Here is a 71,582-nt window from a genome sequence, read left to right on the forward strand (position 1 = left end):
TTAATGACCCTCTTGGTCAAAATAACCTTTGTTTAACATGGTTGATCTGTGGGACCTCTTGTACTTTTCGGTTATTTCTTTGTTTAACATGATTGAACTGTAAAACCTTCTGAACTTTTCGGAGTTATTTCTATGGTAACTGTTTCTGTTTTAATAATCACACTATGCATTGAATGTTGTATAACCTCCCCTATAAAAATAAAGATTGATTTTTCTCGGTGAGTCAGTCAGGCCCAAAAAGCCTGGCTGTCCCCCGGCACTCCACTGGGTGTCTCACTCCAGTCTCTTCACCTTAGCTGTTCCTCCTTCGGGGACCCTGAGACCCCGCCGAGGCAGGACCCCGGCAGGTAACCTGCACCCACATTCTCACTCTCATTCCCACACCTCTCCAAGAACCTGTCACACACTTTTTATTCAATGACAGCTTACTATATATCTCAAAAAAAGTAAAATTCTATAGCAGTATTTTATACACGTGAGTTTGTAAGACAGACGTGTTTTCCTTACACTGGTTTTCTATTAAGTAAAAACCACCAGAGGGAAAGGGGAGGTAGGAAAGGCTAAATGGGGATAAACAGAGACGGAAGGAGGCTGGGACTTGGGTGGGGAACACACAATACAATGCACAGATGATGTGTTACAGAATCATACAGCTGGAACCTATAGAATTTTATTAACCAGTGAAAGCCCAATCATTTAATTAAAATATATATATTTTTAAAAGATTTTATTTATTTATTTATTTATTTATTTATTTATTTTTAGAGAGGGAAGGGAGGGAGAAAGAGAGAGAGAGAAACATCCATGTGCAGTTGCTGGGGGCCGTGGCCTGCAACCCAGGCATGTGCCCTGACTAGGAATCGAACCTGTGACGCTTTGGTTTGCAGCCCGTGCTCAATCCACTGAGCTACACCAGCTAGGTAAAAATATTTTTTAAAAGAGAGCTCATTGAGAGTATCATTTTAAGACACTATAGGAAATGTGAAGAATCATGCACTATTTGCAGGTACCGAGAAGAGTTGTAATGTGGTGTGGAAAGACGATAGAATCACTGAAGTTGAATACCAATAAAATATTTAAATGGAAATTTACGCCAAGAATGAAGGCCGAGTCATGAGCCTGTAATTATTCATTGTCAGATTAGTCCTAGGGGCAGTCCTGTGAGTTCCGAGGAGAGAGTTTGGATTATTTTTTTTTGTGGCGATTTAACCTACCCCACAATATGGCGGCTTAGAACAGCAGAGTGGTTACCCCTCACAGCAGAGGGGGCAGTTGGGACAGGGACCCCAAGCTGCTCTCCTGCTCCAGGAACATCGCCTGGGTCGTCGTGGGGCACTCAGCTGGGGCCTGGCCTTGTCCTTGGACTTCAGGAAGGGTCCCGCAGGGAGCCGGCTCCTGCCTGCACCTTGGCCACTCTGGTTGCCCGCGACATCTCCCTGTGTCCTGGGCCTGCTGCGTACTCTGGGCTCCTCAAGGCACAGCGTCCCATCCCTTTCCCTGCGGCTGCCTCTGAGAGTGAGGAGAAGGGGAGTGGGCACTCCCGTGGCCTGGATCCAGAGACCCACACAGTGTGACTTCAGCAATATGCAGTAGGTCCCAGAGCCCACCCAGCTGGAGGAAAGGAAATCCGGGACCCTCCCTGCTCTGCAACACACCTCATGGCCAGGCCAGGGCCGGAGCATTAGGGCCGCGTTTAACTCACCACGGCGGGAAAGGTCACTTGGGACCAGAAAGGTCTGAAAGAGCCACACAGGGAGAGCGCATCTGCAAAAAGTGGAGTGAGGATACGGCTAAACACACCAATATCTAAACACTAACGGCAACAGCGGGAAAAAGACTTTCCAGAGGTGTAGCAAAATCAGAACTCTGTTTGTTTGTAGGCCCGTGTTGCTCTAACAATAACATTGACTGTGGGAATTAGCCTCCACTCGGGCAAGTCTTTTTTTTTCCTGTTCACAAAACGAGCTAACTCAACTGAAAAGATGATTTTCCTTGACATGAGGCCGGCTCATTGGAAGCAAGGTGAGTTTGAGCTTCAGGACTTTATAGGACTAACTGGGGAAGGCCAGGCGGGGTTCCCTGAAGCTCCCGAAGGCACTGGACGATGGGGCGCGTGTGGCGTGGGCTCTGCGGCCGGATGGGGGCAGCCCCCCAGGGCTGTGACTCAGCAGCCCATGACCCGGCACCTGGGGTTCAGCAAGGTGGGCCGACGTCCCGAGAGGCCCTCCTGGGAAGTGTTGAGCCCTTCCAGGTGTCTCACAAGGCTTTGCTCAGAGAGGCTGAATCATCATGACCTTGGCTGAGGACAGGCCTCTCTTAGCCTGGAAGCTTATGGACAACTGACTCCCCAGATGACCCACTCTGCGTGTGTGTGTGTGTGTGTGTGTGTGTGTGCACACGGGTGCGCTGCACGCTGGCCACGCAGCCTGTTTTGAACACAGTGGCTGGCACCTGGTGGACATTTATCGGTGGTTACTAGACTCCATCACTCATACTCTCAACACCCATTGCAATGATGGTTGCAGTCTTTCTCACAGTTTCGCCTGTATAATATGGACCCAGAAATGAGATCATTTCGTAATACACACCAAGGAACAATGAACCCTCCCTGCCCAGAGGGAGCAGAGCCCTGGCTGAGCACTGAAATTTTAAAAATGTATATGTAACGTTTTTTTAATCTCTGTGTTTTGGACATGGATATATTTTTCATTTACGACTATCTACCCTGATGTCCAAAAGACAAAGGGGGAGGAAGCAAAGCTCCTGAGAAATACTTAAAACACACACACACACACACACACACACATTTTTAATGTGCTGCTGTTACTGAACAGCGGCCGCCCTCTGGGTGAAAATTCCAGAGGCAAAGGTTTGGTGATACAGGAAAGGAGTCTTTATTCAAAAGCAGTCACTTAAGCCTATCAAATCACAGCTTTAATCACTTAAGCCTGTCAATTAAGGCCAAACTCTACCACCTGAGTTCTATCTTTTCCCTGTTACCGTGTTTCTATACAGTTAGTTTACAAACTAAAACAACATAAGACACAAAAAACTACACAATTTTGGAAGGACGGCAGGCTTCTGCCTCACAGCCTGTCCCCTCCAGAACACCCAAAGAGCGACCCTGCCACCCCCTGCCAGGCCGGCCTGACCCTGGGCTGTGCCCCGAGTTCCTTCCCACCCGAAGTGCCCTCCGTCGGGAGAGGCAGGCGGCTGCAGCAGCATCACCGAGGCATCCCGGAGGGGGAAGGGCCTGAGAGCCAGAGCCTGAGAGGGAGCCAGCTCCGGAGCCAGGCAACCAGCCCTTTTTGAATTTCCATGGGCTCCGGAGGCGCCCGCTTCTCAGCCAATCCCGTCCCAGACAGCCCTCCGTTGCCTGGCCGACACCTCCACCCGCCCCTCCCGACTTCTCCCCAGGGATCTGAGTTATCTTAATCGGATCTCTCCGTGTCATCGCAGCAGCTGGGGAAGTCATCAGCTCCTGCTAGTCAGTGTTCTATGGTGCCATGGAGATCCTTCCTCCCCTCTCTGATAAAGCCATAGCTTTTAGTTGGTTTGCTTTATTTGGTGGGGAGCGCTGAACTTTCCAAGTCACAGCCTGGCTGAGTAAGTAGCAGTATAAAGAGCGTTCGAGTCGACAGCTTTGTGCAGGTCACAGCAGCCGTTGTTGGTAGTGTTTGTTTCTGGAGCCCTGGGTGGCTCCCCAAACCCGGGCAGGCTAAGCAAACACAAGGAGAAGAAAAGCAGGCGCACTTGGGGGCTTCGGCACTGTCAGTCTGGAGAGAACCGGTTTAGCCTTCGGAGACTGGAGGGGAGGGTGTGTGCGCCGGCAGTACCCAGAGTGAAGAAAGGCCAGGCCGGGGCGCATGGCAGCCGGATAGCGCCTCTTCCCAGTGCAAACGGGCGTCTCCTCAATAACCCAGGGGCTGGGCGGGGCGGGGGGGGGCAGATCAGTGGTCCCCACCCTCTCATCTGTCCCGTCAAAGCGCGTACACGAGCCTGCGTCAAATGCACTGTGGAGAATAGTCCGCAGACATTATATATAACATAATGTGTGTGTGTGTGTGTGTGTGTGTGTGTGTGTGTGTGTGTGTGTGTGTTAGACAGGCTAAGACAGGCGTCACCTGCCCTGCATCTTCAGCACGCTGTCTCCCAGACCCGCCGGATCCTGCAGGATGCAGGCGGGAGAGGCAGCGCTGGGCAGTGGCCGCCGCGCATCCGGCGCGTCTGCGGCGCACGGGCGCGGGGTGAGCGCCGCACCATTGAAGGAGCGCCGGGCGCAGTCGCGGGGCGGCTTTGAGCTCGGGGAGAATGCCCTGGGGGAGGAGGGCAGGACGGCGGGCCCCTCCCATTCCGCCTTTTCTCTTGCGTCCAGCCACCCGTGAGTGTGCTCGGGGACTCCTGGCACCTACGGCAGTGCCCCGAAGGGCTGGCCTTGGCGAGGACCGTTCGGGACCCGCCGGCACCATGCGCGCCCTCCCAGGCCTGCGGGGGCCCCGGGTGCCGCCTCCCCAGCCGCTGCTCCTCCTGTGCCTCCTGGCCGCCGTGCGCCCGAGCTCCGCGGACAGCCGTCCCCCAGGTGAGACGAATGCAGGGCCGAGGAGGGGTGGAGGGGGCGCGGGAGGTCGGGCCCCGCCGTCGGAGGGCACGGCCGGCGGCGCGGGGGGCACGGCGGGCGGGGGGGAGACGCGCGAGGATGCTGGCGACGCCCGGGGACAGCGGCGGCCGCCGCCTCCCATTGGCCACGCTCGGGGTATCCAAGTCTGACGAAGGGACCGGGGCTGCCTCCGCTGTGGGTGGTAAATCTGGGACCCACAGCACCCGCCGGGAGTCAGGGGTTGTCGTCGGCGTCGGCGGTAGCGCGGAGTCTCGGCGCTTGTAAGAAGAGGGCGGTAGGGTGTCGGGGCGCGCGTGGGCGGGTACAGGCAGCGACTGGCCTCTGCGAAAGTGACAGTAAACTGAAAGCCAGGCTCACCGAGGCCAACTCCCTTCATCTGAATGGATAGTATGGCTTAAACAGCGCCTACTCTCTCCCAGGCAGGTGGGTTGGCCTTGGGGATGTGGAACAACAAAGCAACCAAACAAAGCCTGCAACTCACGCCCTGCACGGTGTATGCTTTTCATCCTGGTCTTTGACAGCGAAGTTGTTTTGGTGGTGGTGGTTTTGTTAAAGACACTTCAAAAGAGGGATTTATGGGCAGAACGTTATCAAAACACCAGATTTGCCATTTTGAGCTTCACCTGTTTATCATTACTTTTCATGTGGAAGGCGCTCCGCCCAACCGGTTTTCAGAGGCGCGCTCCTGTGTGATAAATGGCAGCGTCGGGCGCCAGGCCGCCGCTCAAGTTGCCAAACAGTGTCCATCCGTTCACTGACATCGGGCTGTTACTCTACACGGGGTTTTTAGCTTTTCACAGGAATTCATTTTATGGGCTTACAGATTTTTCATAATATACCACAGAGATGGAAAGATAATCAGTGTGCGGTTATTTATTTTTTAATACATATCCTCTCGGAGGCCCAGTTGTTCACAACTGGGACCAAACCTTTTGGGTTGCTACGGTTTCTAAATTTCCTCGCTTCGCTCTTTTTCATTCATGTCACTCATAAAGACTTGTCACAGCCCTTTGTCCTGCCCAGGCTGTCCCTGATTCTTCCACCCCCAATTCACCCTTCATTCACCCCAGAAGGCGGCAGATATGAGGACCCGCGCACTCTGGTTAGTCCTAGAACGTTGGGTCTTGATTTGGCCGCGTGTCGGCGTTGCCAGGGAACTTCAAAATACCCCCTGGATCCTGTCCTCAGACATTCTGGTTCAGTTGGCCTGGGATTCAGCCTGGGCATCAGGAGTTTTTCAGTCCTCTGTCATTTTAATCACGGGATCCGGAGCAGGTTGGAAACCACGGCTTTAAAATGATGTGGCCCAGAGGTAGCACTGTGGGGTAGTTATTTATTCTGTTGGCACCGGGGGGGCAGGTTTAAATGGACATGTAGAGTGGACTTCTAAAGAGAAACAAGGAGACAAGTGAAAGCAGGGTGCATTAGCAGATAAACTGCAGGTGTGCATGCCTTGCCAGTGAGTGACACCCTTTCAGTTTCTTGTAAGCTGAAATTACTGATTAATGTGCCATGTGAAAGGCATGAAGGAACATCTGATTTTCAGGACGCATTAAGAATTGTCAGGCAACCCCTTCTTGTTTTACGGATTCTCTGTCGATCTCCACGAGATTGAGTTTCCTGTTTGCTAAAGGATGTGGTAAAGTTTACTGCAATTTTTTTTAAATCTAGATGCTTTGAACTACTTAGAGATAGATGTTCTATAAACCAAACGCTTTCTGGCCAAATTTTAATATGGGACATGGTTACAGTGTTTTATGTTTGTTACCTAATACCTGCGCACAGTGCTTGGGAATGGCAGGATACAATGCAGTCCACAGCGCCCTGTACTGGCTTTCACGGTCCCTGACGCGAGAGGAGGAAATTGGAACTTTGCGAGCTTAAATAATGGCCCAAGGACACATTCTTAATTAAGCAGTCGAGCAGGAAATTTGGCATAGTTTGGTCCCACTCCAGAGCCTGTTTCCTTAGACACCGTGCTCAGGCGTTGCGCTGGAATAGCCAGCTGTGTCTCTCACCATCTCCAGCCACCGGCAGAGAGTCCAGCCTGTGTCGCCTCTCCTTTCGCGCTGAAGGGCTGGCCGGCATCGTGCGAGTCCTGGGGTGAAGTCAGGCACAGGGGCTCACTCTCAGGCTGTCTCCGCTACGTAAGAAATGTGAAAGAAATATCTTTGTAAAGGAGGAGCATGGCTGAAACAGGAATATTCAAACATCACTGTTATGACTATTTTATGAAACAGAACAGTCAAGGGAATGGGTCGTGTTGATTCACTGACAAATGTTTGCAGGGCAGTGATTTGAAGTGACCATGGTTCACTCCCATCATGCCTCGGCCAGTGTGTGGTCTGTGCGGGGCAGGGGTGGGGGGCGGAGTGCCTGCAAGGAGCCTCAGCTCTGCCGGCTGAGGTGGAGCTGTGGTTTCCCGGGCCTGGTGAGCACACTTAGCACCACATCTCGGCTCCAAATACCCTGCTTTACCCATAGCAACTAGGACTTGTTGGAGAAAGGGCCGACCTCGGGGCTGGGGTGCGGGAAAGTCTACATGAAGCCTGGACCATCTTGTGCCAGAAAGCAGTGACGCGTGCAGGGAATGATGGGTGCCGCCCAAGGGCAGCAGGAGCCGGAGGGAAGGGCCCCCGCTGGACAAAGCTGGGGCCGAGTGGACATCCAGTGTGCATTAGCAGCCACTGAGTGATGCCCACTGGATAATAATGGGTAAATACTGATACAACTTACTTGAACAAATCAAGGAAAAGTTTCATGAGGCACAGAATGTTACATGGTTTCAAAGTAACTTCACACAAAATTCTTACTAATGGAAAGGAGAAAGAGTGACTGTGCAGTGGAGAAGCCTGCCAGACAGGACTTGAATCAGACGACCCAAGTGAAAATGGTCAGGAAAGGGGGAAATAAAAACCGTGTGCCGTCCGACAGGATGCAGGGAGAACCGCAGTCACCTCTGTGGTGTTCCTGTGGGAGATGTCCGCGCCGGATCTAATCACGTGACAGCGTCACCATGCTGTCAGCTTCCCAAGTATCAAGGTCGCAGAAGTCAGCCGAGACTGAGGTTGTTCAGGGTGAAGGAGGGCAGAGGGACGTGGCAGCTAATGGCCACAGATGATTCACAGCTGGGACCTTTGGCTAAAAAGTGCCTCTCAGCAAAAAGACTCTTTTGGAAGCTCAGACCCGGTGTGGGACATGCACGAACGCTGACTTCCCTCTTTTCACGGCGGTGTTGGGAGGAGGTGGGGGTGAGTCCTGCATGGTGAATGCGCAGTGGTGTTTTAGAGGGGAGTGGGCCGTGGGGCCATCCGCTTATTCTCAAAGATGCTGCATTTGAAATGGCTCTGTTAGGGTTATTTGAAAAGAAGCAAAAAGAATTCCAACTCTTGCTGAGAATGTCTGACATTGAACCACAAGGAACAGCTGAGAAACAGTCATCAGTGAGTGTCTTTTTTTTTTAAAGATTTTATTTATTTATTTTTTAGAGAGGAAAGTGAGAGAGAGAGAGAGAGAGAGAGAGAGAGAAACATCAATGTGCGGTTGCTGGGGGCCGTGGCCTGCAACCCAGGCATGTGCCCTGACTGGGAATCGAACCTGTGACAGTTTGGTTCGCAGAGTGTGTATCTTTGGGCCCTGTTTTCCGGAGAAGTGGTTGTTCTGCAACAGTATCAAAGCGTGTGGTGAGGCGGCTCGTCCCAAACCGCAGTCCTTCGAAGTGACTTCGGTCTCCCTGGCGCCCCATGTCAGAACACCCCGTGTTTCACAGCATTTTATAACATTGCACGAATGGCGGAAATAAACAATCTAGGACACACACGTTGACATAGAAGAAAAAAGCCTCACAACGTCTTACTAAAAATAAACTCTCTATTCCTGATAATAGTCACTGTTCACAAATAAGGGACTATCTCAAATAATGTACTGTTAGTATGGAAATAATAGGTGTTGTCTTCAAAAATGGTGCTATTCTTTTAACTGAAAATCATTTTCCTGGCATTTTTCAAGTGACCGGGGTTATGCCATTCCTAATGTATCCCTGTTCCCAAGACAGAATCTTTCCTCTTTTTTTTAATCGCCTTATCATTACATTGTCCCGAGGTCCAAAAAGGAATGTAGATGTAGTATTTGATTGATCTTAAAGCCAAAGTGCTTCTTGGTGGCGTGAACAGCCGGGAGCTAGCTAGTAACTGTGACTGGTTTCCTGCTTTGCGTTTCACGACTCCATCCAGCAATGGGTGCTTCTTCCTCAAAGGTCCTCAAAATAGGCTGCTGTCAGAAGGAATGTTCGGGGAGCTGAGGAGGGAGGCAGCTCTGCAACCCAGGACAGCCTCACCCATGGCCTGGGTAGTCTGGGGGCAGGGCCTGAGCGGAGGCGGGGCCTGAGCGGAGGCGGGGCCTGAGCGGAGGCGGGGCCTGAGCGGAGGCAGGTGGGTGAGGCCTGCTCAGGAGAGAGGGGAAGGGTGGTGCTCAGGCCTAAACAAGGTTCTGCTGGAGGTGGATGAACTTGAAGACGATGAAGTTCCAGCCCTTTCTGTTCTTGTTCTAAATAAATACTTAGTTTTTGGAGGGAAAAAAAAGGCAAAGAAGGGCTGCATGAAGCATCCATGCTTTAAAATATCTGCACCTAAACAATGTAGATAGAACAGGACCCCTGGGCTGTTGAAGATTATTAAATATCACGTTGAAGAATCAGAGTTGCAAGTGTACCTGTTTTGAAATGAGAGCCCCTTAGCCTTGGCATTATTGACATTTTGGGCTGGATAACCCTCTGCTGTGAAGGGCTGTCATTATCAGATGCTTAGCAGCATCTCTGTGTCATGGGTGAGGAGTTGTGCCCCACGGAGAGAAAGGTTTGGGTCCTGACCCTTGGAGGGTGGGAAAGGGACCTGACTGGAGAGCCGGACCTTTGCAGGTGCAGTCAGGGTAGAGTGAGGGCAGACTGGGTCAGGGTGGGCCCTGGGGTGCGTGACTGGGGTCCCTATGAAAGGAAGGCAAGGGGTCTGGATACGGAGACACAGGACCAGAGAGGGAAGACGGCCATGTCAAGAGGGAGCCCTCGGTGGGAGTGATGCAGCCACCAGCCCCGGGACACCGAGGGTGCCAGCCACCAGCAGGGGGAGGGCGAGGCCAGCAGGAGGCTGCCCTGGAGCCTTCAGCGGGTGCACGGCCCTGCACCTGGACGAAAGGACTCCGGCTTCCAGAACCGCGAGAGGACGCACGTTGGCGGTTTTTAGCTGCCATCTCCATGGTCATTTGTTACAGCAGCTCTAGGAACCAGATATAACCCGCTAGAAACAAACAGCGACCTTCCCTAAGTGTGGCAACCACGATGTCTGCAGACACGGCTGAGCGCCCAGACGGGGGCGGGGGGTGGGGGGGGCGGCAGATCGCCCCCCAGTGGAGACACACTGAATAAAATCTAAGTCTTATTGTAGAGGTTGAAACCATTTAAAAACCTATTTACTGTCTTTAGAAAGAGCAGAAATCCTAGTCGAACTTTTGGATTTTTATTTTTAAAGAGTTTTATTTGGCATGCATTTCACTGTTAAAAATGCCCTAATGATCTATGCAGGGGTAGTTTGAAGCATATGAATTTGCATACTGTACTTGAAAATATATTTTATTTCAAAAATCACATTTTAAGAAAAAAGCAACTTACATTCCTGTATGATCAAGTTTTAAAAGCAGTTGGACAAGGCTGTGTAAAAGGGCACACTGCTCTTGTCCTTTGGCTTTTTAATTGTTCTTTGTTTTAACGAGTCTAAAAATGGTCTTCTTACCAGTGGTTCCCATAGTGCGTGAAAACAGACAACCCATGAATTCCTTGTCTGAACCGTTTTCTGATGCCGAAAGTCTGAGTTACAACGCCCCCATCAGGAGTTTATTTTCTTGACAAACTCTCTCCGAAGTGCACTGTCTGGGAATCCCCCTTTCTCTTCTCTCTGCCCACCCCGGTTACAGAGAGGGCACAGGAACACTGGATTCCCCGAACCCAGAAGTGGAACTCACTCTACGGGCCCTGCTTCTAAGCAATATTGGCAGTTAGGTATTTTAATGCTATAGTTCACCCACATCGTGGCTTAAATGGCCCTTCCAACTTGGTGTGGTTAGATATAGTTGCTTCCATGTGAAAATATATTTTGATTTCCAAAAGTCTGTTTTATACATATATGTGATCTACTTTTAGGTTATAGGGTTTCTGTAATTGTGTTGCACATTTATAATGCTAAATATCGAAATGCTAAAGCTAAGATGTATTTAAATAATTGTAATCGTTCATATAGCTAGCAATCAATACATTATGTGAGTGAGAGAATGATATTTATCTGAATAATAGCTTTCTCTTACATCTTTCTCCAAGTGCAGTCTGGACCCTCCCATGATTTTAAAATACAGTCAAACCTCAGTTCTTGAACGTCTCGGTTCTCGAACAACAATTTGGTTGTTGACCAAGTTGTTCATGGAAAAACATCTCAGTTGTCGAAGAAAACGTGGGGTCCCCAGGTCTACCTGACAACCCTTTCTTGCTGACACCTGTATGACCCATCACGCGTCTCTCCGGTGACTAACAGAAAAGGTTCAGTTTTGGAACAGATCTGTTCTTGAACAGTTTTCCAGAATGGATTAAGTTCGAGAACCCAAGTTCCTGTATATGAGAAAGAAATTGCGGGAAGGATTAGAGCAAATGTTTCTTCTTTTTTTTTTTTTTTAAGATTTTATTTATTTATTTTTAGAGAGGGAAGGGAGGGAGAAAGAGAGAGAGAGGGAGAAACATCAATGTGCAGTTGCTGGGGGTCATGGCCTGCAACCCAGGCATGTGCCCTGACTGGAAATCGAACCTGTGACGCTTTGGTTCGCAGCCCGTGCTCAATCCACTGAGCTACGCCAGCCAGGGAATGCAAATGTTTATTCTTAAACAGAGGTACAGTTGAACTGATTTTCTGATTGAAATAAAAGCATGTCTTAAAACCCAAAGCCATTTTTCTAGTGTGACTCGTCCTCTTTCTTTCCTTCCCATTTTTTTTCAGTGTAATGAGGCCCCCAAATTAAATGTGAAAATGTCACCTTAATATTTTCAGTAGAAATTATAGCATCATACTCATTTCTTTTGAAAATGCCAATAACATATATAGCAATTTTTAAACATAATGTGCGAAGGATCCTTGACTAGACACCATTGGGCCATCTCCCGTGAAATGTTAACTGATGAAAACAGGGGTGTTCTTCAGGTCTTTGATGTGTCGCCCTCATGCCCCATCTCCTGGCAGAGGGAGAAAAACAAATCTCTTACTCCCCGGAACAACTATTAGGTGTTACTCCTCTCTGTTGGCTTTTTTGCCACAGAAGAATGCCACACGGAAAACTTCCAGCCGCGACCAAGACGCGGGAGAGCAGGTGAACTTGGGGGAGGCGAGGGTGGTCTTGACCCCATCATCCCGTGTAATACGACTTTCCTCATGCGCCCTTTCTCATGAAATGAAACTTTCAGCAACAAGTCAGTGGCGGAACTTGGATCCGGATTCAGAATGCCTGCCTCTCCGTCTCGTATTTCTTTTTGTGACTCTGTCTAATCCTTTCGGGGAAGTTTTCAGACCACCTCTGCCAAATCCCAGGCCAGCTGGAATCCCGGCCAGTCTCCTTGAAACACCGTGTAGGGTCCTGGCCGCTGGAAGCGTTCAGGTTTACATTCTCAGGTTGTTGTGTTTTTTTTTTTTAATTAAAAAATACCTTGGCTGAACAAAGAATGTCTCACTCTCACTACCCTGACACCTTCTGCCGCAGGATCTGGTTTTGCGCACAGGGTGTCCATGTCTGTTGCTTCTTCCAGGAACTCCCCCGGGGAAACCACAGCAGCCACGCAAGTGCGTTTGCCCTCGGGCCGGCTCTGTGGGACCCGGAGCCCGATGAAGGGGGATGGGAAGTTAGGTTTCCGGTGGTGGCTGATTCATAGATGTCCAACTGTACTTTTCTTATAGGATCTGGCAATTGGAAGTGGTCACAACAGCCAAGCTATTCTGGACCTACAGATTTCCCTGCTCTTGAACTTGGTTTTTCTTGGTCCTTGTATTCCTTCAACTTCTATTCGCTTAGATGGTGCCCAAGCCAAGCCTCGTGCCCTTTCCCTCCCTGTCCTAGTTCAGGACCTCGGTGAGCCCACCCATCCAGGTCCCGCATGCAGCCTCAGAGGTCGCCTCCTGGTGTTCCCTCCCTCCATCCGCCGCCTCCGGAGCCCCTCCAAGGTGTTGGTCAGGCCGCACCTCTGGTGCTCACACACCATCCTGCATAAAACTCTCAGGCCAGGCGCGGTCAGTGCCGCACACGGTGGTGCTGCGCTACGATTCTGATGACTCTCGGTCACACCCTGGGGACCCAACCTGCAGTGGCTGCGGTTCCCGAGGCCCGTGGGGACCCCTGTCACTCAGCCTCCTCCTCCTCCTCGGCCGCATCAAGAATGGGATAAGAATAAGAACAAGGGCGTTTTATCAGCTTCTGTCACTCTCCCTGTTGCTGATGGGGTGATTACTCCTAATGAAGGACGATGGGCCCTGGAGGGGGTCAGGGTACGGGACAGCCGGTGCATTCTGCCACACACGCACGGCCGGCCCCGAGAGAACGCCCTGGCAAGGAAGCGGAGATATCAGATCTTCTGTCCTGCGGGTTTCACTGACCCGAGGCCACAGCAGAACAGCTCCCTCCCTCCCGTCCGCCTCTGCCTGGGCCTTCGAGAGACTCTGGCTCTGTACTGTGACCTCTCAGTGAACCGTGCCCAAGAAGAAAAAAAAAACATTTTTATTAGGAAAAAGTACAGCCTTTCTGGCAGTGTGTGCGCCCGTGTGTGGGAGAGACAGCGAGAGTAAACGAGTACTTTATGGGGGCGAAGGAAGGGTTTTGCATTTCTTGTAGCCCACGAGACCCTCAGGCCACATCTGCCTGCAGAGTCACCGCCAGAGGGTAGCATGACTTGGGTCTTTAACTTGTTCAAGGATGGCTTGCTGGGTGTCCAGCCCGCGGCCCACAGGCTGCGTGCAGCTGAGGATGGCTGTGAATGTGGCCCAACACAAAATCGTACATTTATTTAAAACATTCCGAGACTTTTTTGTGTGTGATTACGTGTCACAGAGTATGTCATCTGTGGCCCGAGGCAAGTCCCCTTCTCCCACTTGGCCCAGAGACGCCGGAAGGCTGGGCGCCCCTGCAAGTTTGTGGGACCCTGCGTTCCACCTTCCAGAGCAGCAGAGGGAGTGACGGAGCCTTTGGGCACAGCCGATGGGAGGGTCAGGTTTGGCTCCGTAGGTTTCCTTCATTTGGCAACATTGTGAAGGCCACGTGCGAGCGCGAGCGACAGAAGCAAGCACTGACTTTGATAACGCGTTTCACACAAAGAGGAAAATGAAATAACCGGAAATAACTTTGGGGGGGGGAGTATAAGAAAACGAAGCCAGAACAGGCCAGGACTCATTGACACTGAATGAAGTTTAAGGAAGGCAGCCCGATTGACAAGAACAAGACTTTGTTTTCCTTCTCTGACATGTTTGCTGGAGTTGCGGTAGTTTTTGCAGGAGGTAATTACGGTCTGGGGCCCTCAAGTCAAAGAAGAAGTAGCCTGTGTAGGGAAAGGAGTTCTGAGGTGAGCGAGAGGTGGAAGAGCGAAACCTGTTTCCTTGGTACACGCTTTCAGCAGATGATGTAAGGGACAGAGGGGAACACTGTCCCATGGCCACAGCTGCACCAGGAGGAGCGGCGTGGGCTCTCACAGTGTCCCTCCGCCTTCTCCAGCCTGGGGCTGCCCGGGGCCGCTCTATCCCCTCTGACGCCCTTGACCTCGGCCAGCCTGTCCTTCCCGGTCTCTCACCTGCTCTGCCTCGTCACGCTTTTCTCTTTTTGCCACTCTTACCTAAGCCCTCAGTGTCTTCATTTACGTTTTGTAGAGAGACCACAAATTGTAGGATAAGAAAAGGAAGGGTTTTTTTTTAAGCCATTTGATGTAAATCAATAGGGAATTTTCAGCAAAAAAAAAAAAGAACATAGAAATGATTGGAAATTTGGTCACACTTAATGCCCGGTATCTGTGGAGCATAGGAGACCCAGTGAATCAGATCTTCCTGAACAAATTATTTTTATTTTTTTAAGATTTTATTTATTTTTAGAAAGGGAAGGGAGGGAGAAAGAGAGAGAGAGAGAGAGAGAGAGAAACATCAATGTGCATTTGCTGGGGGCCATGGCCTGCAACCCAGGCATGTGCCCTGACTGGGAATCGAACCTGCGACACTTTGGTTTGCAGCCCGAGCTCAATCCACTGAGCTACGCCAGCCAGGGCTACAAATTATTTTTCATTAATAGTATATAATCTTTTAGCTGTTGTAAACCAGCTTTTAGATAATCACTTAATCCTGAAGGGAATGTATCATCACATGTCCTTTTTCTTACAGCTTCATCTATTACAAGTCTACCTGTCCGAGAAGAATGGCTGACAAGATGCAGCAATTTTTCCTTGGAGAGCCATAACATATCACTGACTGGTAACTGTGTCATATTTCAAATACTACAGTGCTGAAATAAGTTTTTATTTTTCATTAAGGCACCGCCTATTGCTGTCTAAAGTACTAACCCTGGCTTGTGGTCCAGTGGGACAAGCACGCCAGTCCCGGATACAATGACGGCGTCTGTCTAGCACATACAGTGCCATGTGCTGTTGGCTCTGTCGTAGAGAATGGGGGCCCAATGCTATGCAGTGTGCTCTGCAGGGAGGAGGCAGCCGGTCCAGATGGGGAGGCTAAGACAGGCTCTTGAGGAAGGGGACGCTTTCCTCACTCCATGGGAGGAGAAGAGGGTTCAGGCTGATTTGCAGATGCTCCTATTTTTTCACCCGTTCTCGCTGGTGTATCCATCAGATCCCTCTGCAGTGAAAGGAGAGTTCTGGTAGCTAGTGAAAGAGACCTTCAGGCAGATCAGGGAAAGAGGCTGATTGATGGTGAGTCAATGACGATGGTCCGAACTCTGCGGGAACGCTCAGTCCACTTCCTCTTTGCAGGGTTTTGGAGGCTAGTGTTTCAAAAGGAATTGCAGAGTTCTTTCACTGAGTGGGAGGGGTCCTCTGTTTCGGTAACGATGGTAACGGCTGAATTAGCATTTGAAAGATCTTAAACCTGTTTGTTGAGTCAACAACAACTTTTATCCAATTACGTGTGCAGTCGTTGTCCTCCTGTCTGAAGAACAGTTTCCGTAGTTCTGTTGAACGGGAATAAAAGGTGGGCTCTTCCCCCCTAACCCCCCACCAGTTGACTCCAATGGGGTGTCTGCTCTGAGCTTTTTTTGTGGAACATTTTTATGGCATTGTACACCTTCTGTTTGTCCCCAAATATCCCTATTCTAATATTTACAATCTATTCTTATTTGTAGAAAGGAATTGCCACACTCCTGCGTGACTTGCTTTTTTACTTCTCGCATGTTGAGATGTTTGAGAGAGATTCGTGTGAAAAAGTTTGTGAGTCTTTCCAGCCGCCCGTGGTTTGATCCGCTGGAGAATGTTGGCAGCATCCCACCCTCCTCTGCCCAGTCTGGCCGGCGCCCCCGGGGAGCCTGGTGCCCGGGGCGACAGCAAGAATGGACTTTTTAGTTGACGCAAAGCTGGTTATTTGCCTACCTAACCTGTTTGCAGGGTGTGACCCCTGGCCACTCTTTCATTCTGCAGCTGCTGTTAAGACCAGCATTCCCACTGTTGTGAAGATGTCACGTGCTCACGATTTACTGCTTTCTTACCTTCACCTTGACCCGATACTTTTTTTTTAAGATTTTATTTATTTTTAGAGAGGGAAAGGAGGGAGAAAGAGAGAGAAACATCAATGTACGGTTGCTGGGGGCCGGTGGCCTGCAACCTAGGCATGTGCCCTGACTGGGAATCGAACCCACGATGCTTTGGTTCGCAGCCCATGCTCAATCCACTGAGCCACGCCAGCCAGGGCTTGACCCGATACCCTTTAGTCAGACCATTTTCTCTCCCTCCCGGGCCGCCGACCTTCGGCTTGCCCCTAGTTAGGAGCAGTCCCTACTGCACGACACAGCTCAGCCTTGCTGTCCACTTCCACGCACTGGTCTGCCCACTCTCCTCTCCAAGGCCCCCGAGAGCGGGCGTCCCCCTCCTTGTAAAAGAAAGGCCTGTTTCTGTTTGATGTTGAGATGCTTGCAGATCCAGAGTTGAGACCATTTTCCCCAGGGCAGTAGGCTTTTTGAGTCAAATTTTCCCTTCAGCTCAGATTTGCTTTTATTTGACGGAAGAAGAAGTGTGCCGTTACTCACTCGGAAATGCTGGCTCTCTGAGCTCCGACTCAGGTGACTGCGGTTACAGCGTTGCTCCGGTGGCCTCCTCACCGGACAGCGTGGTTCTGGGATCCGCCTTCCCTGACATACAGAGTGTAAATCTGAAGATGAGTTTGTGTTTACTGGGGGCCAGAAGCTTTATTCTTTCGCCTCGCACTAGGATTTTTAACCCACTCTACAAATGGAACGTTTTCCTGTTGTTATAGCACTGTTTATTGGGTTTGCCCCACTATTGATTATATCATTACTCAAGTTTGTCCGCAAATGGGTGCTGCCAGCAGTTATTTTTAATGCCATTTTCCGTTCCCTCTGGCCATTTTAGAAATGCATCTCTGTAGGATAAACATTTAGGATAAAATGTTTCTTGTAGAGAAGCTCAGATGGAATACATGAGCTGCAAATTTTGGACTAACATGACAGCCACGGCCAGTTCTTCTCGTATGAACTCACCCAGAGGTGCTACAGTCCCGTGCCTGGGAGAATGGAGCACCTGACCTTTGATTCACGAAAGACTGGCTGGTTGTTATTTTACGTTTTGAAGCTGCTGCTAATCAGTTACTTAACAGGAATACGGTGTTGACCACGCGGTCATGTGCAGCCATGCATTGCTTCAAATCCTGGATATGTTCTGAGAAGTGTGTCATTTGGCAATGTCATTATTGTGCAAAAGGGCGCACTGACGCACACCCAGACTGGATGGCCGCCTCCACACCCAGGCTATCTGGTCCACCACCATTGTACCTGCAGTCCGTCGGTCATTCATGGCCCAAGAAGTCATTACACAGCGCGTGACTGCATCTGTTTCTACATGAAAATTAATTGAATCCCTGTAACAACCCTATGCAGTGGGTATTATTATTATTCGTAATTTGCAGATCAGGGGAAAGAGGCACTTTAAGAGAGACAGGAACTGACCAAGGTCACAGGTGGTGAGTTGGAGCTCAGCCTTGAACCCAGGTGGTCCGCACCAGGGGCCAGGCCGTTGCCTGTGCTGCCACGCAGCAGCGCTGCCCCTGCTCGGTCACAGTATCTTCCAGTAGCATCACTGAAATAATTACACCTGCGTTAGATACAAAGTTTTAAAAAACAACGAAAAGAAAGCTGTTTTAAATGTCTAATTTATAAGTGGGTTTGTGTTGGAGACTACATTCATGGAGATAATGAATATATTGTGAAGGAATAATTGACAGAAGAGTAAATTTTTTTCCCTTCTGATACCATTGTGTTTTGAAAACTACCCTTTGATAAGGGACTCTTTTTACATCACTGCACTGAGTTTTCCATGGTCAGTATTTGGAATGCAGTTTGCTTACACCAGCTAGCGTGTTTCTTTATTGTTCCCTCTATTAATTTTTCCCTTCCCTCTGCATATTGAAGTGTTTGGCGTCTCAATCAGTGTGTTACAGTTTAACCAGAGGTTAAAATGAGAACACTGGCGGACAGGTTTCGCCACTCTGATAGCGTGGGTGCCGGCCCTCCCGTGGCACAGTGCATTCACCCCGTGGAGATGTGAGCGGCTGGCCCAGCGTGGTGCTCGGTGCGGGATGGATGGAGCTAGACGGAGCAGCCGTGGGCGAGGGACACGTATGTGGATGAAGGTACAGAGTGAAATTTGAAAAGGTTAGTTAAGGTCAGGAAAGGTGGCTGTCCCCTCAAGGTGGGAAGCCACGTGATTCAACGACCCCCTGGAGGTTAGTGGTGAGTGAAGAAGCTCACTACCAAGTCAGCTGCCGGCGCCGCCGAGGGACAGGCCCGGGCCTCCCAGCAGGAGTGGACTGGGGAACCTGACGGGGTCTCATCCCACCTTTCCCCTTCCCTCCTGCTGCCCTTCGCATCCCCCCAGTCTTTCAGCATTAGGTCAAAAGCTACATCCTTGGTAAAGCACATATCCAGAAATACTGCTTCTGTGTCTCTGATACCTGTTTAGCATATTTTATTAATTTTAATGGCATAAGTAAAAACAAGCTCATTTAAAAATATTGACACATGATCTTATTTCCATCAATATAGTAACTCAGAGAACCTGAAAAGCTCCCGTCACAGGTAGGGAATATAAAATATAAAATATACAATGCAGGAAGCATTCTTTTAAACACTGAGCTAAGTACATAAAGAAGTCAAGACAATTTGCACCAACCGAAACTGGTAACTGAGACCTCAAACCTCTGAACTTATTCCCTTGAGTTTGTGGCCAGGGCACTTGAGTTTTTAGGAGCCACAGATGTAAGAACAAAGCCTCAAGTCTAGGCAAGGCAGCGAGCTGGAACTGGAAACCTCCTGAAACCTGATCCTTCCTGAGATAGAAACGCCGTGTGGAAGGTTTGACGTAAGGGGAAAAAATTAGCTGACCGCCACAAGGGGATGGGCAGGTGGAGGCTGGGTGTGCGTCCTCTGCGGCGGCAAGAACCCCAAACTCCCCTGATTAGTCACGGACGATGTCCCGCTCTGAGTGAGGGGCGGATCACACCTTTCCCTTACCTGCCTGCTGCAGGCGCTCCCAGCCGGTGGCGCAGAACCCAGCCTGAGGGAAAGCTCTGGAAAGCAGATGAAGAACATCTGTGGAGGGATGCATGGTCCCCCCAGGCTGTGCCATCCCCACCGAGGACCAGCTTCCGAGACAAACGGAAGGAACACTGCAGCAGCCGCAGCCCTGAGAGTGAGCTAAGGAGCAGTAGGAGTTGACCGTTCAGAACTTCAGATGTAGAACCACTAGGTAGGGACATAAAAGAAGAAACAGAAAAACATGAGAAAATAATATTCTGCTATCAAAAAAAAAAAAAAAGACAAAGTGCGTTTGAAAAAATGGCCAAACAGAACCAAATTTGTCAGAAGGAGGCGGCGCCCCTGTGAACACTGCCGCTTGCATCTCAGCCCTCGTTTCCTCTGTTCGGGGTGCGCGTGCGCCTGTGCCGGCGTCCCAGACACTGTAGATGTACTAGGCCGTGCTGTTTGGGTGCCTTTGTATTGCTGGTGGAAACCCAGATGTTTTGTTCTGAAAGTGCTTCTTGTGATCCCCCAACACTGGTTCTCGGAGATGTAGCCATGTCACGTGGAGCTAGCTTGTTTTTTTAACACGTGTGCACAGTAGAAATCTATGAGCTTACTTGGATATTTCTATCTTCATGGACCCTTGTATATTTGAATTTTTCTCTATTGTAAACCATGCAGCAATGAATACTTTTATCTCTCTCTCTTTCTCGCTCTGCTCCCCCTGCCCCCCCCACCCCCACATGACTGTGTGCATTCCCTTGGTTAAATTCCAAGTAGAATTGCTGAGTCAGAAACCGTTGCATTTTGATTTTAATAGGTACTTGCAAATTGCTCTCCAAAATACTGTAACAGTTTACTCCCTCCCCCCACGTGATATTAGAGTATATATATTTTCTACATCTTGACCAGCCCTTGATGTTACGAAACCTTTCTTGTTTTTGCAATCATGAGGATGAAAATCTATATAATTGTTGTTTGAATTTACATTTTGGGATTGGACAAACTTATATGTTTGTGTTTTGTTTATATTCTTTATCCATTTTCCTACTGGGTTTATATATATTTAAATTGATGTGAATTGGACAGCTAAAATTTTTTAATATGAATCTACTTTCTATAGAAGTTGCAAATATTGTCTTCCATTTATCCTTAAACTTTTCTTTTTTTAATTTTTATTTTATTTTATTATTTTAATTTTGTTTTAATTGTTGTTCAAGTACAATTTTCTGTCTTTCACTCCCATCCCAGCCCACCACCCCAGCCCTACCCACCTCCCTCCCATTTCCATCTCTGCTAGTTTTTGTCCATGTGTCCTTTATACTTGTTCCTGTAAACCCTTCCCCTTCTCCCCTGAAATACTTGTAAACCCTTCCCCTTTTCTCCTGAAATTCCCTTGAAATCCCCTCCCCTCTCCTCTCTGGACACTGTCAGTCTGTCCTCTATTTCAGTGTCTTTGGTTATATTTTGCTTGTTTCTTTGTTTAGTTATTTAGGTTCCTGTTAAAGGTGAGATCATATGGTATTTGTCCCTCTCCACCTGGCTTATTTCACTCAGCATAATGCTCTCCAGCTCCATCCACGCTGTTGCAAAGGGTAGGAGCTCCTTCTTTCTCTCTGCTGCATAGAATTTCATTGTGTGAATGTACCACAGTTTTTTGATCCATTCATTGACTGATGGGCACCTAGGTTGCTTCCAACACTTGGCTATTGTAAATTGTGCTGCTATGAACATAGGGGTGCATAGGTTCTTTTGCATTGGTGTTTCAGGGATCTTAGGATATAATCCTAACAGTGGAATTGCTGGGTCAAAAGGCAGATCCATTTTTAGTTTTTTGAGAAAATTCCATGCTGTTTTCCATAGTGGTTGTACCAGTCTGCAGTCCCACCAGCAGTGCACGAGGGTCCCCTTCTCTCCACAACCTCTCCAACACTTGTTGTTTGTTGCTTTGTTTATGATGACCATTCTGACCGGTGTGAAGTGGTATCTCATTGTGGTTTTAATTTGCATCTCTCTGATAGCTAGCAATATTGAGCATCTTTTCATGTGTCTCTGGATCCTATGTGTGTCCTCCTCAGAGAAGTGTTTGTTCAAGTCCTTTGTCCTTAAACTTTTCAATGTGGCCTTTATTGTAGGAAGAAGTTTACTACAGTTAGTTTCGTTTATAGTTTTTTCCTATTATTTTCAAAGATGTATTTTCAGAGGTGTTTTTCACCCTTCAGTTGTTAGCCCATTTGAAATACAGTTTTATGTATTGTGTGTGACAGGCACTAACTTTATTATCACTATTTTTATACACACAGCTAGTGTCTCAACACTCTTTATTGAATAGTTCTTTTTCCTACAGCTTTGAAATACCACCCTAGTGATTTTTCCAACTTCCCATATGCTATTGTTTCTCCACTGTGGCAATGTTTTCCGGCTTGGATAGTGCTAGGTGAAATCAGAAGAAAATTCACCTGGTAACCGAAGGCCCATCTCCTGTGTGCCACACCCACACGAAATGTTCACCAGGCCACACCCACACCTAACAGGTACATCACACACTGATGATTTCTCTTCTCTTCCAGTACACTTTTCAAAAAAGATCTGGTGGTATCTTCTAAGCTGAATTCACAACCCACAAACAGCCTCTGACTTGCAACCTGAAAAACTTCACCTATTTTATTCCATTAATTTCTGGGTGTTTTCCAGCCTTCTTAACATAAATGTTAATTTTTGCATCATTTGATATATCTTTAAATCTTTGTTCTTGTTTTAAAAAATAGGTTTTCCTATTTCCTGGAGTTTTACCCTTTCATATGGATTTTTATTTTTGAACAAGTTCTACACAAAAATACTTTGGTGGGGGGAATTGAACTGATTTTTCACTGAATCTGTAGATTAATTTGGGAATAATTACTGTTCTCATGATATTGTATTATATTGCCATGAGTGATTTAGATCTCATTTGAGGTCTATTAGTTAATTTTTTCCTTTTTAAATTTTATTTTATCTTTAAAAATTTTTTCCTTTTTATTTTTTTTAAAGATTTTATTTATTTATTTTTAGAGAGGGAAGGAAGGGAGATAGAGAGAGAGAAAAACATCAATGTGCAGTTGCTGGGGGTCATGGCCTGCAACCCAGGCATGTACCCTGACTGGGAATCGAACCTGAGACACTTTGGTTTGCAGCCCACGCTCAATCCACTGAGCTACATCAGCCAGGGCAAAAATTTTTTCCTTTTTAAAAATATTTTAAAAATTACATATACTTACAGTGTGCATGCTTAACATGACAATTTTATTATAAATATAGTGAAATGATACTGTAGTCAATCTAATTAACATATGTTCTCACATAGTTATTTTTTTGTGCATGAAAGATACCTGAACTCTACTCTCAGCACATCTCCAGTGTTCAGCACAATAACATTCAGTGCAGTCTTTATGCCTGTACATTAGTGCTCTGGTCTTATTCATCTTATGTACCTGCAACTTAGCATCTTTGGACCGACATCGCCTTATTTCCCCTGCCCACCCTTCTACTCTCTGCTTCTAGGAGTTCAACTTTTTGTTTTAGATTCCACATGTGGACGAGACCATACAGAATTTGTCTTTCTCTGTCTGGCTGTCCCACTCAGCATGATGCCCTCCAGATTCATCCGTGCTGTTGTGAAAGGCAGGATTTCCTTGTTCGTCATGGCTGAGGAACACCCACTGGGTGCGCACACGGCTTCTCTGTCTGCTCTTCTGGCGATGGGCACTTGGTTGTGTGGAAAGCCTGGCTGTTGTGACTATGAAGCAGCAGACACAGCCGGCAGTCTGTCTTCGAGATCCCGATTTTGTTCCCTTCAGCTCTGTACCCAGAAACGGGCCTGCTGGGTGACATGGAGGTTCTATTTTTAATTCCCGAGGAATCTCTGTACTGTTTTCCTCTGGCTGAACCGACTCACGTTCCCACCAACAGTGTACAGAGTTCCCTTTCCTCCAGTCCGCATCAGCACTTGTTATCGTGTGTGTGTGTGTGTGTGTGTGTTTATAATAGCCATACCAAGAGTTGTGAAGTGATTTTTTCCAATGTGGTTTTGATTTGCATTTCTCTGATGATCAGTGATGTTGAGTACCTTTTCAAATATTTTTTGGTCATTTGAGTGATATCTATTCAGGTTCTTTGCCCATTTCTAAATTGAGTTATTTTTTTTATTGATAGTGAGTCTTATATGTTGTAGTACATTTAACCCTTTTTAATAAGAGTTCCTGATTTAAAGCTTGTTTGGAAATACTGTCCTATGCTTTTAATTGGCCATTTCCGTTTTTTTCTCTTGCATGATAGGTCAAAGTAGATTAAAAAAAAAATCCTCACCCGAGGACATTTTTTTTATTGCTTTTAAAGGTAGAGGAAGGGAGAGAGGACGAGAGAGAGAGAAGCATTGATGTATGAGAAACATTGATTGGTTGTCACCTTTATGTGCCCAGACTGGGGATTGAACCTGCAACCTAGGATTGTCTGCTGACCAGGAATTGAACTCATAACCTTTTGGTTATGGGACCATGCTCCAATAGCCAGGGCATCAACGTAGACTTATTTCTAGTGAAATGATTCCTGAATGGATCCATTAAGGTCTAACTTGTCAATTTTTTTTTCTGACAGTTACAAATTGCTTGAAGGTCCATATACTTTAAAATTTTTAATAATAAAAACGAGTATTTAGATGGATATAAATTCCTGTGTGATTTTAAGAATGGTCTTTTAAAATTAAATTTGGCATTTCTTTTTTTTTTCTTTTCTTTATTTATTTTTAGAGAGGGAAGAGAGAGAGAAAGAGAGAGAGAGAGAGAGAAACATCAATGTGTGGTTGCTGGGGGCTGTGCTGTGGCCTGCAATCCAGGCATGTGCCCTGACTGGGAATCGAACCTGCGATGCTTTGGTTCGCAGCCCACGCTCAATCCACTAAGCTACGCCAGCCTGGGCAAGAATGGTCTTTTTAAAACACAGCTCGGAAACTGAGGTCCACATAGGTCCAGTCTTGGCAAGGCAGATGTCAGGGACGCCTTTGTAACCCGCTGCACAGGCAGAAATATGCCGTTGCAGTCCTGGGACTGTGGGCAGGTCAAAACATTGTGCACTGCATTCAATGGACATGTTGGTGTGTTGGCTAACCACAAACTGTCTGACAGTTAGGGATGAAAATCTCTGTGCCTATTTTCATGCTTGTGGTTTCCTGCAGGAAAGCAAGCTGTAGGGCACCCAAGAGCACAGGGAGCAATGAGACCACAACCCGGCCCAGAGTGCAGCCGCCGCAAGGAGTGGCTGCTCAGCAGCACTCACAGAAGTGGGTCGTGGCGGGCATGAACGGTTGGGACACAGCGATCACACCCCTCCTCTGCCGTCGTCGCACTGCTCCGTGTGACAAGTCGTGTTGTCTTCTCTCTGTGAATACTTTGTTTCCCTCTCAACCTCAGTCCCGAAGTTGGAAGGTAGTGAAGTCAGTCCCATGGTCCTGAGAACGTCCTGTCCCTGAGAGTTGGCAGCCTGCTGCTGGTTGTCAGAGCCCGGACTCAGCCTCCCCGAGGTCCGAGATTCACCTCTGTCATTATCAGTGTGTGATCTGGGGCACGAGAGTCGCCCCTTTTTGTCTCCGCTCCCTCACTGGGAAGCCGGACTGGCAGAAATGGTCCTCACAGAAGCGCCCTGAAGAGCAAATGGTAGAATCAACATGTAACGTTCAGCGACACGGGCTGTAGCTTCTGTTGCATCCTGCAGTGAGCTAAATGGTGAGAGGAGTGGATGATTGTGTAGCAATTAATATGTCACTAAAATTTTTCTTATGAAAGTTCATCTAGTCCTTTTTGGAGTCTCATGAACTACGCATTGTCCCATTTTACAAGTGAGAAAACTGAGGGGTGCGATATAAAGACATTTTGTTTCGCCCTATGGATAACCTTGGACAAAGAGCCCCAGACACTGGGCCATTGCCCTGCACAGGGAGGTGATCTACAAGGGAGGTCATGACTCTCATTCCAACCTCCTGCCGTGCTGGGAGGCCCCAGGGAGCCGTATCACCGAGATAGCGTGGCGGCCTGGCCTCACCTTCTGGGGTGTACGTGTCTCTGTGATCTGTCCTGCTAGGAGGGGCAATGCTGCCACATCTCCTTGCCAGTCCGTCCCCAAGAAAACGGTTTGTCTCCAGCTCCACAGGGTGCCAGGGAGTCAGAAGTAACAGAAGAGTCAAAGAGCCTTTCTGAGTGCTCCCGCCTCCACAGCCTCCTGCCGCGCCACAGCCTGCAGCGGGGCCTGGCTCTCCCCACCTGAGCACGGAAGCCCGGCCTCGGGCTGAGCAGGGGCTGGCAGTAATGGGTGGCATTCGGCTCAGACCCGGGAAAAGGCTCAGAGAAGTCTCTGCAGACCTTGATCCTGCAGCGATGCCTGAGCAGGGTTTTCCAGGATGTGGAAGTGTTTCCTGGGGATTCTCCACCACGCGTCCCGGACATTCTGACCTCCTTCTCTCTAAGTTAGGATTTCCTTCTCCGCACCAGCTAGGCAGTAAACCAAAGCAGTTCAACCTTCCAAGGAACCGTGCAGTTTGTTGCCAGGGCCAGGGGTCTGTGGCGCTGGCAACAACGACCCCGTGCCAGGAGCAGAGGCTGTCGACATGCAGACCTGTCCGTACAGGGGCCATCATGCAGTGTGTCTGCCCTCCTGCGGCAGCTCGTTGCACTCGTAATGGTGCCCTTGGGGCTCTTCCCTGTTTTCACATGTCACCCCGTATCCTTATTGTTACAGACCAAGTGTTGTTCAGTTGTGTGTCTGTCACCACATGTTTGTGGGCCACTCATTCATCAGTGGTCATTTGGACTGTTTCCACATCTTGGCTGTTGTGATACGAGGGACCTGAAATAGTCTGACTCATGGAAGCAAAAAGGATACAATGGTGGTTGTGGGGGCTGAGGCAAGGGGTGGGGGAGGGGATGGGGGGCGGGGGGGTATTAGTCCAAGGCACTAAGTTTCGGCTTTGCAAGATGAAGGAGTTCCAGAGATCTGTACGCTGTGTGCTTCTTGATAACGAGACTGTATTGTGCACCTAAAAACTGTTAAGACAGAACTCATGTTGGGTTCTTAACCTCAAAAAGCAGAAAAAGAAATGTCAATTCCAGGACAGAAATAAAAAGAGCAAGTTCAAAACACACACACACACACACACACACACACACCACAACAGCAAAGATACATCTTTTTTTTGCAAAAGAAAGGTATCTAATGAGGGCAGTTAAATAATCCAAGTTTTGCTTTCAAAGCACAACTGTGGTGGTGTCACAGAAAACATGTGGAGGAGGAGAAACTGCGGCCAAGACCAGTGAGAGGGTCGTCGGTGGGTCCTGCAGGAAAACCATGAAGCTGTTTGGATAGAAAAAGCTCTCCTTCCCCCTCTCAGGGTCCCTGGCTGGGCCTGAAAATTAAACTGACAAGAGCAGAGTAACGGAAACAAAGCAACAGGAGACAGGCACGCACATTTGTTTCACACGCATTTCCCGTGACAGGGGGGCCTTCGGAGGGGAGTGACGCCCCGAGGAGGCAGCCCCGCGTGTCTGGCGCTGGTTTGGTGGAGCGTCGTGGGGCAGCACGCTGGGCCAGAGAGGGGGAGATCAGCGCAACAGGCTGCGGGACCTCGGCAGGGCCTGGGTGTGAGGACTCTTCCCCGTGTCCCTGTCTTCGGGGATGAGGATGCTCCCTCCTTTCCCCCAGGCAGACGGAGGGAGGGCGCCTGTCACCTGAGAGCTTTATGACCGACGGCAGGGGAGAAGGGAGGATTGGTGTGGGTGGTCAGACAGATCTTGCTGCTTCTGCTGTTTCGCAAACTCTTTGGCTTAAAATATCCAGTACAGCAAGGTGCCATTATTGGGGGGGTGGTTAGTGTGACAGAATCTCAACGACGGCATAGTAAGCAGGGTGGGAAGTGACCGGGCAAACTGCTTTGATGTTTCAGAGGTAGAATCAGCTGCCTTCTACCCTGCGTGATGCAGCATTACGGGCCAGGGGAAGGGAAGGCCGGTGCTTCCCCCCAGATACAGGGAGTGTGAAGAAGGACCTGCGGGACATCGCGGGTCAGATGCTGAGGACACACCTGGTGCTATGGACCTGTGGGGTCGAGAAGTACGGATGGAGCCAGGAATGTGGCGAATAAAGGAAATGAGAGAGAATCCCTCAATCGAGCCTGGGAGCATACAATCAAACCCTGAAGAGGCTAAGAGAGCAAAGTCCCAGCGGACACGGGCATTTGCTGGTGGGAGAAGCTGGTGCAGCCAGCACAGTGTTAGATTGTGACACAGGAGCAAAGCCAGGGGCGTTTCCGGGAGTCAGTCGTTTCTGGCAACGTCTAACATTTTGGCGACGGCGGATAAAACATGGGCTCTGAAAGGAGGTGGTCGGGTTAAACCATTAGGCCATTTTTAACCCAAGAGAAAGCACTTTCTGTGGTGCTGCGAGGCACCAGAACCTACGTGCTCTACTGAAGCAGGAATGCCGGAGTCAGGGAACTCCTCCACAAGACTAACGAAGTAAATTTCTCTGCCACCCAGAGGGGACCACCTTTCTAAGGGGATCCCAGAGCTAACGGTGACAGGAGGAACACGTACAGAAAACGAGCTGGAGACCAGATAGAGTACATCTTGGAACATTTTCTCCTGTGACTAGTCCCCGGGATAATTTCTGACACATAGTAGATGCTCAGAAAATGTGCTGAAATGAGTAATTTGTTTCAGTTTACTGACTCAGTGTTTTCCCTGTATAATTGAATCTTGGTAAGGTCTTACTATACCTAACGTGCTTCTTTTTTTTTCCCCCTTTCTTTCTGAGCATAAAATTCGGCTCAGCAATTCTGGAATTACGGAAGCGGTTATTTCCATCCTGTGCTCACAAAGCAATCCACGCTAGCTGTTCTTAACTGCTGGCAACCTTCGCACCTGGTCGCTGCTTAAGGAAGCATTTCTGTAAAGTTTCAAATGCAATTGAAAGTGATTTCGTGTTAATTTATTTAAGTTCTATTTTCTTTTCTTTCTGCATTTTGGTTCCGCATTCTTCTTCTGATGACACCCCGTGATGGAGCACAAGGTTGAAAAGTATGTTTGTACTGTGTTTTCTCCCCAGCAAGCAACCCCTCCCTTCCTCTGGGGGGTGGCCATCCCTGCTCTGATTTCTTTTTTTTGTTGTTTGTTTGTTTATTTGCTTTTGTTTATTTATTTTTAGAGAGGGGGAAAGGAGGGAGAAAGAGAGGGAGAGAAACATCAATGTGTGGCTGCTTCTTGCGAGCCCCTTACTGGGAACCTGACCCACAACCCAAGCATGTGCCCTGACTGGGTATCGAACTTGTGACCCTTCAGTTTGCAGGCCAGCACTCAATCCACTGAGCCACACCAGCCAGGGGTGCTCTGATTTCTGTGTAGTCACTGCCTTGCTTTTTAAAATTGTTTTATGACCCAGGTGTGCACTCCTGAATGTGATGGTTTAGTTTTACTTCTTTTTACAAGGCGTGTTTTTAAAGTATCTTATCATTTTTAGGCTTCTCTCTTCCCCTTTCTAATGTATCTGTTGACAAAAACCAGATGATTTATCTCATAAGTCTTTGCACAATCTGGATTTTGTTGATTAGTTTCATGAGGTGTAGTTTAATGTGTTTTCCCGCCCCCTGTATTTCCTATGAACTGGTGATTGGATCTAGACACTTAGTTTCGGGACCTCCCTGCCCCTTTATTCCCAGATCACCGCCTAGGTAGTGGGTGGGGTGTTCCAATTTAGAGGTGATGGTAGCAGTAGAGGCAAAGCGCCCAGATTCATGATTCATTAGCGGTTGCAACATCATTGTTACATTTCTTTTTTTTTTTAAAGATTTTATTTATTTACTTTTAGAGAAGGGAAGGGAGAAAGAGAGAGAGAAATATCAATGTGTGGTTGCCTCTCACATGGCCCCCACTGGGGACCTGGCCCACAACCCAGGCATGTGCCCTGACTGGGAATCGAACCTGCGATGCTTTGGTTTGCAGCCCGTGCTCAATCCACTGAGCTACACCAGCCAGGGTGTGTTACATTCCTTTACTTATTTGCTGGAATTCTACAGAGAGTTTTCCTTCTCTATTATTTGGTTACCACGGGTTCATTTAGGCAGAGCAGTGTACTGGTTTGATTTTTTTTTTTAAATATACCACTGTTCAAAATAAAGGAACTGGTTGGTCCTATGTCACCTATATCTCCACCTCCATCTCTATCTCTGTATCTACATCTATGTATTTACCTATAGATAAATCACCGCCAGGCTTTGTACTGATATTTCAAGTTCAGTGACAATTCAGAACATCAGGATGGATATTTAAATTCTTCTGTCTTGGATAGGTATCTTTACCCGATTCCTCCAGGTTCTTAAGGAGTGAGTCTGGGGAGGATAGAGTTAGTACGCCACACAAACGCACATTGTACACAGAAGGTTCTTGTGGTCACTATGGAGGACACGCCCCCCAGTGTGGTTTGGGGTGTTCCCACAGAGCCCCTCTTCTGCCAGAGCATGGGGTGCAATTCCACAGTTTTCCTGCACGCTGTCCGCTGCAGATGTGAGAGAGGCAACCATCACAGCTTGAGGCTTTTGCAACTCTGCTACTGTTGTAACAGAACTTTTCCTTGAGCTGTGTCCACGCAAGAGAATGATAAAGGGAACTAAATCCGTGTTGATGACGACTCCATCTTGGAAGAGACGTCACATGAAGAAACTGTCTCGGGAGAGCACGACCGTTGATGACTTAAACTGTGTTATAATATATCGGATTTCCCTTACACGTGGCTCGTGCAATATCATCTCTGTTGTTGTTTTCTTTCTGTGGCTGCCAGAGCATTCCAGTGCGGTGGTGGAAAAAAACATCACTCTGCAAAGTCCGTCGAATGTGGAACTCGCGTGCCAGTTCACGGCATCCGGGGACCCGAACGCCGTGAACGTGTCTTGGACAAAGGATGAGGAGCCCCTGAAGAGCGGTTATTTCATCAGAGCGGAGGACGGAGTCGTGCACACGCGCTACTTGTGAGTAGGCCGCACTGCGACCTGTGCGCTCTCGTGACACGGCTCGGGAAACCCTGAGTGCCTCTGGCGGCTGGCGCGCTCTGCTCTGTGGCCACGGGGACGTCGTGCTAATATTCCAGATGGCGTATTGACAGAATTTGTTTCTATTCTAGCCGTTTGATTAATAGCCATGTCTTTTCATTTTCATTAGGAAGTGTTTTGAAAACTAAGCCTGCATTAATAACTTACATTATCTTTAGGTTCACCATCAGTAATAGCAAACAGTTGGGACGTTATTCTTGTTTCTTTCAAGAGGAAAAGGAAAAAAGGGGCACATTTAATTTCAAAGGTCAGTACTAATGATTTGTAACGTTATAACCAGTGTTCTAAGAATTCTAAATCCCCCAGTTCTTAATTTATTATTACAATGCTAAACATAACGCAGCTGAAAGACATTCATAATATGCTTCCCATTGAATTATAAGTGGCACCTTTAAAATGGTGCTTCCTCTTGTCTGCCCAGCGGTCAGACCTGTAGCTCCCAGTGCACTCCCACTCGGCTTCCGGCCCTCCTTCAAGCACAGGTTTTAGTTAGAAGGACCTGGTTGCCATGTTATTTGTAAGTCATAGCAGTCTTTTCTTCCTGCATCCTTCCTTTCCTCCCTCCCTCCCTCCCTCCCTCCCTTCCTTCCTTCCTTCCTTCCTTTCCTCCTTCCCTTCCTTCCTTCCTTCCTTCCATCCATCCATCCCTCTAAACTCAGAGCTTTTACAATAGCCCTCCAGCTGTCTGAGTTACTGCAGTCCTAGGCTGTGAGAATATGTGTCACCTGTGGAAATTCAGGGACACTATAACATTTTAAAATAATGCAGAGACGCAAAAGGGGTGCCTGCTTTTGGTGCCATCAGGTTAGGGGCAACCCCAGAATGTCACGCCCGGCTCACCCTGGTGGAAACGGACAAATCAAAGTGTTTTACTCCTTCCGTCATTAAAACAGAACTTTAACGATCTCAGACACATCAAAAAGACTAGCCATTCAAGTTCGACAATTATCCTCATGAAAACCCCCACGCTGGGACAGATTAGTGGACACAGTGTCCATGTTGGTGTTTTGGAAACACAGTCTGTTGCCATATTGACTGCTTTGGACTTTTCCTCACATTATGAGAAATCATTGTCTGGCTGGCGGCTGGGACAAAATAGGGACACTGTCCCGGCAGCCCCACCCACGGCAGGACGGCCTGTTCCGTCACTATCGACCTGACGTGAGGTGGCTCGCTCCTACACCCCTCCCTGCTTCCCTCTCCACTCCCCAGCTTACTTCCTTCTGAAGGGTTTGTGACTGTGCCATCCTGGTAAATATAATAAATCCTGGTGTTTGTGGAACTTGGTCTCGGCAAAGGCAGGAACTGTAACCATCTTTTGATTATTTTGATCATGTACATTCTCTCTCAACCTTCTTTCCTTCATTTGCCTGATTTAACTTAAGGGAAGGATAAATTATATACAGTTCCTTCCTTTATTCATTCTTTCCCTTCCCTTTTTTATTTTCCTTTTCCATTTGTCTTTTCCCCACCCTCCCTCCCCCATGAGTTAAAAGGATATTGAACTCATGCACACACACAATCCTAGTGAACATTTTATTGCGTCTCCTTTAAATACATAAAGTAGACCTACAGGTCTTACAGAAATACTCAACAAATCTTGAGGCTTAATGCGATTCCAGGAAATTCAGCTTTAAAAATAGTTTTATTCCCCCCTTCTAAATGGCTCTGTTTTCTACAAATGTGCACTAGTTACACCCCTTCAAAGTTTAAATATCGATGACATTCCATGTTTCTCAGTAGCTTTCTTATACTAAATCACCTGAGCTATTGTTTGGAAGTGATCATTCTTACCTCTAATGAGAAGATGGACAGGAGCACTTCACTTTTCAATATCCCGGTTGATTTAATGCCAACAGTCTTGAAGGTGGGCTCTCGGTTCCGAGTCCGTTGGAGATAAGGAGCCCGGAGCTGGCTGGGGCGCCGGCGTAAAGCCGGCATCGGAACTCGAGTGCTTGGGGAGTCACAGAGCCACTGAGTATTTACTTCTTTAAAAAAATAGTTCTCTCGAAGCAGTTTAGTCCAGTTTATTAGTTTTTAGTGCCCACGGAACATGAATGTAACTTTTAAGTATGTACTAGGTATATCATGAGGATATTTATAAAATTAATAAGTTGAGCCCTTCTAGATCTTTTGGCAAAACAATAATTCTCTGTAATTTATCTAAATTTATTATTGTTTTGAAAACTAATTTCTTTTTATTGCAATTTAGAGATGTTTGGGCGTCTGCAGAACAACTCATGTTGCAGTTATTTAATTAGGTCTATAAGGCTTATGGGATGATACGTATTTTCATCAATGTCCTATTATGCTTCCTCCACATGGGTTGCTTAGGTTTGCCCAAGAAGGAGGATTATCTTTCCTTAGCAGCACTACAATTGTGTGTGGATAAGAAGCCTGCTTTATAGACTCTATTTTAAATTGAGCCAGAAAAAAAAATGTTCTGCTGTTGACTTCATGAGTCAGCTGTAGAGCATGCTCTCCAAACAATTTATCAGCGGCGCTCCTGTCTCTGCCTTCCCGGGCGCTGGTTGATTTATTGCTACACGATTGTTAAAGGGCCTCCATGTCCCTGCTTAGTCCGGTGCGGAAAGGCCTGCTGACTGCGTGTGTTTGCCTGCTGATGCCCGTCACGGGCGGCAGCCAGTGCCGGTGATTGCTTCCCCGCCCCCCCCCCACCCCGGTGGATGAGTGATGGTGTACAGGGTTTCTCTGTGGCGCGTCAGATACTCTGAGGTGGCTGCTACAGTATTCATCAATGTTAAAATCTCTTAGCAGAAAGAGGCAGTTTAGTGGGTAAAGGACCACTGACAGCACATGGAACGCTGGGACGTCATGGTGAGGTTTTGATGGTGCCACGTGCTAGGACACGTGTCTTGGCCCTGCCACCATCTTCACTGGGAAGCACCCCGGGAGTTCAAGTGCAGCAGTGTGTTGTGACAGAAGAGCTGGAACCCCAGCCCCAGACTCTGGGGTCAAAGTTAGGTGCTTTGACCATATGGGAGACTCTCTTTCTTAATTTGAACATAAGTAAATATCCTGGAGCCCCAAATGACCAGGTTGATTTTTTTCTAGTTGGTCAACACGTAGATAGAAATCGCCAACCTTGTAACTCCATAGGGGCTTTCTCTTTCACTGCGTGGGGGATGGGGATCCTAGACCCCGTTTTCCTGGAGATCAGCCTGAATCAGCAAAATCACCATCTTTAAGAATGGATGCTTCTAACCCTGAGACTCTGAGGTCCTAGTTTATCCCAAGCTCCAAAAGGTCAGCAGGACACATTAGAAGGCAGCGTTGCTGTCCTTCTGCTCGTGCGCACTTCCAAATGGAAGCAGCAGCCCAGACCGCCTGTCCCTGTGCCTGGGGAGCGATTCAAATCAGCGATGGCCCCCCACCCCCGCTGAGCACAGAGCATTTCATCATTTAGACCCACGCTGCCGGCATCAGCCACACCAGGCAGAGCTGAGCGGTGGTTGGTGTCGTCAGGACCATCAGTCCTGGGGACAGCGGGAAACTACAGAGGCAATGAAAGGAGGCAGAAGCTCTGTTTTATTTCCCTCCGGCATCTCTGCCATCTGCAGTCCGTGTCCTGATCTGAACGTCTCGTGGAGATGGCCTCATGGCGCTGCAACGCATCCCTCCCCCAAACCTCGCAGACGACCCACGGTTCTCTTGAAAAGTCCCTTTCAGCTAGCAGATGCGCTTTCCACGCCCGTGCTGCTTTCCATGCCCGTGCATGACCAAGTGTACCTTCTTCTGCGGTTTTCCTAAAACATTGCTTTTCTCCCACTTTGGATTCTTAGTCTGGGAGTCCCCGTCAACGTTTCGATCATATGCCAACACACATTCTCCTGCTGAGCCATGACCTACCGTCTCTCCAGAGAAAAGCACGCTGAGATGGAGAAGTGGGGTCGCTATCTGGGAGATCAGCAGGCGGGGGACGCAGGCACTGCGCCCTTGACTCATGTGGGTGCCACCAGTTTCCGGCTGCCTCCAGGGCAATGTCCACTCCGAGACAGCCTCGCCAGGCTCCAGAAGTGGCTGCATCACAGCTGCATTAATAAAAGCACAAGCCCTGGCTGGCGTAGCTCAGTGGATTGAGCACGGGCTGCAAACCAAAGCATCACAGGTTCGATTCCCAGTCAGGGCACATGCCTGGGTTGCGGGCCAGGTCCCCAGTGAGGGCCACATGAGAAGCAACCACACATTGATGTTTCTCTCTCTCTTTCTCCCTCCCTTCCCCTCTCTAAAAAATAAATAAATCTTAAAAAAATAAAAGCACAGCTCCACTCCGTCTGTGGTCTGCGAGGAGGAGCCTGGGGCTTCAGCGAAGATTCCTACTTGAGCCAGGCTGACGCTGTCTGCTCAATTTGCAAGTCTTCAGTGGGGGCCTCTTCTGGGTTGAACTTTTTGTTGTTGTTGTTAAAGATTTTATTTATTTATTTTTAGAGAGAGGGGAAAGGAGGGAGAAAGAGAGGGAGAGAAACATCAATGTGTGGTGGCCTCTTGTGCACACCCCTTACTAAGGACCTGGCCCGTAACCCAGGCATGTGCCCTGACTGGGAATTGAACCGGCGACCCTTTGGTTCACAGGCAGGCACTGAATCCACTGATCCACACCAGCCAGGACTGGGTTGATCTTTCCAAGTGGGACTCTGTGTTGCCTGTGCTTATGTGTTCTCAGACTTCCTTTAATAACAACACGACCCCAGGCTTTGGGTATGTTGGAGCGAAATGCAACCAGGAAGGGTGCTGAGCTGACAGAGGGATAGTGTTTTGTCCAAAAACCCAAGAATAACTTTCTTCTCACTCGGTCCAATCATTTCCCATTTCCTCACAATAAAATGTCAAATATAGAAATATACACAAAAAGGGACACCGAAGCAAAATAAAATATGATGATGATGATGATGATGGTGGTGGTGGTGGTGGTGATGATTAGCCAGCCGTGGCCACACACCTTGCTGAAATCCTTGAGGGCCTGACCGCATGGACCACTGCTTCTTTCCCAGTGAGGGTCTTCCTGACCTCACACCGAAGCACAGGGGCCTGCTCCTCCCAGGTCAAGTCCGAGCTCAGTCTGGTGGTCACCACCCCACGTCAGAGGATGCACCCTCGTGGACCAGGACACGTGCTGGTCACGGGGATCCAAACTGCCTGCCCAGTCAGAGCCCCGAAGCCTGACCCACCCAGGACTGCCCTCTCTGGACTGGGGAACTGGAGTGGGGAACTGGAGCGGGGAGGGGATTTACATCGAGGTCACCAGGGACCTCAGCCCACAGACCGCTGTCCTGCTTTCGGCCACCACCTGGCCGGTGTCTAGTGGAGGAAACGGGCTCCACCATAAGAAAAACAGAACAGTACAGTGGTCTGTGGTTCAGCCTAATTTAGGCCGTTACCATTCTGACATTTAACCTCATTGTCTTGTTTCTCCAAAGGGTAAAATTTACTCATTATGTTACCATCAGGACAGATAGCCAACCAACTCTCTTGGCCCCTGGAGTGGTTTCCAATTTTCTCACACGGGTCGTTTTCCTCGGCGAGCGTGCTCTCTGGGTCTGCAGAGGAGCCCGAAGGCGCAGCCACAGGCTGAGCCCACCGAACCAGACGGATGGAGCGGCTTGCCCTAAGAGGGCAGAGCGCTGGGGTGAGGGTGTTCTGCACGGGGTCAGCCCGTCAATAGTCAGTGCTGTAGCTGGACCCGCCCGTGTGGTTCTGACTGTGACTGCAAGACGCCTGCCCCGCGTCAGGAAACTCTGCAAAAGTGCAGGTTGGATACTTAGGGGACCCGGAAGGGGCACGGCCCAGCTGGGTGCAGAGAGAAACTGAGTGAGCGCGGGGCTGGGGTTCTGCTTTTATTGGGGCCACGGGTGGGGCCCAGGGTTTCATGGGCTCACCCCTATGGGTGAATTTAAACAGAGGGAGTGGAAATTTAAAGCGCAGGAAAAGGAACTAAACAAGGGGTCCACACGCCCATTATTGAAATCAACTGAGACCTTTAAAACAAAGGAGTCTCCGTGGGTGCAGGTGGCTGTGACCTAGTCCTGGGGCTGGCACTGGTTTCTTTGCGACGGCCATCTCTGAAGTGTGGGAGCCTTGGCTGGTCAAAGGTGCTTGCATCGTGAAGGAGAGGACAAATGTCAGGGCTTACACTGCCGAGAGACGCTGCAGTTTTCTGTTTAAACCGGCATGGGGGCGGCAATTACTCCCTTAGTCAAAATTATAGCTTACGGCCGTTTCAAAGTGTTGTTTGCTTTGTTCTGTCTCTTCTTGGGAAACGCAGTCTGTAGTGAATGGGACGTTTCATTCTTATTCTTAGGTTTCCTGATAACATGTGAAGTTATCCCATGTGCTTTTCCTGTTCCATAGACTACCTAGGTCCAAACACAAGGTGTTCTTTTGAAGGGTTTAACCGAGTTCATTCCGTTTCTTGTACGGTAAGGAGCAGGAATTAGGCACCCTGGTTTAAAATGTTATAACGTATACTTCGGTTGTAAATCTTTACAACAACATCCGCTTCAACTGCTTTCGCCGAGCCCTTGAAAGTGCGCCCCCACGCGGCGGAGCCGGCTCTGCAGCTTCGCGGAGAAGTCGTCTGGGTCCCGTTCGCTCCCGCCACATGCCGCCCAAAGCGCCTCTTTCTGAAGAAAGAGGCCTCCGGGCCTGGTCTCCTGGGGATCCATCTTCCATTTTTCATCCCTTTTCCATTTGAACTTCCATTTTCAAATGGGCGGGGTGGTCTGTGAGGGACTCCGTTTGGAGCCTCTTCCTCCGTTTGGGCTGCGCCCGCACATGCCAGCGGTTCTGAAATGGATTCAGAAGAATTCTTTTTCTTCTGGGTCTGTCTGCTTCTCTGCCCCTCGTGGCCAGCCGGCCCAGCCGTCCTGCACGTGACCATGACCCATCCAGTCCGGCTCAGCTGGCGGAGGACCGCTGTGCAGAGAGGCCAGGGGCATCACAAACCGCTCGGGTGGGAAAAGCGCGAGTGCCCGATCACGATCGCGACGGAAGGTTGACCGCGGTGGTGGTTTCTCTGCACCGCGCACTCGGCGCCGTCTGTTCCCGAGCGGAATCCTGCGCAACAGGGGCGTCAGACTCATCTTCACGGGGGCCCATCAGCCTCGAGGTGGCCTTCCAAGGGCCGAGTGTAATGTTAGGGCTGCATACATGTAACTGCTCCTTAACGGTTAAGTGAGAGCTGGCACTGCTGCCGGGTGGAAAGAAGGCACCGGGCGGATAAAGCAAGGGGGAGGGCCGGATTGGGCCTTACGTCTTGCGTTTGCCACCTGCGCTGTACAGCGACGCTGTGCGGTACCTTGGGGTCACTGCGTCTGTCCTCAGTGCGGCTGACACTGAAGCTGCAGTTGTCAGCCAGGTCTTCTGTGGACCCAGACCTTATCCTTGTCACGCCACTGGCAGGTTGCACTGTCTCTTTGAAACACTCATGACCTGATCTGACCTTTGGAATGGACACACAGTAACCACTTGTCCCTGAATGTCCGTCAGCTTAATGGTGACCAATGAGGCTTGTGGGACTCCTCTCCCTAGGAGTGCTCAGAACTATCTCTCGGCCAGGCCTGCGCACCAGTGTCTTCTGGCTGGGATGACGTCGGTCAAGCTAGGCACATGGACTTGTGCCCCTATTCCCTCAGGGACACCCTAGGGCCACCTCACCGGCCTTTCATAAACTAGGAGCCAGGTCAGTACACATTCTAATTGTCGAGTCACACCTTCGGTTGTGCAAAATTGTGGACCATTCCGTTTCATCACAGCACGTTTCCTTGGTTCTGAGAAGTGGAGAATGGAGGCTTCCAGATGGCTCTGTCGTCTGTCTCAGGGTCACTGAAGCATTCGTGCTTTCGCCGGTGACAGTCCTTCCTCTCGCTGGCCTCTCGTTATTATCAGCAGAGCCCCAGCTGGTACTCCACAGGTCGGCAGGCCTGACGGAGGAGAGGCTGATGGTGTCATCAATCTCATTATATTTATTTAGGCCCGATTTAAACAGTGAGGAAAAAAGGATACTTCCCGCACTCATCACTGGAACAGGAATCACCTCAGGACAGAACCCCTAAAGAAACCCTGCTTTAAAGAAACTACTTTGATGCCTTCTCTGGAGCTTAGACGAGTCAGGATTTCTTTTGTAGTCATCAGCAATTATTTTTCCCATCTTCATCTGTACAGTTCATACATCCAGCAGGGACCTAATTATCTTTGGGTAGGAAAAAGCCAAGAGAACTTGGAAAATGCATTTAATATAGAAACTTAATTTTACTCATTAAAATTGATCCGTCCCCAACCTCCTCTCTCCAAAATAAAATCTAAAAAGAGGATAACAAGTAAATACCAAAGAATACCCACAACATGTGTGAACATAGTATTAACATTTAGACAGTTTTCTTACAATGCTTTCTCTGTTGGCAAACCAAACAACAACAAAAAGGAAAAACAAGACACAAAACCAAACCCTGATTAAATTAGTAGAAGAAAAAGTATCAAAAAAGTAATCTTAGTTGACAAGACTGCATATCCTCTGAGGGGAATCAGAAGGAACTGGTTTCACCATGGAAACTACTGGTTGGCTTTTTATTACTTTATGTTTTAATTTTGGCCAAATTATTTGGTCCTTAACACTTCATTTTTCTAAAGTCAGCTGTCATTTTTATTGTTTCTAATTGTATCTGCTTCAAACTTAGGAAATTCATTACAGTGAATATTACTAGATACATGTTTATAAAACCACATGAAAGGGTTTTTTAGTCTCTTTCCTACTCTGTTCTCTTGCTCTTAATTCTCCCATGTTCCTTCTCGTGTTCCTACCTTCTCTGACTCTTTGATGGCTTTTCATAAATCCATATCAGCTAAAGAATTTATATCCTGACAATTTTATCTCCTCAATCAAATGCCATATAGGGATAAAACTTTGAAAAAAATTGTTCTAAAGTAGCTTAGTAGGTAGGAAGAAATAGGTGTGAAACGTGAAATTTCTTTCTTATCCGACCATGTAACAGTTTATTATAGTACTTGTAATTGTTATTAGACTCGATAATAGAAGATCTTTTTTTATTTCTGCATTACAGACAATGACATTGGGCTATCTATGTATTATATTCCTGTTTCTATTATACATCCTGATTATTATAACTAGTTTCATTTTATATAGAAATAAAACCGCATAAAGTCATAGTAATGAGAAAACAAAAGAAAGTGACTTCAACCTGAATACCTCCTCCTTATTCAAACTCTTTCAGTAATATGCATTTCTCTAAATTTCTCTTAGTGCCTGAACTTCATGGCAAAAACAAACCACTGATCAATTACGTGGGGGATTCCACTATCTTGATATGTAAATGCCAAGGTTGTTGTCCTTTAAACTGGACCTGGCACAGTGGTAATGGGAGTGTGCAGGTAAGATTATATTTCTTTGATTTGAAGAAAAAGGTTTATTTCGTAAACAATAAGATTATAGCCTCAGAATTCCTGGGACTGTTTATAGGTCTGTTATCGTTTTCTTCAGTGTGTACTCATGAAAAGAGAACAGTAGGAAATGCAGCTGTCATTGATGGTTTTAGCTTAGTACATTGTACATCAAAAATTTAATGTTTCATTAGCTGGTACTTGCCTTTTTAGATTTAGCAATGTATTTAAATTTTTTGAAAGGAGGTTGAAAGAAAAAAATAAGTCATTTTTCACTGACGACCTTAAAGATTGATGACCAACGGAAAAAAAGATTCTTTTTTTTATCCTTTCAGGAAAGTAACTAGAGAAAAAGCCCCTTTTCTTTTCCTGCTTCTGTCTCTGGAGAACAGAATGAAAACCTGATAATTGAATTTAGGTCTTAAGTTCTTTTATTAACTCTCTTTGGCCTTTTTTGAACTTGCAGAGACTTAAGGAAAGCCAAATGCTTAATATTACTATTAAGGAATTAATGGGTATTCAAAGAGCTGATATTAAGAAAAACACGAGTGTTCGAGAAGTCACTTCTGGCTCTTTCTTCCTCTGAAATGGCCTCAAGTAGCACGGACATTTAAGAAGTTGTCCCTTTGGGGACACCCATCTATTGCCCTGCTGCTGAGGATCATGGAAATTAAATTCCGCGAAGGCCAGCTGTAATTCTAGAAGGAGCAGGACGAGACAGTGTAGGTCTTACCATGAAATATTAACTTCCTTCCGAGACAAGATTCATACAGCTGAAGGGGGAGAGAGAAAGGACTGAAAGGGCAGCATGGCTGACTCTGTACTTGTCGGTTTGATTTTTCAAAGAAATAGTTCCAAGTCATCTCGGGGTAGACTTAAATGACTAATATTTCTGCTTATCTTAGTGATGATTAGGCAAGGCAATCACTTTTTGTATGTAAATACTTTTTAAAATGTAAATTTGTAAAAACAACATTCATTGTGGTTTTGGAAGTACACAGCTCAATTTACTAATAATGCGAATGCGATACTGACAAAGGGACCCTGAATCTAATTATATTAAAACTTTTAGAATGTCGTCTGGGGTTCTCTCCATGCGCTATACTGATTTGCTCTGACCTTGGCCCTCAGCATGGGTCACATTAGGATATGAGAAAAATGCAAGGAACAGGGTGTAGGTTAAGCGTTTTTTTCCAGATGCAGATGAGCCAGCTGCACCGGCATCGGCCACCTGAGAGGCCCGTTGCGCATGCACCGCCTGGCTCATCCGCTCTGAGTTGGAGAGCATGCGTTGGAGAGCATGCGATTGTGACAAGCACTACAGGGGGCACTGTGCACGGGGAGCCTATCGCTACAATTTGGGGGCAAACAATAGACTCACACAGAGCTCCTCATCAGACAACCTCTGAGCATGTGTGCGGGCGAGCGCTTATTGAACAGTGCAGTTGAGGGGTAGAGCACTGAGGGCAGCCAGTGCCCCAAGAGTAAAATTTAATTTAAGTGGATCAAATCCATAAGCCCCCCAATAGCTGAAGATGACTTTTCAGTGGCTGGGGAAACCCAGTGAATCTCTCAGAAGCTAGCGTGCCTGAGAGACAGAAAACTCGGATGTGAAAGGCAGAGAGTGGGCAGACCACCGCACGCGCCAGGCTCACCGGGGATTTCTGCCGGTCCTCCTGCACCGTCTTCAAAGGCCCGAAGATTTCCTCTTCAGTTCCAGCCGGAGGGGCTCCCCGTGCCAGGAGCCAGCCACCCTCCACTGTAGGAGCGATCGGATCTCATAGCTCCCTTAATGTAACCCTGAAAGTCATGTGTGCCTGTGCTTGTGAAGGAAGAAGTTCTTCGAACAGCTAGTCAGGAATTAGAACATGAATCTTAGATGGCTGGAATTTTTCTGTATTTTTAGTTCCCACGTAGTATTTACCTGTGACGACCTCCGTGCTGCAGTTTTGAACCTTCGGTGTCAAGGATGCAAAACAGAGTTTACTTCTCCTCCGTTTGCTGCCTCTCGGAGACCGGACTCTGACAGGGCTTGAGCTCTGCTATGTGTAACTTCTCACAAATTTTAATGCGCCCCCTGCTGGCAAGCAGTTTCCTTGGCCCTATCTTAGAGTGTTTCCTGCCAACTAGACCCTCTAGCAGGGGTGTCCAACCTCGGCCCACGGGGCTCAGGGTGGCTGTGAATGGGGCCCAACACAACATCGTAAATTTACTTAAAACACGGTGAGATTTTTTGGGGTGTGATTACACGTCACGTTGTATTGAATGGGTGGCCCAAGACAACTCTTCTCCTCCCAGTGTGGCCCGGAGACGCCCAAAGGTTGCACACCCCTGATTGAGCAGGGGTGTGCAGTATGGTAGGACTCGGTTTCCATGTCTCCTTCTACTAGGTTCCTCTTGACGTTCAGATGACCGACAAGTATGTGATCACTGGGACGAATGTCAATGAGACGAGGCTCAAGATAATGCACCTCTCTGAGGATGACCAGGGGACCTACAGGTGCCACGCGGTGTTCCCACTGGGCGAGGTCGAAGACCACCTCGAGCTGGTCGTGCTGAGTTACCTGGTGCCCCTCAAACCGTTTCTTGCCATAGCCGCGGAGGTGGTCGTCTTAGTGACTGTTATCCTGCTGTGTGAAATGTACACCCAAAAGAAGAAGAACCGCCCAGGTAGGATTTATTTTAGTGTTTTTAGATAATGTTCTCATGTTATGACTTCATACATTACAGGGGCTTCAGGGTTCTGGGGGGAAATGTAGGTTTTGTTCTTTGGGGTGATATTTATGTTAAGATCAGGGGTGATACTGCGCTGTGGGCTTGCATTGCTGGTCTTCCTGTTTCAACTCGCCCGAATATTTCCGTGTTGAAATAGATCTTTTCCCCCTTTTCCTTTGGTGTCACTGGTCCCTACACACTGGGTAAGGAGATGTATGTGCTTTGGTAGTGGACTGTGCCTTGGGAAATTCTGTGGTAGCTTAAGATAAGAGACAAACAATTACTTTTTCAGGGAGATAACTCATGTAAAATTATTTTCCCACGCATTGTAGAGTTCTCATAAAAGAGACACTATCCTGTTGGTTGCTGGTTTTTATGGCCTGCACCTGATGGCTTGCAGGTGGCGAAGCCAACGGTCCCCTCTCAGGAAAGTTCTCTTCCATTCTGTCTTCTTTCCTGATTTTGTACTACATCTTTAATCACTTAAATAATTTGTAATTAATCAGTCAATCAACCCTGTTTGGAAATCCAAGGCACTAGATGTGGTGTGGCGGGAGCATCAGGTGAGGTGTGGCGAGCAGGTGCACACAGGACAGGGGGCAGGGCAGGGCAGCTGACCAGTGTCGCTCGTCTCTCTCCCACTCCCCGGGGGACAGAGCACAGCGCTGGGCCTCTGACTCAGGGGAAAGCTGAGTGGAACGTGCTGCTCCGTAAGAATCATCACCCAGTCTTCCTACTAACATGTATCTTCTTCTTTCGTGACACAGATGACGGGAAGGAATTTGAACAGATTGAACAGCTGTAAGTAGCAGTTTTTCTAGATTCATTTTCTTGAGAGAGAAATACAGATAATCGTGAAATAGGATAAAATGTTTAGAGTCAGGGGAAACCCCCCCTGAGTGTGTTACGTGTGTGTTCCGTTCTGTCCGTGCTGCGGTGAAACACGTGGAATTTGCCTGCTGTCACGGGGCTGTCCCACACTGTGACTCCCACTTCCCTGTGCTTCCCTTTTCTCCTCAGCAAGCGGGTTTATGTCAGTACTTACAACACAAGGCAGCCGCATTAAATGGCATTATATCCGTAAAGTGCCTGGCTTGGGGATCTGGTGCACAGAAGGTGTTCAGTAACCGCGAGGACGCAGTATTGCTCCAAGCGCCGGTACCCAGCCCTGGCTGTGTTTCCATCACTTAGGGCGCTCCGTGACTCAGACCTTCCTGGATCTCCAGGTCCGAGGCCCCCGGCTTGGTGCCTGGGCATCTGCATTTCTCTCACATGGCAATCCTTGGTGCAGACTCCCAGTCATGTTGCAAACGACTGGCCTAGAATTCCACTAGTCATTACTTCGGAAGGCGCCCGGCTCGTGCCCCCGGCTGGCACAGCCCCCGCTGTGTGGAGCCGAGTGGGACAAGGGCCGGGATGGAGGTTATGGGGCTGGGGCCTGGGGTGCTGGTGAAGCCCCGCCCCCCAAACCAGAGCACTGGGTGACGGGGACAGGGGCAGCCGAGGCTGGCATGGAACTCTGAACAACGTCTAGTTTACCCCTGGAAGTCTGTCCCCCTTCCTCTCCGTCATCGTTTTCATGCCTCCCCGCCCCTCTGGCCGCCATCTGCTTGTTCTCTGTCTCTGAGTCCGCGTCTGCTTTGTTTGTCCACTTGTTTTGTTTTCTTCTTTAGAGTCCACATATAAGCGAAATCATACGGCATTTGTCTTTCCCTGATGTATTTCACTTAACGCAATGCCCTCTGGGCCTGCCCATAAGCCACGGGGATACAATGTGCAGCACGGAGAAACTAGTGCACGGTATCATAGTCACGTTGTGCGGGGCTGGATGGCCGTTGGACTTCCCGTGGTGACACATTGCAAGGTCTAGAAATGCTGAATCCCTATGTCGTGCGCCTGAGACTAAGATAGTGTTTATGTCAGCGATACTGCAAAACATCTGAGTGCAGAGTCGAGGACTGGAGACCAGGAAAAGGAGGCCAGAGGAAAGCAGAAACCGGAGGCCTCAGCAACGGTTACTAACCAAAAACTGCACTTAAATTTTCTCTCTGTCAGTGGGCAGGGGCTCTGAGGCATGGGTGCTGTGGCCACGCTTCCACAGGAGGGCACGAGAGTGCCCTTGTCATCTAGGTATTTGCAGACATTATTCAACATAGTTATTTTTACTCAATTTACATACAGCAGGCGAAACTAGTCATTGCTCTATGAAGTTCTAAATTAAGGCCATTAAATAATTACACCAGGAGTCCTACAACCCCAGATAGGAATTAAAGTGTAAGAGTCACACACTCCCAGTTGGAACAGAATCAATCGTCCCTCTTTCTGGACAACCTAGGCATCTTGTTTATATTAGTGTGAACTCTTCGTCTTTCTGGTTGCCATGTACGGAGTCCCTCTCTCCTACTCAAAGTCGTATGAAATACGTGACAGTCGTTACGATGTCTGAACAGCCCCAGCCTTGCCTGGCCCTCCCCCCCGCCGCCAGCTCAGCCTCCCCGGGGCTTCCGAGCACCCCCTCGCAGTGCCCTGGGGGCTGCCGCGGGCTCAGCGCACGCTGGTGTGTTTGGGACACGCTCTGCAAGGCTGGGACCCAAACAACGTGCAGTAGGCGACCACTTCTCAATAATTCGGTTCCCATCCATGCAGCCTACCCTGTGTAAGAAATACTTAGAAAATATTTTTTCTAGACTATCTTAGCAATGTTGGAGTGTTTCGATTTCTAGTATGAGGCCTTAATTTTTTTAGGTTTTAGAAATTGGGATATGGTACATCATTGTTTCCATCCTATACTGCTCCACCGAGATCACTGTCTCATTTTTCTCATCTGTAGGTTACAGCTTTATCCTTAGATTTCATGCGAGGGTCAAGGGTCCTTGAACCCATTTGGACCAACCTTTTGCCAATGCTCTTTCAGAATTCTTAGTTAGGAGATAAATTTATTTTTGACAGAGAATAAATATTATGTATCAATATATTTTCTATATAATGTTCATTTACACACGTGTGTGTTTAGAAACCAGTGATTTGTTGGTGAAAATGATTTTTTAAAATAGCTCTAAACACGTAACATCTGAACAGGCTGGTCTGAGTGCTCATTCAAATGGTCCAGCGAGGCCCTGCCTCGCTATCTCATCCACTGCGACATCTCACCCACCCAGTCCCGTCTGCCCGACTTGCCCCCAAGTTCTCACATAATTGATTTGTGGTTGAATTTCTTCTCCCATGTTAATAGCTGCATGAGTCCGACGCTGCCCAGAAGACCTGGAAGGGCACTCATTATCCATCCTCGTTAGCTAGTTTAGTCACTCCTGTCCTCGGAGTCTGAAGTGCAGACTCGCATCCCTGCTCTGATGCACACAGGGTAGATAAAGAACCACGTGTAGCCTCTAATTCAATGTAATAAACAGGTCAAATCACAGCACCTGCATCTCACGTATCGGCGGAGCTCCTGACGGGCCGTTATCTGACATGTGTCTAAGCAACACACACATCATAGCCGTGTCCCCAAGCCCCCACCCGTGTTCGGGGAGAAGCATCCCTCCCTCTGAGTAAAACAAACAGGCCTTTGTCACTGTCTTCTATGGCAACAGAATCAGTGGCATAAAAACAATCAACATTGTAAGTCAAACATTTTTAAGAGGAGTGAATTCTGTCTGTAATTACCTTTCACATTAACCTGGTAGCCGTGAGATGGATGGTTACTGACTTAATTTTATGCAGTGTAAACATCTAGTGATTTTCTGTTTTATTTTCAATGCAGGAAATCAGATGATAGCAATGGTATAGAAAATAATGTCCCCAGGCACAGGAAAAATGTAAGTTACTTCTAAATGGTATCCCAAGTAAAAGGTAAAATCCACTATACATAGGCTATCTATTAATCCAGCTAATTTTTTGTTTGTTTGTTTCATTAAAGACCTAGTCAATCACTATGTGCTTGGACATGCTTATTTACAACATTATGGGGGAAAATATATAGTTATACAAAAATAAATGACATTTTTTTCCCACCAGAGAACCAATCTAAAAGTAAATCTATTGCACTGCCTATATGCAGTTTTTTTCTCTTGTCACCATGGGCTGGTTTCTTTTACAATTTTTCATGTAGTGCTTATTTTTCCCCCTCTCAATTTTTCTGGATTCTCCTCTTTTATTCTCACATATTCCCATATTTTGGGTTCATATTACCTTTTCAGAATTCATCAGTATTTTTCCCCCAGTGGTGAGAGTAGGAACGGTTGGTTTTGGCAATACTTCGGATTACCCCTTCCCAGCAGTTTTTGCTTTGCTAAAGTGATGATGTCACTACATCCTGCTAACCAGGACGTGCTGACGAAGTTTCACTGTGTTTTGTTCGACTCAGGAATCTGTGGCCAGCGAATGAGAAGCGTCACGCCAACAGTCATGGGAAGACGGACAGAGAATTTGTATTCCTGCTCTGTCTGTGCTTCCTGTTAAGAACATCTGAGTTTTTATCTTTTAAAAGAATAAAGAGTTTAAGCAGCATGTCCAGCAGCAGCTTCATGAATAACAGATGCTATCTCAGACCTAAAGCTGTTTTTGTTCTGTCATTATTTACATAAAAGTGAGGTAAATTGTATTAAATATGTTGTAGGAGCTCTAACCCAGGATAATAATCTCATCCGGTCCTCAGGGGACACAGACCAGACACCAGCAAAACCAGGTAATAGTTCATAGAGCTACTGTCACTCAAGACCTGCTTACAACCAAAGAATTCATTAGAAAGGAAGCCTTTGCCATTTGCCTTGAAAAGTGTTTTCCCTAATCGTGCTTACTGTGTAAAAAACTGCAGTAATAGTCGTGTAAAGTTCATCCTCCTGTTACCTTGAAGGAAAGTGTGTCATGACTCCGAAGTGAGTACTTTCTGCCTTTGCTGCTGACGGTCACTCTCCGCAGCCACAAGAAGAACGCTGTTTTCCTCCAAACGTCCTGGTTTAGGGCGAGGAAGTAGAACCATGCACTTCCCCAGCCTCCGTCACCACCACGGCATCTGCCCCAGTCCGTACTCTGCGCATCTGCGCTGCTTCCCCACAGCAGCCAGAGTGATTCTTAGCCTTTACCAAGAGCACTTCTTTAAAGCCACGGGTTTCGGATTTCCTAAGTCCACCGAGTACTGATGCGGTTGGGCACAGGGCCATGTGGTCATCACGCAGCCCTGCTACGAGAATGCTTGCGAGATTCAGGGTTCCCTGGCGTCTTGGGGCGCCTGGTCGCCTGGTGTCCATGGCTGGCTCAGTACCTAAAAATGCACTGTTCCTGCTTACCATCCTAACTCTTCTGTCCAAAATCCACAAGTGCTGGAGTGCTTCTGCGATGCTGCAAACGCCTTAGACTTTTCTTCAGGGATAGACTACGTAGTAGCTCTTGCATATGTCACTGAAATACTATAAAATCACTCTAACCAAACCATGGGAACACTGAACAGACATGGACATTTGTCAGTGGCTTTGACAAGACCATTAGAGTCCAGAACCCTGCTGCGGAATACCGGATTGGGTGGAGGACGATGACGGGCAGGCTGCTGGGCGTCTTGGTGGAGTGGGTCCCGCTGCTCACAGACTGGCCGGAAGCAGAGGGAAATTTGGGGTGCTGGCAAGGAGCCCACAGTTCTTGGCGACTGGGGGATTAGAATGCCAAGAAGGGGACTTTAATGAGTTAAAAAAACTTTATAGAAATGTATGCTATGTGTTGTCTGAGAAAATTATAATAAAATCCTGGTAGTGGCATTTATAATTTATACGGCGTCCTAAGCAATGTTAAAAATAGCACCAGTGTGACTAATCCACACAAAGTAGTAACCTGGAAGCTGCGCATTATTTCGCTGTGCTAGGGTTTCGTGTCAGCTCTGCACACAAGTTTTGTCGAACTAGAAAACATCCCTTCGGTCATGGCAGATCTCATTTTATTCTCGAGCCATAGGCCGTGCGTTTATTTGGTTTCACCAATTATTACTTTGATAACATAATTGTGGGCGGTATCTGTATGATGACAGAGGACTCATCAGTTCACTTGGTGAATCTAAACAATTTGAATTCGGTGAGCAATTAGACCTGTTGTCTGGCCGGGTCCCATTCGACACAGTACACGTGTGACTGGGTAGGTACCAACCAGAAACAATTTGTAGCTCGGGCACAGTGTGCGTCCTCACAGTTCGCTACTACCGTAAAGGCTAAGGTACTTTCCAAGCAAGAAAAATTGCTGCCCCAAGGTCAAGTGACCTGGAATATTTACAGAGTACACTGAATTTGCAAATGGCAGTGGCTGGCTATTTTTCCAGCAAGGACAACTTAGTTCAGTAACTTGAAGAAGAAAAAGCACTCAGAAACATTAAAGTTGAGTTTTGGCTTTTCGGAGTCTCTCTGGAGGGCTTCTGGAAAATTACTCCACTGATATCAGATTCAACACAAAAAGCTTCCATGAAGCCACCGGGTGGAGATGATACGTGGATCGACTCACACCGACCCATCGTCAGTTGACTCGAAATGCTGAGTGAGCAGAGAAGCTCAAGTAGGGGAACCACCGCGCATGTAGGTCCTGGACGGGAAACCCGATTTCTCTTTCCAGCTAACAGGGGTTTGCAGCATATTGAGTAGGTTTAATGTCATAAAATGCCCAGGTACTTTCAGATTAGCTTATACTGGAATGTAAATCTCCCTTTGTAGTCTTCCCCTTTTCCCTCAGTATCCGTTTATTAGGCCAAAACCTAGACCCCGTTGTGATATTTTCTCCTCTATTAACTCAAGCGTGGGAGCCATGAACCGCTCTTCTTTCTAACAGCTCACTGATCCACCCGCTGCCTCCCCCACCTCACCCCAGCCAGCGACAGCAACTGAATTCTTGACTTTCCTACCTCGGTCTCAGCTGCTTTTCATCCTTTTTTTTTCATTGCTGCCTAAATCACCTTCTAAAACACAAACCTCTCCATGTAGCTTCATGTGGGAGCTTCCTGCCAAAGCTCTGCAGGCTCACCTTTGCCATTTGTTAGCACTGCCCTTCTGCAAATTCCTAATCTCTCTGCAATGTCTTGCATTAGCTTTGGCGCTGCAAGATTTGGTTCAGGAGGCCAACCCCGAACCCCTCCCCACGGACCGAGTCAAGGTTAGCTCTCAAGACATTGCTCTGACGCCCCTTCCCGGAGGGATCCTCATAGCCGGCGGAGTGCGGGCCATCCCGGGTGCTCAGACAGCTGCCAGTCTCTGTGTTTATTGCCCCGTCCTGCAAATATACGCACGTTTGTCTCCCTCCTGGATCGCTGTGCCTTTCACGTGCGTCCTGCTCCACCGCAGGATGCATTTGAGCTGTCATGAAATGTGTGATGAATGGATAAATGTATCAGTAAAAACCAATCAGATTTCATAAGTTTGTTCTTATTAGAAGAACAATCTAAACTGTGACATCAGAATACAAAATATTTTAACAGAGATAAGCAAGACTTTAGAACTTCCGTTTTTGCTTCTATGACTTTGAAAAAACGCACAGTAATAAAAAGTCCTGTCTGATTTTAATAATGTTTTAATATTTAGCGAGCAAAGAGAATTCTGATTCCTAAACTATTAGACAGGGTATGTTGCTTTCAACTTATTTAAATTCCTATTTTACTTTATTTTTCATGGACAGTACAGATTTTGATCTGAATTTTATCCTTCCTTTTAGTAAGTCAATGAGTAGATTTCCATTAAACATAAAGAACTGGAGCCCTGTGCTCCTGTGCACGGCACTGCTGGTGAGTGTTGGTAGGCTGTATTTTGCCGTGCATAATGCGCACCCATGTTTTAGTACTGATTCCCATGTATAATTTCCCCACGTATAATTAGTGCTACCCATGTATAATGTGCATCCTTATTCTTCCCTCAAAAGTTTGGGCAAAAAAGTGCTCATTATACACGGCAAAATACGGTATGCGCCCACTCCACTGAATTCCTCATTCCTCCTCCCCATCAGTGCTTTATAGTATCTTACAATATCTCAGAATCCAATTCAACATCTCATCTTAAAGGAAAGACATTTTTAGAACATTTTGTTTAGTTTGGATGACTGAAAGTTTGTCTTGAATTAAATTCATCAAAAGAAACAAAATTGTCCGTTCTGCTCCCTCATTCCCTGGGTCTTCACCTTTGAGGCATTTAAACAGAGTTATGCAGAATGACTTCCTGACTGTCAGACTTCTTCCTAGGAAAGTGAAATAGGCGAGGCAGTGAATTTGGGACTCACTCCGCAGTAGCACTGTCCACCTTCAGGTAGGAATACATTCATGTATGTGTTCCAGTATTAATTAAAAGGCACAGTAACCTGACCCAGCTGGTGTGGAGCCGGCCTGTGAACCAAAGGGTTGTCAGTTCAATTCCCAGTCAAGGCACATGCCTGGGTTGTGGGCCAGGTCCCCAGTAGGGGGCGTGCAAGAAGCAACTACACATCGATGTTTCTCCCTTTCTTTTGCCTTCCCTTCCCCTCTCTCTAAAAATAAAATCTTTTAAAAAGAAGGCACAGAAACCTATTTATAGCATGCTCTAAACTAGTATTTATTCAATAACTGAAAAATAGATAAATGAGACAATTATTTTGGAATCTTAAGTTATACATATTTATGAAATACCTGCTTTGATTTTGATTAATAGGCTGAATTTATCCTCCTGTAGTATAGATGAGGAAACCGGGACTCTCTCTGTGCATTTCTCTCACATGATATTAGCAACGAAGGTCAATTCTGTGCCCTGTTTGTCAACTGAGTTCTTCGAGAATATGTAATATTGAATAATAATGACTGGCAGGCCTTGAGCACTTAGCATGTGACAGGCACTGTGCTCGATGTTTTGAAATGTGTAATTACCTCATTTAACCTCCAAATCACCCTACGTGTAGGAACTATTACCATTTACTTTTACACAGATGAGGAAACTGAGCCCTAGACAGATTGTTGTTTGGAGCTGAGATTGACATCCAAGGAGACCCCCTTCAAGACTCTAGCTTTAACAGCCACGTTGGAGAGCTTTGGCTTGCTACTTACATGTTTCTTGGAAAGTGAGACTATTGTCTATCAACTATCTTTTGTTTTGTAAATGTCACTCCTTCAGATGGTCAGGTAAATAACAAGTTCCGCAATGTCTCCCGGAGGGGCTCCTGGGCCTTGCGCTCTGGCACGCATGCGCCTCCGCCGCGTGCTGGGAATCGTGCACTGCGGCCCTCCCACCACCCCAAGGTTGCTTCTCAATAGTGAATGCCGTCACAAAATGTATCATGCAAACACTGGGGAGGAAGGAAGCTGCTCTTTACCATGTTAGCACGACGACAGACAGCGGACAGGCCGGACGGTCACACGTTTAGCCCGCAGGGAAGAGTGGACTAGTTGTTTGGATGTTCGAGCCCAGGCACCGCGTGACAGCAGCCGCAAGTTTGAATGGGAGACACGAATCCACTTTAGGGAAGAACTGTCTTTACCAAATGCCGTATCAGCCTCACTACCGAGAAGCGCCTATCATGAGATACTTTAGTAAGCTTCAAGATTTATTCCTTTCCAGTAATAATTTAAAACGTATCGGCATTCAAAAGTATGATTCAAAGGTGTGGGAAAAACTGGGAAAAGGAGTCCTATTTTTGATGGCCCGTGAAGCGAACTGGACGAGTCTGCGCACTGGCCCACTCTCATGGTTAATGTGCCCTCATCATGACGTCTGTGCGGTCCTCCATGGATCGGGGAGCCTGCCGATGCCTGTACAGTAAGATTCCCCTGTGGAATCAGTGGTCGCTCACGATGGTGTTGCCAAAATCACTTCTGATGACATGGCTGTCCCGTAGCATCTGCCTTTCCTACTCGCTCATTTCCCAAAAGGGAAAACGCTCAGGAAACTTGTTTAGGGTGTGTATGGTGAGAATCTGTATGTTACCTTGGTGTAGTATTTATGATCTTGGAGAACGTTTGTGCGTGAAAAGTGATTCTGCTGTTTAATCTGTAATTTATTTCAGAAAATAATTTGGCTCCAATTCTTATTTTTCTAAAATGTATTTGAAAAATGAAACTAAGACTTAGAGCTATTAAATGTACAAAAATATTCTGCAGTATATATTAATTGCTTATCTCGCACAGTATAAATTTGATCATAAACTTTACTGTTTTTTTTTAAAATAAAGACTCATGGATTTATTAAGATATATTTCCTGTCATTTTTTCTTTCTTTACTATATGTGTCTAAATTCTCATTAATGACTTGCTGTATTATGTAAATAGCACAGAAAATGTCTCTATTGGAATGTTTTAAAAACTTTCGTTGCATATGACTTAAGGAATATTTCTAATATGTGATTAAATTCAATGCATTTACTCTGAATTAAAAATTTAAATGAATATTAGAAAGCATGCTTTCAATTTTAAATTTTCCTAGTGGTTAAAAAGTGCATTTAAAAGCACTGGATGATAGAAAGTACTAATCATTTTCTTTGGTTATACTCAGAGAAAATTCAAGCTTTTCAAAACAATTCATTCTTCTCAAGCCCCACAAACAAGCATGCTGGAACTGGTCCTCTGTATTTTGACACCTCCCATAGGAAGTTAGAAGGGAATTTTCAAAACTTACCAAATATTTGGACAATTTCAAAGACAATCATGGCTTTGATATAAACAGACATTTAAAATGAAATTAATGTCTAGAACATATTGGCTTGTCCTGAGTAGATTTTTGTTAATTGCACTGTTATATTAAATTGATTCAGCAAAACTGGTTTCCAAATGCGTCTTCTACGACAATGTCTACTGCTATAAAAGAGAATCAGTGTTGCAAATGGGGTGTTTGAATGACTCTAAGAATCGAGGAAAAAAAAAGATTAGGCAGAGTAATAGCCTATTTCACTATATAGTATACTTGATTGTTACCTTAACTGAAATAACTACATCCATATTTAAATGATTCCTAGTTAACAAAGAACGGCGGGTGCTGGGAAGCATGTGGGGCCAGCATGAGGGGTGATTTATTTCACTGGGGCAGAGGCCAGGGTGGGACGCCATGATTGGGGAGACCGGCTTCTGGGAAGATGGAGTCCACACAGCCTCCCCTGGCCGTCCTCCTCAGTGCACCTGACAGCCGACGGCCTTATTAAGCAAAGCAATTTTAGTAGAAAATACTAAAAAGTGAAGAGAAGAATGCAGACCAACTGGGGACTGGGGGGCACCCAGTGCAACGCACCAGTGAGATCCCGGAGTTTCCTTTTTGCCTTGTGTATCCCAGACTGGGTGTCAGAGGGGCCAACACACTGGAGAGGTTGTTCCAAAGGTTACAGATGCAGAAGGCTTCCCCCACCCCCACCCCGGATCCTGCTCTCTTTAGGCAAAGAACCAGGGAAGGAGAAATCTAGCAAGACAGGAAAACATTTAGACAGTAACTATCGTACTCCCACCAAACACCCGTCCTGTGGCCCCACCCCCACAGCCTGCAGCAAAGGCTGAGACCTGCACCCCAGCTGGTGGTCACCCCGCCCCGCCCAGGGCAGCCTGTACTCTTCCTCCCTCCCTGGAGGAGAAGGGAGCCCACTTCTCAGGTGAAATGAAGAACCTGTATTTCCAGCTCCACCCGGCAGAAAGGAGGTGAGGTGCCCTCTTTCCCACCCAAGTGTCTCCTAACACCTGAAACATCCAGGTTGCAGTAAAAACTCTCTTGTTATACCATAAATCATGAATTCTCTACCTGAATTTTGATAAACTTCAATACCCAATTGTGATAAAAACTCAAACGTCTCAGAACAGAGGAGAACACCCTCAGCTTGATGAAAAACAGCTACAAAAACCCTATGACTGACACATCGTCCTCAGTGGTGCAAGTGGAAGGCTTTCTTCTTGAGTAACTGGGGCAGTGCAGAGGAGCTCCAACCCGCATTGCTACCCAGCACTGCGGGGAGTTTGGGGGAGCGCAATCATGTAAGGGAAGGGAGCAGAAGCCTCACAGGTTGGAAAGGATGGTAGAAATGTGTACCTATTTGCAGATGAAATGGTGGTCAACATAAAAAAATCCTAAGGAAAATGGAGACAACTGTACTTGAACAACCATAAAAAATGTGCAAAAAATAAACCTTATTTTTAAAAAAGAAAATAATTCTAAGGAATATACCCCAAACTCCTAGAACTGCTAAATGAATTCATTCATGTCTTAAGACCCAAATAGGACACATAAAAATTAATTGCATTTTTATATAAAGCAATGACCCACACATGGAAACTGGAATTAAGAATAGACCAAGTATAATCCCTCAAAATAAAAATTAAAACTCTTAGGTATAAATCTGAAAAGATATGCACAGGCCTTCTGTGCTGGAAACTACAAACACTCATGAAAGAAGGCCAAGGAGATCTAAATAAACACATGCCCGCCAGGGTGTCCGTGGCTGGAAGACTCAACAAAGCACAGAGAAGCCAGTTCTCCCCGAAGCAACACACAGATTCAATGCCGTTGTAAAAATCCCAGTGAGATTTTTCTTCTAAAGATAAAGGCAAGATTATTCTAAAATGTAGTTGGAAAGGGAAAAGAAAAACAATAACCAAAACAATTTTGAAAAGTCAGAGTGATATTGGAGGAATCACTCACAGGCTCGGACAACAGTGGGGTGACGACCGCAGGGACAAGGGGTGGAGGGGACACAAGTTGGTGAGAAGAGACTTGACTTGGGGCAGTGAGCACAATACACAGACGGTGGATTACAGAATTGCACACCTGAAACCCATATAATTTTATTAACCAATGTCACTCTAATAAATGCAACAAAAAGGAAAAAAGGTGCAGCACAGTAAAAGAGATTGAAAATGTTTACTCCCTTTAATGTTTTGTTATGAGAAGGTACTCAAAATATACAAAAGGTAGAGGAATGTTTTTTAAAAAATAAAGAAGACTTATTACACAGCTGCCTTCACCCAGGCTGTCTGGTACTGGCAGACACCCAGAACAACGGGACGGAACTCAGAGCCGCCCCATCCGGTGACCGCCTGCCAGAGGGTCTTTTCAACAAATGCTGCTGGATGAATCGGACACCCTAAAAAGATGAACCTCATCTTCGCCCTCACACATGTGACAAAAATGTTCTCAAAGTGGACCACAGATTTAAAGCTTAAAAGTATAAATCTTTCACACCCACGCTCATAGCAGCACCATTTACGATAGCCAAGAGGTGGAAACCACAGAAATGCCCATTCGTGGGTGAATGGGTAAACCAAACGTAGTCTATTCACACAATGGAATACCATTCGGCTTCAAAAGGGGCCTTCTGTCACGTGCCTGTGACGTGGATGAACCTTGAGGACAGCGTGCAGAGTGAACTGTCAGTCACAAAAAGACCAACACCGTATGGTTCCAGTCCTGTGGGGCATCGAAAGCAGCCAAGTCGGAAAAAACCAAGTTGAATGCTGGTTACCAGGGGTTGGGGGTGGGTGGAGGCAGGGAGGAGGAGGAAGCCATTGTTTTTATCTATAAAGTTTCAGTCCTGCTGCATGAAATGTCCTGAGACCTGTTTTACAACAAGGTAAATATGCTTAACACTTCTGAACTATACACCTAAACATGGTTAAGATGGTGAAAGTTATGTACGCATTTCTTTTACTGTGATAAAAAAATTGATAGTACAAAGAACACCCTATACATCCCTTATAAGAAAAATAGGATAAAATAGGTCTTTGGGACATAGCACTTGGTGCCTAGGCATAACACCAAAGGAACAATTCAATTCATAAAAGCAAAAAAATGATGTGATACTTCATTAAAGCTAAAACCTTTTAATCTGCATAAGACCTTCTTAAGAGGATGAAAAGATTAACTACACGCTGGAAGAAAATATTTGCAAACCACATACCTCAGAAAGGACTCATATTTAATACAGAAAGGGCCTTAAAACTCAATAGTAACAACAAAATAAATAATCCAAGCACAGAAAGGGTAAAAGACAGGAAGAGACATTTCACCAGAGAGGATATGTAAATGAAAATAAGCATACCCAAAGATGCCCACCATCTCTAGCCATTAAGGAAATGCAAATTATAACCACGAGCTATCACCTCATATTTACGAGAATAGCTAAAATAAAGAATATTGACAACACCAAATGCACAGAAAAAAATCTCTCATACATTTCTCGTGGAAATATACAGTCACTCTGGGAGGGAATGTAGCGGTTTCTTAAAATAATAACATATGCTTTTTGTACGACCTAGCGATCACATGCCTAGTCATTTATTTATCCAGAAAAATGAAAGTACATGCCCACACACATACACAAACATGACTACAGATAGGTTTAATTATAATAGTTAAGTACAGGAAGCAACCAGAATGTCTTACATTAGATTATTATTTAAACAAACTGTGCTCACTTCATACGGTGGGATATTACTCAGCAGTAAAAAGGAACTAACTGTCGATACATGCAACGATTTAGATGGATTTCAAGGACACTGTGCCGAGTGGAAAAAAGCTCGTCTCAGAAGGTATGATTCCATTTACAAGCCAGTGGCAACACGACGAGATGCGAGAGATGAGGAACAAACCTGTGTTTGTCAGGACTTCGGGACGCCGGGAGGGAGAGAGGGTGAGTGCCGCTGTAGACAGGTAGCATCCGGGAGACCTTTGTGAGGATGGTTAGTTCTGCGTCTCAGGGCTTACATCAATCTGTGATACACAGGGTGGGCAAAGGTAGGTTTACAGCTGGAAAAAAATAATTGATAAGTAACAGCGTAAGAATAAACTGTTTTGTGTACTCACAACTGTAAACCTACTTTTGGCCACCCCTATAGGGTAAGAGTCTTGGCACTATACTACGCATTATACTAATTAGTGCACATTATACTAATTAACGTCAATTTCCTTCTTTTGATACTGTTCGATAATTACATTGGGAGGGATTAAAGGTGAAAGGGACCTCTCTGTTCTATCTTTGCAATTTCCTACGAATCTATAATTTTTTCAAAATGAAATATTTTAAAAATGTTTGAATCAGCCCTGGCTGGTGTAGCTCAGTGGATTGAGCGCACGCTGTGAACCAAAGTGTCGCAGGTTCGATTCCTAGTAAGGCCACATACCTGGGTTGCAGGCCACATCCCCCAGCAACCGCACATTGATGTTCCTCTCTCTCTCTTTCTCCCTCCCTTCTCTCTCTAAAAATAAATACATAAAATCTTTTAAAAACTAAGATAGCTTTAAAAAATGTTTGAATCAATTGACTAAGCATCAAATGATTTGAATTAGAAGAGAACATGATAGAGATTTTTTTCCTTGTAAGTTCAGGTTCAGATAGAAAGTCAGCGTAAAAGGTCAGCTAAAACTGTTAGTAAAAGAGCAAAGAGCAGGGTGAGTAGCAAGTCCACGAGCACAGATTCTGACGTTTTATAGGATAGTGTTTGCCAGGGAAGAGTATATATACGTAGGGGGCAAAAGTAGGTTTACGGTTGTAAGTGCACAACACACAGAGTTTCTTCTAATATCATTCATTAGTTATTGCATCATGTCCCATACAAACAGCTGTAAACCTACTTTTGCCCCACCCTGTATGCATACGTATGTTTCCCATTGTGAACTAAATGACAATACGTGCTTGTAAGTTTCTCCTCATCAGGGAATGGTTGGCAGTATTTATGTACAAACTTAAGATCCCCTGACCATAAGGCTCTTTATTTTGTGCTGCTATAGTTACATAAGACACGGCAATTATTTATATTGAACCTCTCATTGTACCCAACCATAGCTACAAGGGCCACTTAGTGTTATGCTGCCAAATAAGAAGGTTGTTTTATTTTGGAAATAAATCCATAGTCAAAACCTTGCACATTTATAAAAATATATCCACACACACAAAATACCGGAGTACATATTCATGCTCCCATCACTTGCCTGTCATAATTCTATGTGTTCATGTATTTGTTTCTTCCATAGGGGTTCGGGGGCCACCACACAGTCCCTCCAGGTGGAGCAGGGGATGAGGGGACCAGTAGGGTCCTAGGCGGTGCAGTGTCAGGAGACGGCGTGTGGCTGGAGACAGGGCCAGCAGCTCCCGCTGTCACGTGGGACCGACCTCGCCTGCCTGGCGGCAATCACTGCAGGCAACCTCTGCGCCCCCGTAGGGCAGGCAGCCCAGAGGGCACGAGAAGTCTGACAAAGTCGTCTAGGCTGCGAAAACGGCTCCTGAGATTCAGACAATGACGATTAAATTATACTCTAATCCCGCTCTCAGCGATGTCCCTTGAACGTTCCTGAGTTGGGGCAGACAAAACCCTTTACCCGAATACAAGATAAGACTGTCGAAAGCAGCAACAGTTTTTTTCTTTCATCTAAAGAAAAAAACAAAGTTTTTTTTTTTATGTGAAAGAAGTAGATAGGGAGGTGGCAGAAATTATACAAATCTATTTACATGGGGAAAAGCAAAATTAAGAAAATGAATCCAGTCGCAAAAATGGGATTTCTGTTCCCACGCCTGTCAGGTGGAGCCTTGCTATTTTCTATGGTATTATCTTGAGAGGAACAATTCACAGGTAATAAACCTACTTTTGGCCACCTGTATGCGCTAAGAGACTTGGAGCGATTTGAGTTCACGACCCAAAAACCTGGCCTTCAAAGCCAGCTATAAAAAAAGGACCTTCCCCTGCCCAGTGGCAGCAGACTCCATCTCATCTGGGGCCCTTCCTCGGCTCCACATCCCACGTGAGATCCGTCCTCCCCGCTTCTCTGTCTGAAGCGCAGGAGGTTGCCGAGGGACTAGTCTTTGCTTCTGTGTCGCCACCATTGAGCACACAGGCTAAGGGGCTCCAATTACTGTAGTATTATTGCTGAGTTACGCCTGGTAGCCAGCATCTAGTGAGGGAGAAAGCTGGGCATCAGCCAGGGTCTCCCCTCGTTTGAGCCTCTAAAATCCTAAGGATTTACATTTGGGAGGGAAGGGAAGGGACTCAGAGACGTCATAATTTGAAGCTGGCTTGTTTGTTTTCTGGGAAATGGGTCACAGCTGGACTGAGGGAAAAGGACCCTCTTATTCCCATGTCTCTTCCCAGCCTCTTCTCCCCCGAAATCCCCCGAAATTGTGAGTTTTGAAAGTCAGAATAGAAACTAAAAAAAAACACGTGGAAATGCACTTCCTAAACTTAAGTTGCATGGAGCAGTCTTGTTACTTTGTCCTGTTCTCCACGACAAAAACTGAACATTTCTGCAACTGAGGGACACTGAAATTTTCTTGTTCATTTTTTTATGCGCTTGTTTGTAAAAGGCCCTCAGCGCCACTCACGATTCTGCTGATGACGACGACAGATGTTTCATACGTGTTATTTCATTCAAATCAGGGATGACTGTACGTGCAGGTAGAGAGACTTGCAGGTAGGCACCCGCCACCAGCAGCAGCGGAGGGCTTCCTTTGCAGAGGGTGTGCTAGTCACGGGGAGCACCCGAGGGAAAGAAGCCGTTCTGAAGAATCTACAGGTGGTGTTGGCTGGGGTGGGGGTGGGGGTGGAGGAGCAGCATAATATTTTACTACAATGTGAAAAAATGTTTTCTTCTTTGCTGAATAATTTCTGGAATATACATAGAAACATCAAATCACCCAGGTGACTTAGCTCCCCTACAGCCCAGATTTGGTGCCCTGAGACTTCTGGCTTTTCCCAAAACCAAAATCACCTTTGAAAGGGAACAGAGTTCAGACTATTGATGAGATTCAGGAAAATATGACAGGTCTGCCGATAGCAATTGGGAGAAGTCTGTGAGGTCCCCAGGTGCCTACTTTGAAGGAGACCAAGGTGTCACTGTCCTACATACAATGTTCCTTGTATCTTGTATCTTCTTCAATAAATGTCCCTGGTTTTCATATTACAGGGCTGGGCACCTTCTGGAGAGACCTCGTACAATCAGTTCTTCACGCATGCGCAGGGTGCAATTGCAATGGCCCTTGATCTGGCGGATAGAGCGGCAAACAAATGACGTGCCCACCTCCAGGAACGTAGCTCCTGGTGGAGAAGACCGACACATGTAAAGGCAAAGAAAATACATAATGTATTAACTGAGATTTAAAAATGCTATAAAGAAAAATAAAGCGAATGGAGAAAGGCTATCTTGTGCTTTTATGCGAGGTAGAGTGGTTGCGAGGTCCCAAGAGAGGCCAGACGGGGCACGTGTGCACACCTGGCCTAGGAGAACAGGCTGAAGGCCGGAGAGCGCCCAGGCCGTAAGGTAATCCTGTGCTTGATGCGTCCAAGGAGCAGCAAGACGTCCAGTAGCTGAATGGAGAAGGGTAGGACGTAAGCGATCTCATCAGCCGAGAGACATGTAGGCCATGAAAAGGATCTTAATTTTATTCTCATTCATGTGAAAAGTCAGCATGTGGCGCAGCGGCAAGTGGTGAAAAGTTTATACGGAGAATAGCTGAACAAAGATAGAAGATTACTTCTCTTTCTGATGAAGAAAGACATCAAGACACAGGCGTGCTGCCCAGCTTCCGAAATCGTCGGGAACTGAGCTCCTTCTGTCTTGCGGTTCTGTCGCCCTCAGAAGGTGGCCTCAGCCCCAGGGCCTGAGATGGCTGGAGAGCTGCAGCCACCAGCTCCTCCTTTCAATGACCAGAAAGTACAAAGAAGCGAAGACAATGTTTCTATTTGTAAAGTTCCATCCCAGAAAAGTATTCCAGACATCTAGACTTACGTTCCCTTGCAGGAACTTGGTCTTGCGGCCACACCTGGCTCTGAGAGGAAGTAGAACGTGCCCTTTCCAGCCCAGGCGAGTGTGAAGCTCTGGGGGTTGCGCTGTCGCAGGAGAACAGTGCGCCGGCTGGGTGGCGAGGAGCGGGCTCTGAGCCGAGAGGCCACTGGGTGGTGCAGGGCAGGGCAGGGCAGGACAGGGCAGGGCGCGATCTGACTCACAGCAGTGAAGGTTCGCCGCGCCGTGTGGAGGACGGGTCATGCTGGAGTGGAAGCAGGGAGGTCAGATGGGGGTCTACAGTAGTGACCCCAACTCCATAAGGTCACCGGGCTGGTAGCTGAATAGATTTGTAGCTGTAGGGTTTACCTTGAAACTACCCACATGCAAGTGTTTGGTGTGATTTTTCCAGGTTTACTTTTTCCTGGATTATTCCCTTAACATTCGCTTCGAAATAGAATACAAAGTCAGTTGACAATACGGAAGCCTTTGTTCTGTGCACCTTAGGATTCCACCTGTTCCAATGAGGTGCATATCTAATCTTCATTGACGGGAAATTCTGTCCCTATATTAAATACATAAACGTGGGCAAAATTGATGACAAATTCACATATGTCTGGTACTATCAGCAATCTTTAGAAAAATAATTGAATTCAATGTTACTCACCATAGAACGTCGTCTTGGGACAAAACAATTTGCACATTCTCTTGCTAGGCCAGATGGACTAGATTTTGAAGTATAATTTCCACTTAGTACAAATCTTTTTCCAGTAAGAACCCAGGCTATAGTTGAAAGAAAGAAAGAAAAGAAAAAAAGAAAGGAGAGAAAGGGGGGGGGAAGGGAGAGAGAAAGGAAGGGAAGGAGGAAGGAAAGTGCGGGGGGAGGAAGGAAAACAGTGACGTCACCCTTTGGAAGGGCTGTGGCTGGAGGCAGCAGGAAAGGTAATCTGATAAAACTTCTTGCAGTTCTGACTGTTTTCCTGTAATTTTTCATACTAGTTATCCCTATAAAGTGCATTTAATAACATATACACTTTTTTTTTAACCAAAGAGCAAAATTATGCTTGTTTCTGAACAGACACAGCTTCCAACTTGGCTACAGAGGCGCAGCCTGCCTTGCGCGGCCTGAGGACAAAGGAGAGGGGGAGATAGAGGGAGGAAAGGAAGCCAGGAAACAAGCCATCGTTTTTCCATCAGCCAAAGAGCATTTTGAAAAGTAAGCAAAGAGCATTAAATTTGATTTCCACCGTGGTCTGACGTGTTCGGTGTCTGCAGATGCAGGCCGGCGGGCTGGGCGGCAGTGTGATTGACGTGAGGAGGACGAGGAGAACCCCACCCGTCACCAGCACTTCCTCCACCCCTCGTGGGGTCCTGCACTCGGGAAGGCGCCCCGCAGAACCTCGGGAGCACCGAGGGAGCTGCCCAGAGTCAACTAGCTAAGGCACCTTCCTACCTGTCGGCTAAGACTACTGTCGCAGTGTTTTTATACTTCATTTTAGCGTGCTTTGGAGTTTAACGAAGTTATTTCAGAAAGTTCTTCTATGAACGGAATGGGCCAAATCAGCGACAAAACCACACTGCCGCGTTGAGCCTGCAAGAGCACCCGGATCCCTAAGAACGATTAGGAAGTAAAACGTAACGCAGGAGCGCCCCCTGGTCCACAGGTTTACTCCCCATGCTCCCGGGTACCTGTGGGTGATGGCGGTCAGAAAATAGTACATGGAAAGTTCCAGAAATAAATATTCATAAGGTTTGAATTGCGTGCCATTCCGAGTACTGGGATGGAATCCAGCTGTGTGCTGGCCAGCATGTGAGTCACCCCTTCGCCCAGCGTGTCCACCTGTCAGTCACACAGGAGCCCCCCTGGTTACCAGTAGGGCAGCACTTGTGTTCAAGTCACCCCATGTTACTTCATAATGGCCCCCACGCATGAGAGTAGTGATGCTCTTAATGCAGACAGGCCAAAGAAAAGTTGCCAAGTGCTTCCTTTCAGTGGAAAGGTATGCACAGGAGGAAACAACAGAATAGGTACAGGGGCTGGTACTGCCCCGGATTTCAGGCATCCACTGGTCTCTTGGAATGTACCCTCACAGATAGGGGGCGCCTGGTGTAGTTGCTTCGGAAGTTCTTGGTAGAGTTCTCAGGGACTGTTAGTGAATTCATTTCCCTGCGGTATCGTTTCCTTCCTATTCTGCGGTAGATGTTTACGTAGAACCTGAAGAACACCCTAGTTAGTGCATGAGTACCAGTGATGGTGAATTAGAAAATAGCAAAGTGTTTGTTTATAAAAGCATGGCTTCTTTTTAAACTGTGGACTCGGCATCCACGCTCCTAATATGTCTCATGGAGTGGTTGATCAAGAATAAAAAATATTCATGCTGTGAAAAAAATTGGGCTCTTTAATAATTTAAAACTTTAATTTTTTAAAAAATAAGAAATATCGCAGAAACTGAAGCTTGATAAAGTGTATCAAAGAAAAGGTCACCATATGTTATCAAAAGGCTAAGTGGGAGTTCAGTTTTAATGAATCACAGGTGACTGATTTTGCTTGCATTCCTTTCATAGCCATTCTGTTCTGAAAAAGAGGAAAATATTACCTTGTTCATAATCGCTTTTGGTCATCCCACTAAGTGGTACCAAGACTAAGAATAGGAAGTGACTCCTGCTTTGATTTCTTTCCATATAATTATAGATTACTTAACTGCAACTAAAGGGAAAGCTGGAAACCCGATGGAAAAATGATATTGCCCACTAGGAAATGAGGGATGGAGGGCGTCACTCAGGGAGAGGAGAGCGCAGGTGCCGGTGACCAGGTGAGAAACGGGGAGCCGAGTCCCCGCACGCTGGGAACGGTGGCGCCAACGATGACGATGGAGGACAGGAGCGGAAGGCTGGGAGTTAGTTGCCTTTCCTCCTCTGGCAGGTCCCCATCAGGTGGTAGATGCCCTTAGAGGAGGAACTAGGGGACCAAAGACTGGCCTCATAACGGCCCCCCTCCACCCCACCTCATACACGGCCTTGTAGGGCCACTTCCACAAGCACTGAACCCTCGCCAGAGAGAGCATCCAGGCCTCAGTTGTGTCTCAGCTCCGGGCCCAGAGAAGCAGTAAAACCAGACAAGGGGGCGCCCTGGCTGACCTGAGGACCAGCTGTGATGACTAATGGCCCCTCGCACTGACCAATCAGTAGAGACCCAGACCCTGAAAGGACACACCTGGGAAGTCGGTGAATATTCTATTGAGACCCTCCCCTGAGCTCTCCAGATAAAAGCCCTCATGAGGAAGGATGCAGCCTGTTCTTTCTCTCTTGCGCATGCCCCCCTTCCCCACCCCCTTCTCTCCCCAGGGCTGGCGCTCTCCCCCAACCCCCACTCTCTGGATCCCACCCACACCTTTCCCTTCCTCCAGGGGCATTTTCTCTGTCTTTCTTCTAAGCTCCAAAGGCCCTTCTTTTGCTTCTGTAACTTGTTTCCTGAGCCCACACAGCGCAGCTGGCTCCTGTATTTCTACCCTGGTGACTTTCTACGTAACCTTTGGCTTGTATTTCAGCTCCTGGGCTCCAAATTCTTCCCAGGCTGAACTCAAGAACCGAGGCTGCTGAACCAAGGCCTGGCAGTCTGGTGCTGCTGGCCGCTGTGTTTCGTCTCCAGCTGCTGCCCTTCACGTCTGCCGAGCTGGGTGGTCCTCGTAGTGACTGTGTGGCGTACAAAGCCTGAAATATTTACTGTCTGGCTGTGTACAAAAAAAAAGCTGCCACCTGCTGTAAACAAGAAAATTACAAGTGTATTTGTTATAAAATAGGCATCAAGGTAAAAGGAGTTATAGTACTTATAGATCGACTGTATTTCATCATGTTCTCTGTGGTCAACAATAAGAAGAAACCTATGGAATGAATATTTTAATTGATGAAGTCAGAATTTTGTAACATTTCTTATGTGAAATATTGGTCTCTGTGGATATCCTTTAAAAAAAAAGTTCTGCAGCTCAATAATTTTAAAGTGTGTCATATGCCATCTTCCTCTCCTTGCAAAGTCCACACACCTCTTGCTGTAATAAAGGCCCTAAACAGCCAGACTGGCATTTTCTCTGTGTGTGTAGAATAGGATATGTATCTATGGCTTGTGATTTTTTTTAAAAAGCATGTAATAGCTCAAAAGGAAAACAATTATAGTCTGTAACACATTGTACAGATAACACTAGAGGAATTAAAAGTAAGTAAGGACACGGATAAAAACTATATGCGTACAAGGATAGAAAACTATGCACTATGGTAAGTTCCAGGATTAAAAGATAAAAATCTTCCATTTCTCTCATTCCGATTCTCCAGGGAACTATTGCTAATTCCCTGTCCCCCCACCCCTCAAATTCTTCCAGTTTTTTTGCAACAGGAAGAAAATAAGAGCACGTCTCCTTGAATATCCTTTTTGTCATTGCTGTTTTATGGATCGCACGATATGCAATGTTTTGCACCTTGAACTTCACATTCGAGGATGTACTTTGAAGAGCTTTTCCCATCGGCATTAATTTCTAGTTTCTGTGGTAGCTGTTTATTTTGGTAGGCATCCCAAAACCTATTTAGTTGGTCTCCCGCAGATGAAACAGTTGTTTTTGTTGTGTGTGCATTTGGTGTTTTCTTGTTGTGATTTGTTTGTTTATGCAATTACAAAAGTGCTAACATGAAATCCTTATACACATGCTTTTGATACAGTGTCTGTACCTAGCTATAGGGTAAAATCCTGACAGCAGTATTTCTAGGTAAAACTTTAAAATCTAAGGAACTCTTCTCCTATAAAAGTGGCACAATTTTATACTCAACAATGAACGGGGTGCGATTTCTCCATACGCCTGCTGCTGTCGGTAGGAACTAGGCTCTTCCGCGGGATCGCAAGGAAAGCGCTCCAAGGACCCATACGTGGGAGAGCAGGTGGGACAAGATTTATTCCTGTGGGGATAGAAGCTGCCCCGGGTTTCCTGTCCTGCCATGGAAAAGGGCCCACCTTGGCTTCCGCAAGGCGAGCACCAAAGCCAGTGTCCAGAGTTGCTGCTTCACGTTCAAGCTCAGCCCTTCCAAGCCCGCAGGCTAACCTGTCTCAGTTCTCCTCCCTGGAGCGGAGCTTGTTCCTGGATGCCCCGGAGGTGGAGCTCCGTCTGTGCGTGTGGCTGCTCCATGCGGACAGTGAACGCACTAGTGCACGGAGCGAACACGCTACCAGGTGGGCAAAAGAGCTAATTTGTTCCCCTGGGATTATACCAGTTGGGCCTGGGATGGATCAGGTGCCTTTCCCAAAGCACCAATCAATGTCCCAGGCTTTCGCAAACTTTGAATACGGTTTCTCTCCTAACGAATCCCTTCTTTCCTCTTTGGTCAAGCACTGCCCTACTGCGCCATTTGGACTTGTAGGGAGCAAGTACCTGCCTTTCCCTGGCAATCTGGCCCTGGAGCAGGGGAGGGGGGCGGGGCACAGTGCTTCGGGCCCCTGGAGAGACGCTGTAGCGTCCTGGGGAGGCACGCATGTGTCTGCTCCTCGGTGCATTGGGCTCAACGTCTAGTTCCCTTTGCTTCCGTTTCTAGGTAAATACCAGCGGCAGCACGACTAGCAATAAAATCCTTTTATTGAGAAATGCCTTTAAATGCAAGACATTTAAAGGCAAATGTTGAGGAATCCACTGCTGTTATAATTGCTTCTCCTATACGAAGTGTATCATAGTGAATAATAGTAAATAGAATTAAAAAACATGAGCACATATTTATTACCTATTCATTTACATTATTATTATTGTTTGCAAGAATATTTGTTATCCCCTTTATGATGTAAAACTGAAATTTATAAAAACATATCGGTGAGTTCCAGAAACTTGTTGGGTAGCATTAAAAAAAAGCAAGATTACAGTTGACTATTGAGGAAAGTTATTATTTGATTATTAAGCTCATGGGTAATAGCTCCTAAGAATCCTTTCCCTAACATTAGGCGGCTCGAATATCAGAGCAAGCGCACACACTGGTGTCCTGTGGATGTAATTTTTATAATTGCGTACATTTGTTTGCCGGAGTCAAATGGCCAGGGATTTGAAACTCGCTCGAATGAGCTCACCTATTTTCCTGTGTGTCCTTATTGTCGGGCGATAATCCTGCCGGGTGTTTCCGATCTCTCCCAGGAGTATCAGCTTTACATCAACCACAGGCTAACAATGCCAGGGCACAGCGATGGAAGGAGGCGGCTCTAGGTTTGGTTAGCAGGGAAGACCAAAGCCCTAGGGTCTGAGCAACCATTCGTCCCATCCCAGATGAGCGCTTTTGGGGGTCTGGGGCCAATTCAATGCATTTTTGTGTGCGTTGTGCTAAATGTAGTGACACCATAAGAATGTACATCTAAAGGGGATTGTGAGAGTTTATCAGAGACGTTGAAACGTTGGCTTCTTATCTGATTTAGAGAGCTGAGGTATTTTCTTCACTTAGGAACAAGACGCTTTTTTACCTCTCCTTTCCCTTCTGTGATTCTGCGACTTTGTAATACAATTGGTTTGACAGGTAACAGCTGCTTGTATTTTTCTCAACTAACGCCTGGTTTTTTGTAGGGCCGGAGTTAGGAATTCACCGAAGATGCTGGAAATTTTTCCATTTCCAGCTGTCAAAAGAGTGACCGCAAAAGGCTTCTTTTTTCAATCTCACGTGAAAAGGATGAGTATCGGTTAGGCTGGTTTTCTTGGGCTTCAGGAAAAACAGTGTTCGTTCCTGAATTTCTGGCTCTCCTCCCTTCCCCCACCTGGAAAGCTTCCTCCCCCTTCCTCCTCCTTCTGAAGGTCTGCACACTTACAGGCTCAGCTCCGCTCCCCTGGGAAGGTTCCCCCCAAACGCCCAGAATTCATTGCCGGATTCTCCTCTGAATTCCTGTATGATTGTTCCTTACTTTTGAAAATACGTCATGTCAACTGACTCCACAGTGACATGTGTAGCAGGCATAGCATACGGACATTTGCCTATTTTATAGACGAGGCTTCTGGGCTCAACAACTTGTGCAAGGTTGGCCGGCTGGTCAAACACGGGGCTGGAATGAAAGCCTGCGTCCACACCCTACTTCAGTGCTCCTTTGTCTCAAGGTGCTGCCTATTCAATCATGATGGGGTGTGCTCTGTGATTGTTTATTGGGTGCAGACTATGAGCTTGATGGCCTATTTGGTATGGAAAGAGGATATAATACGTGTAAAACATGGTCCTGGGCTTCTCATGTGCTCATCATCTGGTTGGATGGAAAGAAGCATATACACAATAATTAAAGAATAATGTAAATGAAAAGGATATTGAGAGAGGAAAGACAATGTGATTCAGAAAGGCCAAGGGTCAGTTGTGTGGTAAGACCCAGAAGATGGGTAGGGTGTGACTCGTCGGCGTGAAAGGCAAGGCGGGTGCCTTGAGATGAGAGGTGCTTTTTTTTTTTAGGATTTTATTTATTTATTTCTAGAGAGGGAAGGGAGGGAGAAAGAGAGAGAGAGAGAAAGAGAAACATCAATGTGCGGTTGCTGGGGGCCGTGGCCTGCAACCCAGGCATGTACCCTGACTGGGAATTGAACCTGAGATGCTTTGGTTCGCAGCCCATGCTCAATCCACTGAGCTACGCCAGCCAGGTGAGAGACACTTTTTGAAAAGTGTCTTAACTGGAGCAGTGGACAGTGTCAGGACACAAGGGGAACCTGGAGCTAGGAAACTGGCTCTCCCTGGAGTGGGGACTCGTTTGTTTTCTTACTGACATTCACTCCTCTGCTGTGTACTCTTTCCTGTTTTCAGGTTTGGGTGGGATTCACTTCGTTCCCATTGCTCAAGCCCGTAAACTAGCACCATGTCCTGTCCTGGTGATGAGCACAGGTTCGGGCAAATTCAAGTCGGCAAGATGGGAACAGATGTTTAGGGGGATGACAGGGAACGGGAAATATCTTTCTTTTACAGGAAGTGAGGTCTGCTACTTTGATAAACATTTTTTCCTATCATGAAGTAAAGGCCCAGATATTCCAGAGAAAACTAGGTCAAGTTTAAAGATCAACATACCATCTCAGAAGAAGACAGGAGAAAGAAAAGGAATAAATTTGTTTTTGGTGATATAGTATGAGCTGGATCAAGCCTTGCCTGAAGAGGTCATTGCTCCCATTATACAAAAAAGAAAAAAAAACACTCACATAAAAAAATTTTGTTCTCTCTGTCTTTGAACATGCAAGCCTGAAAATACAATATGACAGGTTTAATTAAAGTCAGAAACAGGATTTGTTTATGACGGATTTGTCCAAGACAGAACTTTGCAGGATGCCTGCTCTTAGGAGGCTAGAGGTCTAAGAGGAACCACTAAGGAATTGGGGGCGGGGGAGGGAGAAAACACAATTCAGTGTAATAGAGGTGAAGAGGGGTCAAAAGTCTGTAAGAGTTAAATATCAACTCCACGCTGCATGTTTGACCTCATCAGCGAGGACGAGCAGCTTTTGGAGAGCACAGATTTGAGATCCTCTGTCCCCCCAGTCAGATGGGCTCAGTCCTCTGGCGACTGATCCCAGTGTCCAGTGTCTTCCTAGACCTCCCTTGCCATGCAGTGGTCCGTGGACCAGCGCGGGCATCTCAGACACGTGGGACCTTGCTTCCTCCTCTAGGCCCGACTCAGATTTTGCATCTTAATGAAAGTGGAGCCTGAACCGGCTTTGTTTCTAACCCTGTATCAAAGAGTGACAGTGTCCCTCCAAATAATTATCCTTTACTACCGGCTGATGTTCCCTATGAAACCGACTGTCCCTATGATGTTCTCCTTTCTCTTCTCCCTGAACCTGCCACCTCTGCAACATTGACTGCTCCATCTTGAAAAGCAGTCCCTCTCTACTTCTTTATGCTACGGAAAACCCTGCTCTTTTTCCTGGTCAATCATTTATTCCTGCATACTAGGTAGCGTTTGTATGGAATGCATTTATATTCCATCATTCATTTACTCATTCACTCATTTATTCACACTTCAGACCCTCTGGATTTGATGAAAAATGGACCCAGGGTGCAGCTCCAGGGCGGCGGGCAGGGGTGTTGGTGGCAGCCACGTGCTCTCCTGCACCTTCCTTCCTGTGATGCCTGCGTTCTGAGGTCTCCCCCTCCCTCCCTGTCTCTGGCCCTCCCCGGCCTCCCCCCCCCGCCCACCCCGCCCTGTGTTCCTGCTGGAGGAGCATGGAGATGCAGCGGGGCAGTGAGGCAGCCCTGAGGAAAGGAGAAGAGAGAAAGGAGAAGAGAAACAGGGAAAACAGAGCCACTTAGGCTGAAAGGTGACGGGATTGGGGCGTTCACCCAAATCAGATCTCTGGAGGGCAAGCGGACCAGACCATGGACGCCCCCCACGTTTTCTCCCCGAGACACGCCCTCTCCGTGCATCCTGAGTTCTCAGACAGGCACCCGGAGTTCTGTCTTTTTGACGTTTTTCTCCCTCAATCTGTAAAAAAAAAACCGTGTCTCCCTGGCTGGTATAGCTCAGTGGATTGAGTGCAGGCTGGGAACCAAAGGGTCCCAGGTTCGATTCCCAGCCAGGGCACATGCCTGGGTTGCGGGCCATGACCCCCAGCAACTGCACATTGATGTTTCTCTTTCTCTTTATCTCCCTCCCTTCCCTCTCTAAAAATAAATAAATAAAATTAAAAAAACAAAACCAAACCGTGTCACCCACCCAGGGTGAGCTTGAAAGGACTCCCACATTCCCGGGCTGTTTGGGAGACCCAGGGGGTGTCACAGCACAGACGAGTGTGAGCACACTGGGACCGAGTGGCCACTGAGTTGTTTCTTGAAAACAAACACAAACAAAAAGTCAATATAGTGGCCTGTTTAGAAAACTACATTTATAACATATAAAGGATTGTTATTCTCATTATGCCTTTCCTGTATTTGGCCGTTTCCAGAGATAGACAGTTAGAAAGCTAGTTGCTTTAAGCCAACTGTCCTCTGCAAAATAAAAGGGCTGGCGTCCCTGAGTGTGAACACACGTGCATTACCGGGAAGTTTGTCACGGGGTCTGCAGGGTCTGGGGCGTCCTTCCCCCCGGAGGTTGTCTGGGGGGCCGTTTTCTCCGCATCAAGGCCCCGAGTGGCCCTGAGAACCCTCCCACCGCGAGAAGGCACACCGAGCCTCAGACGCTTGGAGACAGCGCGGGGCACCTGCGGAGGAGGACGGGGTTCCTGGTGCCACGGCCGCAGGTGTTTCAAATGACGGGAGAATTCCCCAGTTCCCATTCTGAAGGTCTAAGCAG

At 47.1% G+C, this 71,582-nt stretch overlaps 1 protein-coding gene across 1 annotated transcript; it reads left to right on the forward strand.

The window, feature by feature from the left end:
- The first annotated feature begins 4,312 nt into the window (after nucleotides 1-4,312).
- On the forward strand, nucleotides 4,313-48,435 carry EMB (embigin). Its single transcript, XM_045839973.1, has 9 exons — nucleotides 4,313-4,579; nucleotides 15,052-15,141; nucleotides 30,281-30,467; nucleotides 30,707-30,795; nucleotides 39,826-39,953; nucleotides 42,353-42,632; nucleotides 43,445-43,478; nucleotides 46,438-46,492; nucleotides 47,041-48,435. The coding sequence occupies exons 1-9, from the start codon at nucleotides 4,468-4,470 to the stop codon at nucleotides 47,059-47,061; spliced, it is 996 nt and encodes a 331-aa protein (XP_045695929.1). The 5' UTR covers nucleotides 4,313-4,467; the 3' UTR covers nucleotides 47,062-48,435.
- The last annotated feature ends 23,147 nt before the right edge of the window (nucleotides 48,436-71,582 follow it).

This window comes from Phyllostomus hastatus, unplaced genomic scaffold (assembly GCF_019186645.2).
Source record: "Phyllostomus hastatus isolate PE091 unplaced genomic scaffold, TTU_PhHast_1.1 phas_contig_329, whole genome shotgun sequence".
NCBI classification, from domain to species: Eukaryota; Metazoa; Chordata; class Mammalia; order Chiroptera; family Phyllostomidae; genus Phyllostomus; species Phyllostomus hastatus.

What these genes read in the sequence shown, in the direction of transcription:
- EMB (XM_045839973.1), top strand. Translation starts at nt 4,468, where the DNA reads ATGCGCGCCCTCCCAGGCCTGCGGGGGCCCCGGGTGCCGCCTCCCCAG. An exon ending in CCATAACATATCACTGACTG is followed by an intron (nt 15,142 to 30,280) that starts GTAACTGTGTCA and finishes TGTGGCTGCCAG; the next exon opens with AGCATTCCAGTGCGGTGGTG. An exon ending in TCCCCAGGCACAGGAAAAAT is followed by an intron (nt 46,493 to 47,040) that starts GTAAGTTACTTC and finishes TGTTCGACTCAG; the next exon opens with GAATCTGTGGCCAGCGAATG.